This window comes from Octopus sinensis, linkage group LG1 (genome assembly GCF_006345805.1).
Source record: "Octopus sinensis linkage group LG1, ASM634580v1, whole genome shotgun sequence".
NCBI lineage: Eukaryota > Metazoa > Mollusca > Cephalopoda > Octopoda > Octopodidae > Octopus > Octopus sinensis.
This window is the reverse complement of record NC_042997.1, coordinates 166,064,831-166,136,919: the sequence shown is the minus strand read 5'-3', so window position 1 is coordinate 166,136,919 and position 72,089 is coordinate 166,064,831. Positions and strand designations below refer to the sequence as shown.

Below are 72,089 nucleotides of genomic sequence, written 5' to 3'. Positions count from 1 at the left end.
ACAGAAATAAATACAGAAATAAATTAAGATTAATGTAGCAACAAGCGGAATGATATGTGGAGAACAAGAGTGTATGTGTCAAAGGTGGGGGGTGGGTGGAGGGGAATGTCCTTATCCTCAAAAGAATGTTGACGCGAACCAAAGAAAAACACGTGACACGAATAAATTGACTGATGTAAGCTGTTTTCAATTGTATGAAAAATGATGCGTGTAAAACAACAACACACATGTATGTATGTATGTATATATGTATGTATGTATGTATGTATGTATGTATGTATGTATGTATGTATGTATGTATGTATGTATGTATGTATGTGTATGTGTATCTGTATCTGTATCGAGAAATTACTGTTAGATCCACGAACAACGCGCAGCCGTTGCTCCAGGTCATATGACATCTAGTCTGGCAAAGTTGAACAAATTTGACCAAGATTCTTATCTAACAAAAACATGGTTGATGCAGTAGTTTTTTTTTTTTTGAATAGACTAGAGAAGGTGACAAGTAGTATAAGCTAAATCTAGATTAGTCTTTTAGAAATCTTTTATATTTATTATTAAGGCGGCGAGCTGGCAGAACAATTAGCAACCCGGACAAAACGTTTAGCATCTTTACATTCGGTTTTGTGTTGTGATCCTAAATTCTGCCGAGGTCGACTGTGTTTTTCATCCCTTCGGGGGTCAATGAAATAAGAACCAGTTCTTTATTGAGATGTAATCGACAAGCCCCCTCCTCCAAACATTCTGGCCTTGTGCCTATAATATAAAAAGACTATTATGATAGGTCCCCTCTGTTTTTAGTATATTGTTTGGTACAAGTATGGCTGCGTGGTTAGGAAGTTTGCTTTTACAATCAAGTGGTTTCGGATTCAATTCTGTTGAGCGGCACTTTCGGCATGTTTGTTTTGCTATAACCTCCTGCTGAACAACGTTTTATAAATGGAATTTGGTAAACGGAAACTACGGATGCTCATCGCACATATACACACAGAGCTCTCACTATATAAACACATACACTTCCATATATGTATATGTATATCATATAATTATGTATGTGCATATTTATATATACATATAATGTATGCATATTTATACACTCATGCACACAATTATTGACACCCCTTGTCAAAAATGACTTTTTATTGAATTTTCTGCTAAAGTTAGTGTCTACATAAATAATCTTTGGTAAATGTAGGCACTGTTGTTTAAAGAACACGGTATAAAAATTAAGTTTCCTGAATAGTTTATTTTAAGGAGCAAGACAGAAAAATATAATTGGCTGGTTCAAAATTATTAGCACCTCTACAACTTTCGATGATGACTTTCGATCAATAGTGTATCCTTTATGCTTAATAATTTTCTTCATATTGCGAGGATAGTTTTCAAATAGCTCCTAGGGCAGATCAGAAAAAATCTTAACTCATTCTTCAATCGCATATTCTTTTAGCTGCTTCAAATTAGATGGCCTTCTTACTTTCACTCATGTCTTTAGCGCCCACCATCAGTTTTCTATCGGGTTTAAATCAGGACTTTGAGCTGGCCACGGGAGTACAACTACTTTGTTTTTTATCAACCAATTTTGGATTAAAGGTATGGTAGGTATGTTTGGGATCATTGCTCTGCATGATTGTAGAGACCAGTATTAGTCAGCTATCATGTTTGTGTTCCACTTGTCTTGATATCTAGTCTCCATGGTATCGATGTCTTGGTGGAATTTTTTTCCTTGCTCATCACTTATTACACTACACTCTAGATGTCTGTGTAGGAAATGCACTTTTACACTTATACTGCAGTCAAAAACTGGTTAACAGGGTTGGCAGAAGTTCTTCATAATTTGATGACTTCCTGTTTCCCAGGAAATCAGACACAACTGCGAAAAAAGCAACTCATATTTCGTTTTTAACGCCAGGCATGGTCTCCAAAACCTGCTTGTCCTGCAATAGTCATCTAATCTGTGGTCCGTCAAACATACCAAGTTTAATTTTCGTACACGACAAAGCTAGAAGCTTTCTGCTTAAGTATTTGAAATAGACATTATCTCAGTGTTTCAACATGTTTTACACACTATATGATCACCCAGTTTCAAGTTAACGCAAGTAAGGTAAACTTTCTTTACAAATTCTGTGTTTTTGTTTCGCTATCTAGTTGAAGTGTAACATCCACAAATATAATAGAGGACATCGGGGCTGTTTTTGTATTTTTTCCTCTTACAACTGGTCATATTTATGAAATACAAAACATATTCAAACCAGTTGTCACTCGAGAGAAACATTTTCAGAATTGTCAACAGTTATAAAGTATGCAAATGCAGATTTGTGATGGCAAAGTTCCATAAAGAGTATACATACTCTGAAGATTTTTCTACTGTTTTTTTGACCATGCTTGATAAAAAGTGACCTTGACACATATGACCACACAATTAAAACATTAAGGGTACGTTACAAATACAAATTTTCATAAGGGATTGTTAAAGGTTCATCAAAATATATCTCGCCTGGTTAGCAATGATAGTCACACTAAATCCAGCACAGAGTGGGCATATTTACTGACAAATTCCATAGGAATGATGCCAAGAACAACAGAAATTTGTTGTTTATTTTCTAATTGTATAAAGCACATTTCTGCCATCGTCATGACATTTTAAACTGGTTAGATTGAAAATAGTGAAAGTTCATCAAGTTTGATGTTTTTCATTTACTGAAGATACTTAAATCATGTCTTTTGTTTTCATTTTTGTAGTTACATTTATTTTAAACGATATTGAGAAACTATATTTTCACAGTTATTTCAAGCTCCATACATGGGTCTACATTTGATGAAGCCAAACCTATCCTTAAAAATGGCGACAATACCGAAAATGTTGAAAAAGGAACATTTGAGTTTGTGAAAAGTCTTGACGTGATAGAGCAAAATGGATTTAATTTTTGAAATCAGCACCCACAAATTACTAGGAAACATGTCTCCAACATCAGACAGCAAAAACCATGTTCCCCAGTGTTATCAGCCCTTTCCTCCTTATCTGAACTATTTGGCGCCCTATGTTCTCTTTTGTATTTGAAGCTTGGTGTCAGTTCGCACACTGATGTAAAAGTCACAGTCTGACTGGCATGGACAATATCAGCTTGTTATCTTTTGTAATCAGAGTCTGTTTGCTCGCCGCATTCTGCACATTTGATGCGTTGACGTGAAATCCTTTGCGTCTTTCTCCATAATGAGATTTGGTGTACATAATTCGTATTCGTTGTCGTTCAAGGTCAGAACATGTACTGGGGTAACTAATCACATAGTACTGATCGACATTACTATAAATAGATTTTGGAGAAAGCATTCTCGACTTTCCATATTCAGAAGTCATTCAAATACTGTTACATAAGAGATTAAATACAGAAAGATTGGAAACCCCAGGAAACTAAAATGCAAGAAGGGTTTAACTTAATGAAAGAGCACTTGTTTAATTCTTCTATATCTGAAATCAGAAAAAGACGAATGAGGACAAATTTAAACTTATTGTTTATCAATAATTTTAACTAACCATTAGCAGGCAATTAATTTACTATCATTGCTAATTTGTCTTCTTTATCTAATATTTTTTTCTTCTTGGTTCGCTCGAATTATTCTCATTATTTTTGTTCTAATCTCGGAGGGCTGTTGCCTTTTTGCTTCCCCGATCCATACGCATATGGTAGACCTCTCTGCTAGGGATCCTCATTTAACTTCAAACAAAACATAAAAGAGCAAAACTTATAAGGTATATTGCACAAATTGGCAACGAAGATGCACCATCTAACTATTTTCTCCTGATGCACAAACCTAATACAATGGTTTAAAAGTTTTGGAACTGGGCCAGTAGTTTTTGCGAAGAAGTCGCATTTTTTTCGGCGAGCTAATGATTCTGCCAGCTCAACGCCTTACACAAACCTATCATAATGTAAATTTGTTTTTGTAGTCTAATGTTTAAAATGTTATTCTATTCATTTAGACTTGTTATTCGTGCTGCAACTTTGCTTAACAGCATAAAGTTTAGCAAAAATAGTGCATTATAAACTTACTTATTTAAACCCCCTAATGTGATGGTTAACATTCTGGTATTTGTAATATATCAATAAAAAGCAGTAATAACTCGCTTAACCGATCTTATGAATACGGAAGAAAATAAATAAAAATAAATAAATCACAATAATTGTATGACGAATTTAATCTTTTGAAATAGAAAAAGAGAACGGTAAGTCGACTTAATAGCATTCGATAAAAATAAAGTAAATTTGGGTGTTTAAAATTGCCATTCGACCTTCTCATTGAATTTCTTTAATTTAAAGTGTTGTGGATCATGGGTATATTCCTAGTATCGGATTAGCTTTAAACGTGCAGTCATTCATAAAAAAAAAAATCATAAATATATTCTTTTCTACTATAGGTACAAGGACCGAAATATTTTGGGGGAGTGTTCGTCGATTAGATCGACCCCAGTACGCAATTTACCGACCCCGAAAGGATGAAAGGCAAAGTCGACCTCGGCGGAATTTGAACTCAGAACGTAGCGGCAGACGTAATACGGCTACGCATTTCGCTCAGTTTCTAACGTTTCTGCTATCTCGCCGCCTTAAAATCATAAGTATATTGAGAGGGTACTACTATAGTAATAGAGTATGTTCAGAATCATTGAAACAGAAATTGATAGCCTGAAAGCATTTGACGTCAAACACTTGAAATGCTGGATTGTAGTGTAATGTACTACTCTTGCTACCTGGCTAATCTTACTACCAGGTACCCAGTACTCTTATAATCGAATAGATTATAATACAAGTTGTGTAAAAATCTTATGCGAATTAATAAAATTGGTCGTAACATCTAATAAAGCATTATTCAGTAATACATATTTATATATTCATATAAATCTCCCAACACATAGGCATAGTCGTACACTAACACATACATATACGTATGTATGTATGTATGTATGTATGTATGTATGTATGTATGTATGTATGTATGTATGTATGTATGTATGTATGTATGCATGCATGCTTGTATGTGTGTATGTAAATATGTATGTATGTATTCATGTATGTATATATGTAGATTGGTAGGTAGGTGGATGGAAGGCAAAGCTCACACAGAGATCACAGAATACTGAAACATATTTTGTCTAAAAACCATCGAACTATGGCAGCAAAATTGCAAGCAGAGCCAAATTACTACTATGTTAAGGCTGTGTTAACCAAAACCGCTTGCTGTGAGCTCCATAAAGCTAGATACCGTGGGAGAGCTGCAATTGCTAAACCTCTCCTGTTTCCCATCAGCATTGCTAAACAGAAACACTGGTGTCTAGATGATCAGAACTGGTCAATGGTTCAATGCAACAATTTCATCTTTTCTGTTGAATCAACATTCACCACTTTTTCCTCGCTTCTGGGCAAGATTATGTCTCGGGATCATTCAAAAGAAACCTTCAGACCTGATTATTTGGTTCCTATCGTGAAAAATGGAGGTGGGTTTGCGATAATTTGGGCAACCATATCGCAGCATTTTCTTGGTCCTTTAGTTGTTTTTCATGGCTAAGTTAACGCTAATGATTATGAAAATGAAAGTGAGAGTAGAGAGGCAAGTCTTGTCTAGCGAATGTTCCAAAAAAAGATGGGTGAGTGTATGTAGCAAGGATGGCACGTATGAATGATGAAACCACCTTCAGTATGATCCTGTGAACCCAGAAAAATTTAAAATAGAGAGTTACTTACTTGCAAATAAATGTGTTAACATGTGACATTATTGACCGAGGTTACCGTGGTCTTTTCCGTAGGCTTTTCTTTCCACAGATAAACCTCATCTGTTTCCCCCTTTACACTTTATATCATGACAATTCTGTGATACACGATCCCTATTGATCGTTTTTTCTCCCCCACCCTTTTCCCTTCTTGCCTCCTTCGCTTTCTTTTTTCTTTCCGTTTACGATCCCTTTTGTTCGAAAACCTACCATTCTTTTTCTTTCTCCCCCAAAAGAAAAGCTCTACCTTGTAATTTGTCCCGTCTGTGTGCAGCCCTGTGTGGCTAATAAAGAAACATATCTGAGTCTTTTAGATGATCATATCCATCCTATGGCACAAACATTGTTCACTGATGTAAGTGCAATCTTCTAGGATGATAATTAGCAGGATTCACACAGTTAGTGCTATTCAAAATTGGTACGAAGGGCACAAAAGGGAATAGACCACTTGGATTGGTCCTCACAATCATTGGATTTCAATGTAATCGAACATTTATGATGGATTTCGAAACAGTAAATGACGAGCCGACTGTTAAGATTTATCTTGTGTGGTATTTGATATACCATTATTTGCCTTCATTATTATATCAATGCCTAAAGCGGCGAGTTGGCAGAATCGTTGCCACGCCGAGCGAAATGCTTAGCAGTATTTCGTCTGTCGCTACGTTTTGAGTTCAAATTCCGCTGAGGTCGACTTTGCCTTTCATCCTTTAGGGGTCGATTAAATAAGTACCAGTTACGCACTGGGGTCGATATAATCGACTTAATCTGTTTGTCTGTCCTTGTTTGTCTGTCCTTGTTTGTCCCCTCTGTGTGTAGCCCCTTGTGGGCAGTAAAGAAATAAGAATCGTTGCCACGCCGGACAAAATGTTTAGAGGCATTACTTCCGGGCTTTACGTTTTGAGTTTCGCTGATTTTAGCTGTGCCTTTCATCCCTTTCGGAGTCGATAAAATAAGTACCAGTTAAGTACTGGAGGTCTACGTAATCGATTCGCCCCTTCTCCCAAAATTTCAGGCTTTGTGCCTATTACAGAAGGGCTTATTATGTTCATGCCTCTGGCTACTCTGAGTTATTTCTCTGGACCTATTTTCCTTTAGATTATCCTACTTACCTGAAGGCTATGAATGCTTTCTTTATTATTTTAGTATGTAATTTTTTCTGGCGGTGGGAGTTACACCAGTTTAAAAAAACAAAAGGTAAACAGGAAAATTCTGATCATCGATGCAAAAGAAATATGCGTGGTGTAACCTTTTAACATGTAACTGCTAGAAAATGTTGCTTCCAGAACAATATCTCTCATTGGGTGGTGTACAAAATGAATTAACTTCATATATACTCGATAACAAGACATAAGTGCCCCACAGAGTGCATATGTGGATTAGATATACATGAATGTAGAACTAAGGAGATATTTAATTTCTCGTTGTTGTTCAACTAAGGAGATATTTAATCTCTCGTCTGTTGGATTCAATGTAGGACAACTGCTGTAGTAATGATACCTATGGAGACACAAACATAAGTTCACTGCAGTCTTTTGACTCTTAACAATCAGATTGGTTTTTCCTTAGTAGCATGTTAATTTCGGACAATTCTTCATTCTCGAGATTCTCGCCCATTCTCATTTATCGCTGGTTTCAATTACCACACGGCACTATTTTGTCGAAGAGAAGATAATTTCAATAAACCATGAATTTATCTTGTATGGGACTTGATATACTTTTATTTATGCTTATTGTTTATATACATGCAACTTGTCACTCTCAGTTATTTATCTGAGCCCATTTTCGTTGATATATGTCTGTCTGTACGTATGTAAATATACGCGTATGTATGTATGTATGTATGTATGTATTATGTATGTATGTATGTATGTATGTATGTATGTATGTATGTCATTATTCAGTTTTATTTCAAGATAGAGAAAGAGCCGGTTTCTAACCTTGATCCAAGGCTCCTTCGTTGGAAGTTCAACAGCAACAACAAAGTGCTTTTGTATGTCTGTCTGTCTGTCTGTATGTATGTATGTATGTATGTAATTATTCAGTTTTATTTCAAGATTTCTTGCCAATAGAGAAAGAGTCGGTTTCTAACCTTGATCCAAGGCTCCTTCGTTGGAAGTTCAACATCAACAACAAGGTGCTTTTGTATGTATGTATGTATGTATGTATGTATGTATGTATGTATGTATGTATGTATGTATGTATGTATGTATGTATGTATTTATGTATGTATGTATGTATGTATGCATGTATGTATGTATACATGTATGTATATATAGGTGTGGTATGCTCAAATATACTTGATATGCTCATAAATACTTAAATGATAAACTTCTGGAAAGTTTTACAGATTTTTACTGTTCCAGTGATGGCTTGGATCTGTAGTCTTTGAATTAGTTTTCTCCTTTCTGGTTTTGAGAAGCCTAATTTCTCAAGATTGGTATATAAGCAGGGTGTTACATGCCCCCAATGCTTCAATAATTACAGGTATAAACCTGAACTTTTAATCTGGATAGAGTAACTGCAGATTTCTATATAGTTCAGCTATATGTTAACATCCGCTGAACAGCTGATTTCCACAACTGTACACAATTTCTCTTCTCTGTCGCAAATCATTATATCAGGGCTATTGTGTTTACATTTTGTATGCATGTAATGAACATGTATTTGCAGACATGGGCCTCAATATATGTATGTATGTATGTATGTATGTATGTATGTATGTATGTATGTATGTATGTATGCATGCATGCATGTATATATGTATACATGCATGCTATGTTATGTATGTATGTAATAAACATGCATTTGCATATGTGGGCTTTAATATATGTATGTATTTATATTATATATGTAATTTATGTTATATATGTATGTATGCATGCATATATGTATGCTATATATATGTGTTATGTATGTATGTATGTATTTATGTATGTATGTGTGTATGTACGTACGTATGTATGTGTGCTTGCACACATTTGCATATATAAGCATACATTTGCATATAAGGACTTTAATATATGCAAACTTATGACAGTTTATAATTTTGACTATGAATGTTTATCTTTGTATCTGGAATGCTAATCTCAAATCCAGCTGACAATCAGAAAACGATTGTTGCTTAGATTCTGATTGGTTAAACTGAAATACCAGAACTGTGTGCGTGCGTGCGTGTGCGTATGTGTTGGGTTCTTTTGTGTGTTTGTATGTCTGTGTGTCTATGTGTATAACTGTGTGTAACAGGAAGAAGGAGAAGGGGGGGCAGAGACAGAAAGAACGAGCGAGAGGGAAGAGAGAAAATAACTTTCATGTTATCTCATTGGTTATAAATAAATACTCAATGTATCTGGTACAAGATAATACTTGTTACATACCATCCCATTGGTTATAACAAAATACTGTTGAATTTTTTTTTAACTACTTTCTGCGATATAAATTTACATTTTTGTATCAACAAAAAGATGGATGCTAATAAACTACAACTTATACAAACACGCGAGCGCTTTCTTTCTTTCTTTCTTTCTTTCTTTCTTTCTTTCTTTCTTTCTTTCTTTCTTTCTTTCTTTCTTTCTTTCTTTCTTTCTTTCTTTCTTTCTTTCTTTCTTCCTCCCCCACTTTCGCATACACATGTAGACGCAAATACATGTAGCGAAGAAGGCGTTGTCACTGACAAGACCTGTTGGCAGTTGGCTGACATTATTAAAATGTTTACAGATGAAAGAGAAAAGAAAAATATGCCAGCAAATGATGTAAAATAAAGTAAAATAAAATAAAATGAAATAAAATAAACAAACAGATGGAAAAGAAAGACAGGCAGACAGAATTATATACATACATACATACATACATACATACATACATACATACATACGTACATACATACATACGTACATACGTACATACATACATACATACATACATACATACATACATACATTACATACATACATACATACATACATACATACATACATACATACGTACATACGTACATACGTACATACATACATACATACATACATACTACATACATACATACATACATAAAGGATTTGGTGCTGAAATAAAACTTTTTAATTGATGTAAAATAATTCCTTAGTTTAGTACTAATTAATAGAAGTTTATCGGCGATGGAATCGACCCCAGTACGTATTTTACCGACCACCCAAGGTGATGAAGGGTGAAGTCGAACCGGCGTGATTTGAACTTAGAACGTAATTAATTTCGCAGGCGTTTAAGCCCAACGATTTATCGTTCCCGACACCTCACTGGATTTCTTGATGTGATATAATGGTCGCTAAACACAAGCCTTTCAATTTGTAGAGAAGAGAAAGTTCTGAAGCGTAATTAAAGTGAAATGGTTACAATTAAGAATTCAGACAGGTTCGCCATATGCTTTGCTCTTACCTTACGGCGCTCTGTCACTGAATTATTATATCTATGATATATCTGATTAAATAATATTTCTGTCTCTTTGGTGAAAGCTAAAATAGAAAAAAAGTTGTGTGAATATTTTGGGAGGGACCTTTACGCCACTTTGAAAGGACCTAGTAGAACGGGTTTCAAGTTTTGGTACAAGGCCAGCTGATCCTAATGAAACAACTACTACTTTCATCGACTCTGAAAGGATAAAAGGCCAAGTCGACGCCCGCGGAATTTGAACTCAGAACGTTAAGTCAAATGGAATGCCGATAAGCATTTTGTACGGCGCAGTAACGATTCTACCAGCTCGCCGTTTCAAAGTACCTAGTAATATTGGTTTCAAATTTTGGCACAAAGCTAGCAATTTAGAGGGAGGAGGTAAACTGATTACATCGACACCAGTGCTTAACTGGTACTTATTTTATCGACCTCAAAAGGGTGAAAGGCGAAGTCGGTACGGTAGAATGAGAACTCAGAACGTAAAAATAGACCAAATGATGCTAAGCATTTTGCTCGGTGTGCTAACGATCCTGCCATCTTGCCGCTTTCAAGCTCCAAGTAATGATAATGAATAAAGGACGTGACAACAAATATGTAAATTAGGTGTGTAAGATGGGCTGACAACAAAAAGGATTCGCACTACATCACTTTGCAAGATTTGATGTTGTCAACTTTGATCAATGGTATGTAGTTAGTAGAGTGAACATTTAGAACGTGTCTCAGTCACACTATGCTTGCTTCGACCTAACTGAAGACCATACTGTACGATCCAAAATGAAGTGATGAATAATATGACGCTGCAGTGTGACAACGCGGACATGTTTAAGAAATCTATGGTACGCAGGTAATAAACTGAACGTTAAGATTATTAGACTATTAGACGATTAGATACGGTACTACAAATCTGTTTTTTTAGTTAATCAAACCTCTATCTCACTGAGCACTATACTGTCATTTCGATATGCACTTATGAATTGCAAGGGACAGTGTGGATGTGTTGCAGTCTCTCTTCTATGCTGCCTATTTCTGTACATCTTCAGATTCTAGTGGTGGCCACAGCGAAAGCAAACAAGATGTAATCAGAGAGAGCACGGTAGTTGCAGTTCTTATGAGAGTTTTAGAATTTGTTTCATGCAGAGACTTCTGTTGTATTCTGATGACGCTGATGCATGAAAGTTATATTTCTCTGTGACGAACCATCGTCCAACCGCCATGTCAGTTGTGATCATCTCAATCTTTTTTTTTTTTTCTGGCATATTACATTCAAGATTGATTTATTCGATATACTAGGTCTGATAAAAAATATCGGGACTGTGGCTATGGTAGCAGAGCTAAAGTACGCTGTGAAGCTGCTTGGCACAGATTGAACTCTGTCGTGTATGAACACAAAGTTGTACAATTCTCCCTCATTTCATTGTTTATAGCAGTGCTTGGATGTAAAGTGCATCGAGTGCAGTCGTCTCGTTACATCACCGAGTTTCCATCAGTAATCACGGTGGAGAAAGTAAGTGTGCGTGCGAAAGCGTGCGCATGTGTGTGAGTTTAAGTGCGTGCGTGAAAAGAGACACGGGCTGAAGGTTATCATGGCCAAGATTCTTTCCAAAAATCAAATCCCTCTTGAAAGGAAGATTTGAAGACATAGATGGAATCCAAGAGAACGCGACGAGGCAGCTGCTCGTTGTCCTCAAAAAGGTAGTTCCAGGAATGCTTCCATCAATGGAAACGTCACTGGGTAACGTGTGTAGCTTCAGAAGGGAACCCCTTCGAAGGATATTAAATGCCGAATTGATATGGGCTGTAGTTTCTTTTTATAGCACCAGGCCCGATACTTTTTGATAAGACTTCGTATTCATCCAATTTTGAGACGGTTGGGTAAAATTCGAAGGAAACTTGGCTGTAAGTTTGGCAAGGAGAGTATGGAGACTCCTTTGATAACTCGTGATATATAAGTTTTATATCTATTTCTTTACTGCCCACATGGGGCTACACACAGACGGGACAAACAAGGACAGACAAACGGATTAAGTCGATTACATCGACCCCAGTGCGTAACTGGTACTTATTTGATCGACCCCGAAAGGATGAAAGGCAAAGTTGACCTCAGCGGAATTTGAACTCAGAACGTAGCGACAGACGAAATACTGCTAAGCATTTCGCTCGGCGTGCTAACATTTCTGCCAGCTCGCCGCCTTGCTTTATAGCGTGGTGTTAATGATCGAGTTTGTGTGGTGTTCATGTTTTTCTCAACGTGGATTAGCATAGATGTGATATAGTCAAGTGTATATTGTATTGGTCTAAATGATTATTAGTCCAAATCCATTGTCGGCGACCATTAGTCATATTTCTGGACAGAATCTTTATTCTATTTTGCTTGTACGTGAAAAGACCTCAGATCATGAAAATGTTATCTGTAACAATTGTTTTCCTTTTCTTTTTCTAACCGTAGGCACCAGGCGAGAACTTAGGACTGGAATTATCTATTATATCTAGTCTAGTATTTGTTATTCTATCCTCCCCGCTCACATACATGAAAAAAAAATGAAAGTATATGTTGGCCCTTGTTGGTTTTGAAATAGTGGCTTTAGTATTCTTCAGAACACAGCTATAAGGAACCTAGATCTTAAATAGTATTTAATAGTATTTAAGCGGAAATTAACAATATAATTAAAAGAGAAACATGGCTAAAACTATCACTCCAAATCCTCGGTGGAGTTAATGTATATTTTCTTTCGCTTTCTTTGATAGCCGAACTCTTTACAAAGATGATTTTCTGAAAGAAAATTTGTAAATTCTATTTTGTCCTATCTCTGCCAGTGACATGAAATAAATGATATTATTGCTAGCCAATTCCTGTCCTAACATACACACACGCGTGCACATGCACTCACACTTTCCCGCCTTCTTTATTATCTTTCTGCATTTTCTTCTTTCTTTCTTTCTTTCATTCATTCTCTCATTCATTCCTTCTTTCGCTCTCTTTATTTTTTCTTCCTTCCTTTCTTTCTTTCTTTCTTTCTTTCTTTCTCTCTCTCTCTCTCTCTCTCTCTTTCTCTCTGTCCCTCTCTCTCTCTCTATATATATATATACATATATATGTATACAAAAATTTCCTTTCTCTCTCTATCCCTCTCTTTTCCTTCTTTTTCTAAATATTAATCACTTCTTCAGGACAGACAGAATTGACAAGCGTTTCTCTTTGTCAGTTTCTGATGGCGAAGTCAATATACTAGAAAGAAAGAAACGCCTCGAAAGGAGGGTAAGCAGGTCGTATACTGTGACCAGCGTTGTGTTGTATCTATGACCTATGCACTTTTACCACCAATGCACTTAATTCCCAAAGCCCCAGGCCAACTGCTGTGCACTGTTAGAAAACACTCATGTTTATTAAACTCTACATTACAAGAAAAATGATTAGGTTGTGTACATGTTTTAGAGTAAAAGAATTAAATGAATGTGGCGAATAATTAAAATGGTCGAATGACTTGAATTTAGATAAGATAAGAAGCATTGTACAGAATGATGGATGTAAAAAGTTCTTAACAAAAATGTCTCACTTAGCAAGAAGAAAATTCCAATTTAATTGAGTTATATTTTGTGTTTGGCCATACATACAGTGGATGTCCATTCTGTTTAAGTTACATGTCTGATAATGTTTGGTGGATGAAAAAATAAAGATATGCCTCTTCCCGAAGAAATTTTTCACAGAAACCAGTACTTAATTTTATTAAGGAAGAAGAAATAACATTATTTGACTCCTATGTTTTTCTTTCAGGGCAAATAGCAACAGAAAATAAGGGGAAAGACACAAATAATTTTAGTAGATAAAATCAAAGCAAAATAAACGTAGTTTTATTTAGTGTAAAGCTAATCAAAATTACTTTTGATGAATATACTGGAAAGAATCTTAACAACAAATATCCTAACAAAAACAAGAACAAAGAAATGAACACCAATGAAGACATAACACACTGGCATAAGGTTTTACATGGGTAACAGAATAGCATCGTCGGTTTGAGAGCTTGAAGGGATAAAAAGTAAAGTTGTTCCCAGTGGCATTTGAGCTTAGAACAATACGTCATTAAAGTATTAAAGCTTGTCCCTCGGCGTGGCATCCGATATTTTAAGATGATAAATAAGACGTTGTGACAATCATGGTTTACGTAGTTGAAGTCAAATATCTTTAAAATAGGAGCCGCAGCTATTGATAACATAGCAATGTACAATTTCCTTGCTATTATAGCGCAATTACTAACAGAGAGAGCCGAAGAGAAAACTACCCGCCATATATATCAACCAACACAGTTTGCCCTCCTCCCTTCTCTTTTAAGATACAGTGATATCATTCCTTGTATTTTGGCGCGAAATAAAATGACAGGCGCTTCAATCTAAATAGACTATATACCCCGGATTTTGACTTGGCAGGTTGTAAAATTATGCTGTATTCGTTATTATTGTGGAAGAGGTGATAGGGGTTAGAAATCGTAGTAATGGTAGTGGGAATTATAGTAAGGGTGATGATGACAGTGAGACTGTAATCTTAGTAGGATGGCGATAACAGGAAAAACGATAATATCATCTCTAAAATAACTGTTTTAAGTAATAACAAAAAATTGCGTTGACAATCAAAATAGAAACTGCTTCTACTGCAGTGTCTGCAGCTACCTCTGCTGATGATGTTGTTTTTAGTAGCTGGGGGAGGAGATGATGATACTAATGCAGGGAATTCAGTAATTATGATGTTTAATAAATTAAATAATCTGTAGATTTAAGTTGATATACCTTTTCAACATAAACAAAACACCTTGACAGTGGGTGTATCCCATTTAAATTGAAGGGCGGCCAGCTGACTAAAAGCTAGCCTAACAACACAGCTTTATATTAGTCGGCGCTAGTAAACAGCTTAACTTAAAATTAATGAAACGAACCAGAAAACCTGATGCAGCATTCTCACAAAATTAACATCTGTTAGACATCGTTTTTTGGCTTGAGGTTTTCTATACATTTTGTTTTGCACCAACTGTTGAAAACATACGTTATTGCTGGATTATTACACCACCCTTCATGATTTTCATTTTTCTGCAGTGTCTACATTTCCATACCTAAGGCTCTGTTTATTTTTGACCTTCAAGTAAAAAAATATTTATTTACAAATTCAGTCATCACATAATATCCTTGAAATTAATCTTTTTTCTTTTTTTTTTCACACGAAGATTTATTCAAAGCGGTTTATTCCTGATCTATTGCCAGTTCCTTCCATTTGAGAAGTATGACTTTTGGAGATATATTTCACCAGAAATTACAAATTACACTTCTTGTTTTCTGCCTCTGCTTAGTAAAAGCTAAAAATTATACAAAACAAACAACTATTAGAACAGAGTCCTGTTCATACACCATCGTTGTGAACCGTCGCATCACACCCCTTTGTCCAATTTTGACACCCAGCAACAAAACAAAAGTAAACAAATCCTTTGCCGATAAACGGACAGATGATGAAGATGAAATTTTTAACGAACCAGGAATAAATCCGGAGAGTGGGGATTATTTCTTCGATGTTGATGCTATGTCATCAGAGACTTCTGCGCCAAATGACAAAAGCGGCGGTATTTGCAGAAGACGTTTGGCGTTCTTGACCCAGCGCTTGCAATATCTTCAAGAAATGCAAAAGGTGGAGCGTGAACGTGCAAATTTGTACGAGAGTAACGTAAAGGGACATGATATGGAAATCGATCACATCGATTCTGGTTTGAACACTTTAAAAACTAATCTTACCCAGTTGATTAAAGCATTACATTCCATAGAAACGAAAGTATTTCGCCAGGAACGTATTAACAATAATCTGCATCACAAACTTTCTTCTGTGGTTCTTGATATGGATGAAGTGTCTAAGAATTTCCAAATACGACCTTCCAAACCAATTTCTCATTTAACGGATGGTTCTGGCAAAAAGATACTTCCAAAATATGCAACTCCATGTAACTTAGTGGACGCTGCACAGCACTCCTATGCAGGTAAGAATTTGTATAATACTTTTACTGATCTTTCTTTGTTTTATGATCCAAACTTTATGTATTATTAATGTTTCAATAACTTGTATTAATAGTGTTTTATTGTTACTATATAACTAATCTAGGCTATATAATATCAACCAAGCTTTAATGGAATCTATTTATGCTACAATAATAATATAGTATGCTGTCCGTATTTGTATAGCGTTTATAAATTCAAAGTCGTTAACTTTAGTCACTTCATACACTTAAATGTGTAAGGCCATTTCATAGGTTTATCGATACACTCATTATTCGTTTGAAACATTGATCTGGCACAAACGATAAACACTTGAGTAGGTATTTTATGATATTATATATAATTGGTGTCTCACATTTCAGTGTCCAGTTTTTACCTTGGTAGATTGTCTTTCATACATTAGAAGTCGACAGTACCAGTAATTTTCTGGAGTCGAAGATAACATTATATACAAAATTCTTACAAAAAAGAAACCATTGTGCTTAGAGGAAATAAATTACTACTCCGAGATTAAAGGTTGTCGAGTACGTGATTCCGTCCCGATTCTTAGCTGAAACTACGTCAGCTGCTCATATTTTCCTCGAAGGTTACAATATTTCTTTTAATTTTTGCTTTCGCTTTTGTCTTTACTGCTTTCAGCCATTAGACTGTGGCCATACTTGGGCACCGTCTTCTAAGGTATAATCTGTTGTATCAACACAGTACTTATCTAATTTTATTGAGTTTATATGCTTGAAAGGTAAAGTGGACTCGGGTAAGATTTGAACACAGAACATAAAAGAAATAACCAAATGACACAAAATCTTTGTTTGGTGCTCCACCGATTCTGCATTCCAGTTCGTATAATATTCATATTACATACCTATATAAACTAGTTGGCTGGGGTGGAGGCCTGTTGTTGTTTAGCCCCGGTCAACTCTGATCAAACATACCTATGATTAAAGACGTTGTAACCGTAACCATCCCATCTTTTATGTATGTAAGACACTATACTGTTCAATGTATCCTTTCCTTAAGACAGTAGGTTGCGATATGAGGTAGACTTGGCTGCTGTTTCTAGAACGCCGAGCAACTACGCCGGAATTCTTTCGTTGATTTGTGGTTAATTTAGTTAAAGCAATAAGCAGAGAATCGTTTCAGATAATTTTCAGCATTTGAATCAGTACGATACGGTTTCAATTCAGAATTGAATTACTTTTTTTGTCATTAACATCCATGGGAAATACAAGAACAACACAGCATCCCATATCTTCATTTTATTATAGTCTACGAGTATACGTGTATTTGAAGAAGCTTCCTTTAAATTTACTAACACAGCAGTCATATGACAAGGAGTTCTGATTAATTCGGTTTCAGTCAGATGCCTTTTGTTGTCTTCCTTTTATATAGTTGTTGTTAAGCTGCAGGTCAATCCAGAGCGAGCTGACCTATGATCAGAGGCGTTCTAATTGTAACCATCATGCTATTTTAGGTGTATTTAAAACAACATTACCTACCAAAAGTGTGAGCCGGCGACTCGATAGAGACGCTCGAGCGTCGGATAGTGTGATAACAGCATTAAGTTACCGATTTGTACCATAAAATCGTTCTTTATTATTCATCGTTTAATATTGTACCATTTGTTAAATTTGAACTATGCGTTATTAATGTTATCTAATGAATATCAAATTCTCGGGTAAATCTCATGGTTACATGCGGAGATCCAGAGGGAGAAAGGGAGATTGTAGGCAACCATGAAGTAAGGTATTACCTGTAAACAAGCACAAAACTGTCTATAAACTCTACGACGCGAATCCTTTTGCTTTGAGACCAATGTAATTTACCTTAATAAATCTCTTAAAAGTTTTTCTGAGTCTTATATAACAGACAGAAAGCCAAGTGTTATTTGTTCCGGCTCTCTACGTTCTGAGTTCACCTTTTAGCGTGTTTCAGATTTTCTTTCATTTTCTTCGGAGGTCTACAAATTAAGTACTATCCAGTAGTGAGGAAAGAAGGAATATCAAATCTTTTTTTATTCTCTTTGGATTTTACCTGTAATTCAAAGGTTTAGTCTTGTTATATTGAGTCACTCTGATTCAATCAGAGAATTGCATTAAGCGTATAAATGCTCGTGGAATACTCAGTCATTTAAATGCTAATTTACTGAGTAGGAATTCTGTTAGTCGAAGAACAAAAATGCTCATCATCGAGACTTGACAGAAAATATTACTTTTCTAATGCATCCTTCCTCTTATTCGTAGCCAGTAGAGAGTGATTTGAGGGATATTTGGTTACTTCTTCTAGTAGATCGAACAAAGCAGAATGTTTTCTCATTAGTCTGTGATTGCTTATAGTTGCCAAGGTCTGTGTGTCATGCTTTGAGCTTCAAATCTTGTATGACTTTATTTAACATAGTCCTTTTATTTTTTTCAGTATATTTAAATAGTATTTTTCAGGCAATACCAGTGCTGTAATTAGGTATTGTCATTGTTGTTGTTAAGCTCCAAGTCCGATTTGACTGAATAGGCCATTTATTTCAGACCATTCCAGCTTGAAAAGGCCATTCCTGTGATCAAAACCTTTTCAGCTTGTCATTTTAGAGATATCTAGGACTGCATTATCAAATGTATGTTTTCATTTAAGACGATAAGTTGCGATTTGAGCGAGGTTTGGCTGCTGTTTCTACAAAGCCAGGCAACTACGCAGAGGATCTTTTTAGAAAGGGTTTTGTCATCGGTTATATACAGGGGAATTACGTTGTTCTTATTTTTTATGTCTAATTGTTGGACGAATGTCTCCTAAGGAGAAGGAACGCACCCAACGAAGTCAAATTACCTCCCTTACATCTCTACTTCTCCATAAAAAGAGGCGAATCTCCCTTCTCACCTCCAGAACAATTTGGTTTGATGCCCTTATAAAGAAATAGGGGTCCTTATAATTTTAAATTGTGGAGGCGCGTGGCTTAGTGGTTAGGGTGCCAGCATCATGATCGCATGATTGTGGTTTCGATTCCTGGACTGGGCGACGCGTTGTGTTCTTGAGCAAAACACTTCATTTCACGTTGCTCCAGTCCACTCAGCTGGCAAAAATGATTAACGATGCGATGGACAGGCGTCCCGTCCAGCTGGGGAACGCATACGCCATAGAAACCGGGGAACCGGGCCCATGAGCCTGGCTAGGATTTAAAAGGGCACATTTATTATTATTTATAATTTTAAATTCAGTTCCTGTACATATTTACTATAGCTTGAGTACAATTGCTTAAAACTGCTGTTGTATATATGTTAGGTCACTTGTTTCTGTAAAAGTAAACAGAGTCTATTATTTTCTTTTACTCAACTTTCATATTTGGTGTTCATTTACATTCTGATATACCACTCCTACTCATCTAGCAGTTTCCCAGATTCACACAGAAACTAGATTATTTCTGTCAGTGATACAATTTTTTTAGCAAGATATAAACAATTACATTGTTTTTAATAATATATAAACAGTAGTATGTATAAGTGGACATATGTGGAGTAAATACACTTACATGAGTAAACAAGGGAGCTTCTAAGATGTTGACCGACGTGCTAGAAATAGCAAGTAAATCATACTCATCATTCTAGACACCAGAATAAAGAGTATTGGTCACGACTCGAATGTATTTAATCACGAGTGTCGGTCATTACTCGAATGTCTTTAATCACAGAACTGTTCTATTACATCTGGCCTGTAGCCAAACAGCAACAAAAAGGAAAACTGGAACTTTATCGACACAGGAAAGGCAAAAAGTAAACATCCGGACTGGGTAGGAGAGAAAAATTTGAACTGAGAATATTGGCGTACCAAGCTTGACACAAAGTGCCTACAAAAGGTCATGACCGACGCTCGTAATTAAATAGGCGTAGGAGTGGCTGTGTGGTAAGTAGCTTGCTTGTGAACCACATGGTTCCGGGTTCAGTCCTACTGCGTGGCACCTGGGTCAAATGTCTTCTACTATAACCTCGGGTCGACCAAAACCTTGTGAGTGGATTTGGTAGACGGAAACTGAAAGTGGCCCGTCGTATATATGTATATGTATATATATATATGTATGTGTGTGTGCCTGTGTTTGTCCCCCCAATATCGTTTGACAACCGATGCTAGTATGTTTACGTCCCCGTAGCTTAGCGGTTCGGCAAAAGAGACCGATAGAATAAGTACTATGCTTACAAAGAATAAGTCCTGGGGTCGATTTGACCGACTAAAGGCGGTGCTCCAGCATGATTACAGTCAAATGAATGAAACAAGTAAAAGAACAAAAGAGTAAAAGAGCGCCTTGCATGCTGACAAAATTTCGCCCGCCTTCAAATTCGATAATTGACTCCTGATAAATCTCTAAAATCTAAAAACAATTTAAGTTTTTTGACCCAAGTAACTGAAGTAACTTCATATACAATGGCCTGTAATGAAATGCAACGTTAATCTAACGTTAAACATCTTCATGAAAAGTTATTAAAAATAAATGGAAGTTGGTACTAATATCCCGGCTTGCACTCGATTAGGCATGGGTTTAATTATATTATTAGTAACATACTAAACCACGTTTCTTCAATCTTCAGTCAATATTTTTCCAGCTCTGTGGATGTATTTTTTGACAATGTTGCTTGCATCCTTCTATAAAGTTTCCATATGTATTCTATAAGCTTTGAGTAATCCACTTCAGGGATTGCTCAAAGCTCCTATTCGTGAATTCTTTTCTAGGTTTGTGATACCTAAGCTTGGAGCTTAATCTCATTGAAAAGAGATTGTTTTTTTTTTATCAATTCCTACACTGGATTAGATGAGTAACGTGTTCTTTCCAAGTATTTAGCAGTATTTTCAAAAAAAAGAAGAAAGAAAAACACGAGCTCTAGTCATTGTTTCCCCTCATACCATAAATTTAAATCCTCCATGTTTAACTTTTCCTTATAAACAATGTCGTTCTCATATTTCAGTTTTGCTATGACGCACATCTACGTACATTTGGTGGGATTTGCTTTAGTCAGATCATATTATTGGCGACCAAAACTCATTCTCCTTATTGTAGAACACTTTAGAACACAAGTTGCGCCTTTTAGTTTAAGTAGCTTTTGAATTCATTCTCGCAACTCTTCGTTCATATCCAAGGCCTTTCAATACTGTTCATATACAATATTGCTACTCATCCATAGAATTTTCAACCTCGCGAACAGTTGCAAGTCGTTGTTTTATAACTTCCTTCTTAACACTCTTTCCCCAACTATTTGTGGCCTCCCAGATCCCTTCTTCACTTAGTAATACCCTTCTTCAGTTCATCTATTGAATTTGGCTAACACTTTCATTATTAATACAGAAAAGTTTGAGCAATTTGTCGATTAAACTTCCCATATTGATAGCAATTGATGACTTGCTTGTGTGCCGATTCAGCAATATCTTTATTTCTACAATTTTTCATTGCTGTATTTTATTAAATTCAATCAATAATGGTGTCAACTTTTAGCACAAGGCCAGCAATTTCGAGATAGAGGGTAAGTCGATTACATTGATCCAGTATTCAACTGTTACTTATTTTATCGACCTCGAAAGGGTGAAAGGTAAAGTCGATTTCGATGGAATTTGGACTCAGAACGCAAAGACGGACTAAATGCCACTAAGAAATTTTTCTGGCGTGCTAACGGTTCTGCTTGCTCGCAGCCTTCATTGAAATTAATATTGGTTTCACATTTTGGCATAAGGCCAATAATTGAGAGAAGGGTTAAGTCGATTACACCGACCCTAGTGTTTAACTGGTACTTATTTTATCGAAAAGATGAAGAGCAAAGTCGACCTTGGTACAATTTGAACTCATAACGTAAGGACGGATAAAATGCCGCTAAACATTTTGCCCGGCGTACTAACGATTCTGCCAGCTTACCGCCTTCCACATTTCAATTGATATTAAATTTATATATATACCTGCGAAGAAGGGAAAATTATATTTAATTAGAAGTATTAGATGCAAAAGTCATTGAATGGATAAAAACAATTTTGTAGGCCCCGCATGTTGCATAGCTTTGAATTTGTAAATTAGAAGATTCGTTAGTTTTTGAGTACGCTGCATCTAGTTCTTATGTACTTGTGATTAGCTCCTGTTTCTAAAAGGATTCCCATTCCTATTTAACACCCTTTCCATTCCATCATCCCTTTAACTCGATTGATAAATCTGCTGGGAATGGTAGACAAAATGTTCCCTCGAATCACACCCAACCATCTTTAAAAACATGCTACATTGGACATTGTAATCTCAGTTATACCCTATAAAAAGAAAAGACAGTATAGCTATGATTGGTATACCTTTGACTGTAGCTCTACTTAGAGCTAACATGGACCTAAATAGGAACAAAACACTGGTTTCTAGATATAAATATCATTGAGTTCCCGGAATAGTTCAACGTTGGCTTCAATAAATAAACATTTAGATAAGATTTTAATAGAATTAGAAATTACAGTTGTTGAAATTCCAGACGTTAATGGCTAAAAGCAAGAATAAAAAACTTAGTTCACAGATACCAATTTCGGTTATCTTATTTCCTGTGATTCTGTGCTTGCCTTTTTCACTGATTACAATACAAATATATATATCGAAATCTGCCTTTCAGCTCCTGACCCTCGTCGTGTTAACATCGTGTTCTTCGTCCGCCGCTATAAAGGCTTTTTCCAATGCGCCAGAGAAAAAATTTGTTGCTTGTTATCAGTCGTAAGACACTTGTTGTTTTCACCGTTAATGCTTCTGTATTTCATGTTCTGTATTCCATTATTGTTTTTTGTTTTTTTATATCTGTCCCTTTTGCTGTCCTGGTGTTCGTATGCATTCGATCCTTCTTCCAGGAAATCTACGCTTCCAGCTTTGTTTTTCTTGGAGGGCTGGCCGTGATCTAGTAATCTCAAGATTAATCAGCCGAAATTACTACGATGATCCGGTTCTTGACTGAAGACTGAGGGGTTCGAATGTCCTGTCCATGTTTATTGTATCGTCTTCTATGAGTTATACGTTCTTGTCCATGTGTATTTTTCTACATACCTTAACATATATTCCAGGCCCCGTACCCCTTTATCATTAATGTGAACACATATTCTTAATAATTGGTACGACTCTCTGTTTGTCTCTCTCTCTCTCTCATTTTTACTTTCTCTATTCATCTTCTTTTCCTCTGATCCTTTGGTCTAGTCTTCCACTACCCTCCTATTTCTTTGTCTCGCTCTGCACTCACAGGTCATTCTTCGACACCCATCCCTTCTCCTCTCTGATCCTTCTTTCTCTTCTTCTCTCTCTTTGTTGCGTTTTGTCCCCTTTTCTCTCTCTCTCTTCCTTTGCTCTCTTTCTTTTCTTTTCCCTCTTCTCTGTCACGTGACTGTTGCCGAAATCTGCCTTTCAGCTCCTGACCCTCGTCGTGTTAACATCGTTGTTCTTCGTCCGCCGCTATAAAGGCTTTTTCCAATGCGCCAGAGAAAAAATTTGTTTGCTGTTATCAGTCGTAAGACACTTGTTGTTTTCACCGTTAATGCTTCTGTATTTCATGTTTCTGTATTCCATTATTGTTTTTTGTTTTTTTATATCTGTCCCTTTTGCTGTCCTGGTGTCGTATGCATTCGATCCTTCTTCCAGGAAATCTACGCTTCCAGCTTAGTTTTTCTTGGAGGGCTGGCCGTGATCTAGTAATCTCAAGATTAATCAGCCGAAATTACTACGATGATCCGGTTCTTGACTGAAGACTGAGGGGTTCGAATGTCCTGTCCATGTTTATTGTATCGTCTTCTATGAGTTATACGTTCTTGTCCATGTTGTATTTTTCTACATACCTTAACATATATTCCAGGCGCCCCGTACCCCCTTTATCATTAATGTGAACACATATCTTAATAATTGGTACGACTCTCTGTTTGTCTCTCTCTCTCTCTCATTTTTACTTTCTCTCTATTCATCTTCTCTTTCCTCTGATCCTTTGGTCTAGTCTTCACTACCCTCCTATTTCTTTGTCTCGCTCTGCACTCACAGGTCATTCTTCGACACCATCCCTTCTCCTCTATGATTTCTTTCTCTCTCTTCTCTCTCTGTTGCGTTTTGTCCCCTTTTCTCTCTCTCTCTTCCTTTGCTCTCTTTCTTTTCTTTTCCCTCTTCTCTGTCACGTGACTGTTGGCCGAAATCTGCCTTTCAGCTCCTGACCCTCGTCGTGTTAACATCGTTGTTCTTCGTCCGCCGCTATAAAGGCTTTTCCAATGCGCCAGAGAAAAAATTTGTTGCTTGTTATCAGTCGTAAGACACTTGTTGTTTTCACCGTTAATGCTTCTGTATTTCATGTTTCTGTATTCCATTATTGTTTTTTGTTTTTTTATATCTGTCCCTTTTGCTGTCCTGGTGTTCGTATGCATTCGATCCTTCTTCCAGGAAATCTACGCTTCCAGCTTAGTTTTTCTTGGAGGGCTGGCCGTGATCTAGTAATCTCAAGATTAATCAGCCGAAATTACTACGATGATCCGGTTCTTGACTGAAGACTGAGGGGTTCGAATGTCCTGTCATGTTATTGTATCGTCTTCTATGAGTTTACGTTCTTGTCCATGTTGTATTTTTCTACATACCTTAACATATATATATATATATTATATATATATACTTATATACAAGCTTGCTTAATTTGTTAGAAATAGCAGACGAATTCCTACATATCATGCCTTACTGTCTTAGAAAAGAAAAACACACTGGACCAGCCCCCCCCACACTAACACACACACCACCACCACCGACGACGACGACGACGACAACGACAACGACAATAAAGCAAAACCAACACCAGTTGGTGTTTTACTGTATCTCGTTTGAGATGTTTTAGAAGTTGCATTTTATAAATCGTTGTCGTTGCTAAACCTCCAGATTTGTCCCAATTGAGCAAGAGTACAATGAAATGACTTTACGTAATGCCAATCTAATGTTTTTATATACCTATCACTTTGTTGTCCAATTTGTCCATCCTTTGAGGGAAATTCGGCAGCTATTTCTAGCTGGTCGAGAGACTGCGTAGAGCTTTTTAAACTGTTATTATTATATAGCCGTGAGTCACCGATGGCACGAAGATTATTAATCGAACGACTAGGCCACTTATCTTTTGTTCCAGTTATACGTGACTGTACTCCCCTATATGCCATGAATTATACTATTAGATGCGGTGCTGCAGCCTTTATATATTGTACTCTCTCCACTATTCTGTCTATTTCTTATTTCTTCATTGCCCACAAGGGGATAAACATAGAGGGGACAAACAAGGACAGACAAAGAGATTAAGTCGGTTACATCGACCCCAGTGCGCAACTGGTACTTAATTTATCGACCCCGAAAGGATGAAAGGTAAAGTCGACCTCGGCGGAATTTGAACTCAGAACGTAACGGCAGACGAAATACGGCTACGCATTTCGCCCGGCGTGCTAACGTTTCTGCCAGCTCGCCTGTCCTGTCTATTTTTTATTTCTTTATTGCCCACAAGAGGCTAAACATGGAGGGGACAAACAAGGACAGACAAACGGATTAAGTCGATTACATCTACCACAGTGTGCAACTGGTACTTAATTTATCGACCCCGAAAGGATGAAAAGTAAGGTCGACCTCGGCGGAATTTGAACTCAGAACGGAACGGCGGACGAAATACCACAAAGCATTTCGCCCGGCGTGCTAACGTTTCTGCCAGCTCGCCTATCCTATGTATTTTTGTTAGTCTATAGATTCAAGTAGTGCTCTCAGTAGAGGCGGACAAGGTGGATTTGGCCAGAACAAAATAAATACTGTTACTTTGTAACAAACATTGGTGATGTGTACCCCAGCGCAGTATTTTGGGACTAATGAGGACATTGATATAGTTGCTATTTCTGTGAAAACATGTTTTTGTTTCTCAGGGCTGAGCGGGCGAAATTCTTTCAGTGGACATTTAGTGATCATGTGTTAGTATTTGGATTGCCTGGAGTATGAAGGTTAAAGCTTGCTGTCGAAATAAACTGTGCCTTGCGCATGTGAAGGTTTCTACAATTGTGTATGTTTATTTCATTATGTTTGCAGTTTATATGTGTAATCTTGAGAAAAGGTAATGCGCTGTTTTGTGTTCTTTGTAGTATATATATTTTTTATGGACATATTGTGGGCCAAAGCAGGTATGACATATCCTTGATGGTTCTAATATATCGTTTGTACACCGTTGTTATTGTAACTTTCTATTGGCCAAATTTGGGATCTTTGAATGCTCTATGTATGCTTGTGTGTCATTTTGTATTCTTTACGATCTTTTATGTGTTCTGTGAATATTGCAGAAGCGTTATAACTGCTGGTATCATTGCTGTGTGTTTGTGTGTGCGCGCGCGCGTGTGAACGTGTGTGTGTGAACGTGCGCGCACGCTTTGTTTATATTTCTGAATGTGATGGCTGGTTGTATATGGTGTTCACTGGCGTTGCTAGTGTGAAAGGAGGCAGTAGACTTCCTAATTGTCTATCATTTTAGAACTATATTTCTCGGTGACTTATGTAGTGATAGGTTTGCTGTCCAGCTGTGTCTGAAAAATAGTGGGAGGTTATGAGCGTGATGTTAGCAGATGCTGTGCGTATGTTTTGAGGCGGTGCGGTATGATCGTATGTAATTTGAAATCAGTGGTTGAAAGGATAAATGTGGTATTACATTTGGGTAAGTTTTGTAAGTCTTGTTTTTTTGTGCCGTATATAGGCTTCCTCTAGGTAATTGTTTCTATTTAGACACAAGGTCAACATTATTGTGGGAAAGGATTAATCGATATCTTCGACCCAAGTATTTGAGTAGGACTATATTTTATCGACCGCGAAAGGATGAAAGGCAAAGTTGGTCTCGGCGGGATTTGAAATCAGAACGTTAAGATACGAAAGAAATACTGTAAGAAATTTCACCAATGCTCTAGCGATTCAACTTGGTAGCCGCTTTAGCTCCTCTAGATAAGGAGATGTGGTGTCATTCATACATTTCTAAATATTATTAGTAGTAAAACTGAAACAATTAGAATTCATTACATTGAGTATAAAAGTTTCTTAGGTGGTATCGAAATAGAATCGAGCAGTGATATATTCCTTTTAATTTCGAGACAGTTAACGAACAAGATGTGAAACACTTCCAAACAGAAACGCAAAATCAAATTGTATATTCAGTTATCAGATTTTAGTACTGCACCCAGTCAACTTAGTTTTATGTATAACAATTATGTGATTGGTTGCTATCATAATTGTTTAATGTCTTTATTAGGGAAACAAAGTAGCAGCATTGATTGAAATTAAACGCCTGACTGAGTGGCTCATGGAATGGCTATGTTTAATTCTTATGAGTCAAGTAAAATGTTAAAATAAAACTGTTTTAGGTACAATCACATATTGATGTACTGTAATATACAAATTGAGAAGCCAAAAAATTTCGTTAGCAACCTCTTGTACCCATGTCTAACACATGTCTTTCTTTCTCTTATTTAGAAGGCACAATTTACCACCTCACCTACCTTAACACTTTACTGTGGAACTTTCTGTAAATATATCGTTAAAGAGGTTGTATAAATTAAAGTAAGGGGATGCAACAGATTGCAGCTGTTTAGGAAGAGAAAGTTTATTGTTTATTCAACATTTGCTCAGCAGACTTTACGAAAACATAGCATAGTTGTCTACAAACAAATGCAATTCAGTGAAGAAGTTAGATTATTATCTCAGATGAGATTTACCTTGAAGGCCATCTTTAATTTTTATTGCTTAGTCAGGAGGAAGGATAGCACACATGGCTGTCTCCAGGGCCTACTAGGCTGGTGAGAAGGAAGAAGGAAGGTATCCTTAAGCCAGAGACCTGCTCTGAATTCTTGTACTCAGAGAAAAGGTTGTGTTAAACTGGGTCACGGGTTAAGTCTCTCTCGTAAGTAGGCTTCGGTACGATTTCAACTTAGAAGTCAAAACGCAGGAGCATATCGTAAAACATCCCACTCGATATTCTAACCCTTCTACCGTTTCATCGCTTATCAAAAAAATTATTTGCTCATCTGAGTTTGAATACAGGATTTCAAATTCATAAAACATGCCAGTTGTATAATGTTAATGGTTTTCTATATTGGCGAATTGTATATGTTCTGAGTACTAATGTTATTCATACTTAGCCAGATTAGGCTCTAGGATAATATTCATCTTCCTGGGAACTTAATCCACCGTTGGTGTAGAATAATTTACTTATATCACTAATGCTTCTCCACTGGCTTATGCACTGCATCTCCTACTTGCGTCTACAAAACATAACAACTCTGCTCATTGCATATCTGACTATAAAAGCTATATTTAATTACTGCTTTCTAATTCCCGCGAGATTTCACTTGAATATACTTGAAAAGTCGTTAATGAACAAAGCATAGTGAAAGACAAATGTTTGAAGTCAGATCTAAATTATTATTACGCCATACATAAACGAATTTATTTGTCTGTGAAGGGAATGATAGTGAAATAGCAAGCGCATAGCTTACTCCCTTCTTGCATGTTAAATTCCTATTAGCTGTCACTTATCGTCTTAAGACGATACTTAAATTAGCAAGTTCCGTATAATCAGATACATAGTCTCGATTCTATTTTGATGTTATTTTACTGTGATCTTGAGAAATATTCTTATATGATAATGCATATCCTCCCATTAATATTTTGTACCTAATATCAAGTAATGGACCAAGAAATTACCTACTTGTGATATTTTGGTTTTGCTTATACCCATCCACAGAACTTCCCCAATGAGTTACAAATTACAAAAGGGAAATATTGTTCTTCTAATTATGCAGTAAGGAAACATTTAGTTATTATATGCATACCTTTCCTAGTGCTTTTAACGACGTAAGTGAAATTGTTCACAAACAAAAATTTGAACCGATTAGATTACTCTGTTGTCTGGAAAGTCGGCCTGTATCAATTTCGACGCAAGCCGAAAATGCTAGGTAGATGTATGCAATGATGGAGTGGATGCCTCTAGTGTGTAAAAGGGTAAGTGGTGCATGAATTAATGAAGATGATATAAATAAACACTCCATCCCACCATCCCTTGTGCCTCTGAGAAATTTGTGCTTCTTCCATAAATAGACATCGATATTTAAAGGTGACTGTATATAAAGCGAAACCTGCGGATAGTAGCGGTAAACGTCGAAATGATAAAGAGTTAAACGTTTCTTCCGACAGAATGTGAAATAGATAGAATTCTAAGTGTTAATCTTATCTGGCGATGATGTGAAACAAAATTTTTCGATTTCTTCGACATAAAAACTGTTGGGCAAATACAGGTTATGCTGGAGGAGAGAAGACTACAGTGTTACAAATATGATAACATGAACATCATGAAGCTGGGTTTTTTTTACTCTGAAGAAAAACAAAAAGAAAGTAACTGTCTTCGTGCTAACAGCCGCAGCAACAACTGTAGCCGTAGCCACAACTCTACAAACAGAAGGAACCAACTACACTAGCATCCTTGGATGAAATTTCTCTTCCTGATAACACAGACATACATATCATACATGGAAGCGGTTTTAGTTCTCACCAACTTCTTTTTAAGCGGCGATGCAGGGTTCAGAGGGCAGAAGAAGTTCGGTGTCAAATAGAAGAAAACTACCAGAATAGGTCATCAATTATCAAAAGTCGAAAAGTTAGCATACGGAAGGTCACTGAAGAAGATAAAGAAACAAGCACCTACTAACCGACTACTCTCCATAATTTTATTATTTATGCGCCCTTTTCAAGCCTAGCCAGGCTCATGGGCCCGGTTTCCCGGTTTCTGTGGCTTATGTATCCCCCCGCCCCCAGCTGGACGGGACGCCAGTCCATCGCAGCGTTACTCAAGAAACAGGAAGAAAGAGTGAGAGAAATTTAGGGCGAAAGAGTACAACAGGGGTCACCACCACCCCCTGCCGGAGCCTCGTGGAGCTTTAGGTGTTTTCGCTCAATAAATCGAAACCGCGATCCTCCAACCGCGAGTTCGCTGCCCTAACCACTGGGCCATTGCGCCTCCACACTCTCCATAATAATTGTTTATAATTTAGAACCAAATCCAGAAATTTTGGGGCAAGAAGGTTAGTTAACACCATCAACTCCAGCTGTTGATAGGTATTTTATTTTATCGACCCTGGATGGATGAGAGTCAAATTTGACTCGTCAGGATTTGATCTCTGAACGAAAAGTGTTGGAACAATCACAGTAAAGTATTTCTTCCGACAGCCGAAGTTTTCTGCAAGTTTGCTGCCTTTACCTTCCATAATAATAACAACAGCAATAGCAACAGTAACAAAAACATCCAAACAAAAGCACGCAAGCATCATAAAAATCACATCAGTAACAACAAAAGTAGCAATAAAATATTCCCTCACATCACATCCAACCATCTTTAAAAGTAAAAATAGATCGAAAATATAGTCCCTCATATTATAAAAGACGGGATGGTCATGATTGGAACTGTCTTCGGTGATTGCTCTGATTGATCAGAGGTGACCTAAGGTTAAAAAACACATTACATGAACAAGTAATCTGACGAATGATTCCTCAATATAACTGTCGTCTCAAAAAACAACAGCATCTTGACAGACTATGAAAAAATAACAAGATACTCAGCAAGGAGCAGAAGAAGACTTCTTTGAAAGAACAGCTACAGTACTTTTAATGAATTTTGGATTATGTGCTTGGTGGCAGTACTAAAGGGCCATCCATTGACAGTTTCGAATCACATGGAAACCTGTCAAGGGGATCTCGTTCAACTCTCCTATACGTGATTGGTCTTGAGTTGTTGCAGATAGTAACGGTACTAAAGGACACTCTACTGGAAACTGGACGCAAGAAGGCCGTACTGGTCTACGTGGATGATGTCACCGTAATGGGGACGGTTATCACCACCCTGAATGAATGTGAGATAGCACGCATCAATCAGAGCAACTCGGTGAGCTTACAATTCGACACTGTTAGATGCAACCCAGAACGTGCTCGGCAGCCAAACTGTGCATATTGTTACGATACTTGAAGTCTGTCAGGTAGCTAGGAAATGCGATGTGATTATAAGTAAAACCATTCCCATACAAAAATTGCTGAAAGTTCTTTCTAAAAGGTGTAGCAGTGGTGGTGAATATATATATCGCCTCTTTTATTTATTACCACCCGATCGTCGTTAATTGGCCTGAAGGTTCGTCTACTGGTAACATTCTCTGCAAGGACGACTCGACATGCTTGACTGATGATGTGAAAGTATGCCTAGAAGCTGTCGCACCAGCATAGATTCTTGAATGGTGAGAGGTTGTTGTCGCCGTTTGTTGGGCATATAATCTATTTGCCTCTTTGTTGGAGTTGCAATTCTCGATCAAGTGAATACCAAAATTGGGTACATGTCATCTGAAATATTGCTAAGCGTTCAAAGGGATCAACCGGTTGACCAATCCGGTTGGTGGTAGATCAGCCCTTCCACATTTATAGAGGATTAGTAATAAGGTTTAGAACAAAATTCCGAGGAAGGATCTCTGCATCAACAAATATAAACTATAAAGCAAATTTCAGCGGATTTTCTGTTCGGAGATTATGGATAACTTTTAAGATTTTTAGCCTGATAGTGCTTGCAGAGAGCAAAAGTGGTTCAGAATAAATTCTACAGTCAGGAATATCGTCAGCCAGGCTTTTCAGAGATTCCTTTATTCAGTATTGAGCATTTCTAACTTGTGAAATTATGTCGAACAGTTGTCGCGTGCAGGAAAGATCCGGCTGTCAGCCAAGTTCATTGTGAGAATCAATCTGATACTTTCTTTTGTCCGCTATCGATACGAATGTTGTTCTTTCTTTTCAGCTTCTGGGCAGAAGGCCCTTAAACAATGTTTACTCCCAAATGGATAGTATCCTGACTTTCCATCTTGCACCACCAATCTCCAAGCTTTTCTTTCAATAACAAGAAAGCAGAATCACTTTGTGGTCTTCGGGTGTCTTCAGGACATGCATATCCATAGAGATCCAACCGACAATTCCAGCGGTCGCTTTAGCATTTACCACCTGTCGATATTACACTGAAAAGGTGACAACTGGCTAAGAGTCAACGCCTTGTCAGATGTCTTTCCCAAACTGTTCTCCTTATTTGAAGTCCTGGGTTCAAGTCTCATCGAGTCGACTTTGCTTTTTATTCATCTTGTACCAGTGAAATATTGAAGAGCGATTTAAGTGACTGTTCTCCGCACAAAATGTCTATATTATAAATCATCTTCATTAGTATAAGGGCGGGTCTGAAGAATAGGAGCAACCATCTGAATGCCTTCCTGTATTTAGCTTCTACTCCTCTTTATTTTAAGTTAAACATTTTCCGATATGTAATTTGATGTTTATCCGCCTGCGAATCATAAAATACTAATCAAATAGTTGGGTTGTGTCAATTGACTGTGCTCTTCCAGGCAAATTTTCAAACCAAACTAAGTAATCGTTCTTATGACATAGATTACTAACGGAGAAAAAACTGAATATTAAAAGATATTCTGAAATAGATTGTAAAGTATTTTCTAATCTTTGTTGAGTTCGGTTTTGTGTGAGTACAAGTATAATATCATAAACCAAGTCGTTGGCGTGCGGCAAAAAAGCTTTGATAATAATATGTACTATTTATTGTAATTACGAAATAACTAGTTTTTGATCGCTACAATGACTCAACAATGATCAATGATGCAAATGTTCGTTCTTCAACTTCGAGAACATTGCATATATGTGTGAGTGGTTGCGTGTGTGTATAAGTGAGTTTGAAATCTTTGCATGTGAAATAATGCCTCTTTATGTTCTTATTTCGGTGGGATGAAATCAGAGACTACAAATGAGCCTATCGAAAATCTGTGTTTATTGGGGCATATGTAAAAACATTACACATGAATATGCACCGTCTGATAGGGAAGCCTCTCGAGGCATTACTCGCCAGACTGGATCCCTGTTTTGTTTGATGGTGGGTCACATCTGCGAATCTTTTCCCACCTACACCCTCTGACAAACGCATCATTGTTATTTATTACAAATGTATTTACTTAGCAGTGCTCTGAGCTAGGGCACTATTACTCACCGAATAATTCTACCGATAATCGGAGAAAAGAATCCAAGTAGGATTCCCTTTGTGAAGGCGAATGGATTGGAACGTGTTATTCCTGAAATAAAGTTACTATAGTTGCTACCGTTGTCTAACCTATTTCTTTACTACCCACAAGGGGCTAAACACAGAGAGGACAAATAAAGACAGACAAACGGATTAAGTCGATTATATCGACCCCAGTGCGTAACTGGTACTTATTTAATCGACCTCGAAAGGATGAAAGGCAGAGTCGACCACGGCGGAATTTGAACTCAGAACGTAGCGACAGACGAAATACCTATTTCTTTACTACCCACAAGGGACTAAACACAGAGAGGACAAACAAGGACAGACAAACGGATTAAGTCGATTATATCGACTCCAGTGCGTAACTGGTACTTAATTTATTGACCCCGAAAGGATGAAAGGCAAAGTCGATCTCGGCGGAATTTCAACTCTGAACGTAACGGCAGACGAAATACCGCAAAGCATTTCGCCCGGTGTGCCGTTGTGTAACCTAGGTCAATTATTATCAAGTAGAGATCTATAATCAAAGGGTTTCCTTCAAGTCATAACCATTACGCCTTTTTTCATGCATTGTGTACTCTTGGTTACATTATCTAGTGTATCCTTTTATTGTTAGGAACACAAGAAGGTATGGTTATAGTGCGATTGGGGTGCTATTTCTAGCATGTCAAGTAAATGTACATGTCCCGCTTATGTTTACGCATTCTTTTCAGGGTTCAACATTCGCGAGTTAAGCAACGCGCTTCATCATGCACCTTGTCTTCTGTTACAATTCTACACCTCTCTAGGATGTCTTATAGGAATGTGAATCAATACCACTACTTGACTGCTACTGTATTTTACAGATCTCAAAATGTTGTAGGCAAAGTTGACCTCAGCAAAATTTGAACTTGAAACATAGAGATACAGCTATGCAGCGTTAGGTATTTTGTCCGAAGTTCAAACGATTCTGCTATTTATCTCTCTATATATAAACGGCAGTTTGTCTGTGTGTGTTTCTGTGTGTCTGTTAGGTTGTACCCTCACACTGACCACGGCTTTCAACCGATTCTGATGAAACTTGACACACACATAGCCCAATGTCATAATTCAAAACTAACGCAGCGAAAATTTTGAAAAGTTCCCCCAGTTCTGAAAAAAATCGATAAATTCGACATGGGGTCGAGAATCACAAACACAAACCACAGACGCAACTCGACCTTTTTAACTAAAAAAAAAATTTACCATCATTTTTTTCCCATTTTTTGGCTATAACTCTCTAAAAATGCTTTATAGTTATTTCCCTTACAAACCCGAGCAACGCCGGGCGATACTGCTAGTATTATAATAAATCTAATTGTTTCTTATAGAGTGTATCCACTCTTTTTTGGCAGGGAAATATTTTTAAAAAATAGTCTTCATAATAATGTTTAAATTCCTGATATTTAAATGAAGATAAGTTTTTGCAGCTTACATAACGTAATAATTATATTTTATGCCGATTTAGTATTTTTACTTAATGGTGTTTAATGTCGATACATATAAGCTCACAAAAACAAGTGGTATTTATAACACACACACACACATACACACTCACTCTCTCACACACACATACACACACACACTGACAAATACACTCCACCACACACATATGATGTATGTATGTATACATGTGAGTATGCATGTGCATGTGCTTTTGTATGTAGCCTTGCTTACGTAATACACGCATACGTGTCATCGTTCGCACCGCACACACCCACGTATATATATATATGTTTGTGTGTATATATATATATTTATATATATATGTGTGTGTGTGTATGTATGTATATATTCATACATATATATATGTAATATATATATATATATATATATATATATATATATATACACACACACACACATATATATATATATATACACACACATACATACATATATAAAACATGATATATGCTCATATTTTTGTACATATAATATGCAAACACACTGGCCATATGTTGACCTACATAATTTTTGTTGCGGCTTAGTTAATATATGTTAGGAACTTAACTTTGTACAAATGTATTAAAATTATCAAAAAAAAAAAAAGAAGTTGATAGTTGCATTCAAGAATACAGGTTCAAAGGTAACAATTTTCAGTTAATTGACTGACAGAAAACAATGTGTAAAAACAGGTCCCAATCAATTTTGTGTGGTGGGGTCGGCAGCATATGTTGTAAAGGAGTCTTAAGTTTAAAAAAATATATACATATGTATTAAAGCACAGATTTAATTTTATGATGACTTGCATAACTATTCTTTCTACTTTCTGACAGATTGTTCTGTTTATTATAGAAGAACAGCTCCTCGTTTACGACGACTATGTGTTCATACCACACTCAATAAATTTTAGTACAAAGGATTCTGGGATACCGTTTTTTCGTCTTGTTGTATCTCATCAGCCTGAAGTATCCTGGTCAATGAATCTAACAAGGGCTGGAGGCCATGTTTGTGATTTCAATGAACAATGTCTTTGCTGTTCTGTGCTGATATTTGCCAACCGATAATTGTTCATCGTATACACGATCAACAGTGAGATTCGAAAAATAAAGGGCAAGCTATTTCCTGTGACAAAGAGAACGGCGATTAGCAATACTTGCATTCAAATCTGGACTATCTATTTGACACTATGACCTTCCACATCAAAAATCATCTTTCAGCTGGTTCTGACTACACAGTCAAAGTCACCTAGTCCGTATTAGATATATTAGGAGTAGAATCCAATGAAATAAAATAATTCTGATATTTTCTCACTTCGCAGATATTATGATACAGTATGTTCGATTCAAACAGATTGATGAATCTCGCACATTTTATGTTAGATAATTATGACTTCTGCTTCATAGATTTGTTCGTAAGAATATTTATATGCTCTGCCAGAAGTGGATCAATAATTTTAACAAACCCAAGAAATTTCCAATTTGAGGAGAAATAACAGTTTCATCGCCACAAAGAAAAGTTCCGTTCTGTTAAAAATCTGATAACTTCAATTTATTCTCTCAAGCAGAGCGCACCAATAATTTTGTTGAATTTCCATTTATTTCACAAGATGGGAATCAACACATTCACTTGTTTCTGTGCATTAGCAGTGAAACTGATGCCTGTTTATGCAAGACACTGTTCATATTGTCTTAACAGACAGCTTGTTTTTTTTTGGGGGGGGGGCGGGGTTCAGTCATAAAAGCCTCTTCCCTAAACTTTGATGAACATCCCGAGATCATAATATCGTATGGAAAGCAGAAAAGCATCCTCTACTTTCTGAAAGGCATAATCAATTTTTTTCCGTATGTTGCTTGTTTCAGGGCTTATGAACATATATGAAATAAAATGTCTAACTGTACCCGCGTGTCTTTTCATTCTCATATAATATGAATGAAGAAAAGTCACTATTAACATGCTGGCATTCAAAATTTCCGTTGACTCGCCAATAATGACGATCACAATCAAATAAGTTATTTGGCCATTCACCAGTATCATCAGAGTACTTGTTATTTTAACTTATTTCGCATTGAATGAATGCTGTATAACTTCTACCACACCTAGTTCTAGTTGTTCTTATGTTCCCAGCTTCAACTCTTGTAGTATCATCGTCATTTCCATGACCGTCAACATATTCTGTTACCGTATTTTTATGTCACAGACTAGGCTGTTCTTTACTTTTTTCACTTAATAGTTTACCTCATGACCAGAGATATTGCTGCTTCCTATAGCATACTGATGTCCATTATTTCTCAATGTGCGGCTTGATGAGGATCTAAGTCTTTCTCATTTGCAAAATGTGCCCCACTTAATTTTGCTCAGATTGCTTTTAATTTTCGTGTATCGATGCGACTCTGAATTTTGATTACGACCAACCAATTACTTTATCTCGTAAATTAAAGAATCTGATGTTATTTGGCATTAAATTTTGGGAAAATCGAGCCAATTAACAGACAGCATGGCATAAGCAGCTTGTTACCATGCTAACCACACGCTGTGTTGTGGTTCACTGCTGTCTGTACCGCTGTGGTCTATGTTGATTTTTCCCACTTAATTCTTCACACTACAAGATACTTTTCACCCGCGTGTTTTGTTTTAATTTTTCTGTGTGTTGGATAGTATATTACATATCTTTCTGTGCTTCTGTGTGTTAGTATTTTTCTGTGCTTTTTTCTGTATGTTAGCATTTTTACATATTTCTTATTTCATATATTTTTGGGACTCATAAACTCAGCTGGATTTATGATTTCACTAGGTTAATTCTGTTCATAAAAATTTAAATTAGGAGTATTTCTTAAACCGTTGCTTTTACATTTCAACAGCTTAACTGAAATTTAGCCCACGTAACAGGAACTGAGAGAGATATCGTGGAAGAGAGAAATTGAATGTGATACAGATAATTTGACATTATTTTTGAATTCTGCGTGCAAAAACATATGAGATACAGGTATCCTTTTTCTTGGGACAAATTCTTTCTTGACCAGATTTATTCTTATCGTAGTTTACAAATCCAAGCTTGAATACGTTACTTTGTAGTTTTGGAGACAGGCATCCCCTTCACACACACACGAATGCATAAATGTACATATAAACTTATATATGAATACATACATCCACATGCACCTATAATATATTAATAATGTACACAAATACATGACAGGTATACATAATACTGAAATACGCATAAAGTAAACAGATGCAGACAAATATATTAATATAAGAAATTAAAAAAAATAATAAAACCATACAATCAGTGAAGAGATAAAAGAAACAGTATGATGACACATGTTGATTTTATTAGGTATTTCTGTTTATTTAGAAACCTACAATGAACAGGTCAGGCTCTAAATTCCACAGCGTACAATCTTAAAGTTGACACCGCTCTGCTAAACGCAGAAAATTTCTGTCTCGCTATTGGCTAAAAATATAGTTATTTCGATTTTTAAACCTCTGTAACTTTTTTCTCCATTTTGTTTCTCTACAACATCATACATTCAAAACAATGAGACTGGAAGGCTACATTATTATGGCCGATTTACAGATTTTTTACTGTCTTTTAAAAAATGCATATTTTGCAAATGAAAAAAAAAATAGATCCCTTGATGGTATCTCAATGGAAAAATGTTTCAATGAAATATGCATTAAAAAATATATATCTATACGCAAATATGTAACGTACAGTAAGAGGCCAAAGTTGTGGCAAGATTTAGCGTCATGAAGTACAGTCTCAGAATGTAGTGTCCCATAAGAATTGCAGAAAATAAAGTCTTTTAAGGATTATTATCTGAAAAGTGAAAGTGAAAGTGAAAGAAGAAGAAGAAGAAGAAGAAGAAGAAGAAGAAGAAGAAGAAGAAATACTCGGTGCACGTTCAGAAAATACAACTAAATTACTTGCTCAGATGGCCAGATGGCCTCCTAGCTTGTCTTAGTTACAAACACAATAAATTTTACATTTATCGTATTGAGAGATTTTCTTAGGTATAGGAACAAGAAACCGTGTGAAAACATCTAATCCATTCAACCGTAGGCAAAGAGAGGTCTACAATCACCAATCTTGCAAATTATATTAGATCACGAGCAGAACTTTTAAAATAAAGAAGCTAGTTTTATCAGCAGATTAGATCCGAGTTATTAATTCTCGCATATAACTACGAACTTATTACATTGTTTTGTGGGTATTATGAACAGTTCAGACACTTCAGCTTCACTTGAACCATAATAATATTTATATGTCCGACTGCATATTTGGAAGGGCATTGTATATAAACCAGCTAACATGTGGGTGAGGGTAATCGTAATGAGTACAATGTCTTCAATATTTATTATTTTACCAAAGCGGCGAGCTGGCAGAAACGTTAGCACGCCGGGCGAAATGCTTAGCGGTATTTCGTCTGTCGTTACGTTCTGAGTTCAAATTCCGCCGAGGTCGACTTTGCTTTTCGGGGATAAATTAAGTACCAGTTACGCACTGGGGTCGATGTAATCGACTTAATCCGTTTGTCTGTCCTTGTTTGTTCTCTCTGTGTTTAGCCCCTTGTGGGTAGTAAAGAAATAGGTATTTCGTTTGTTTTTACATTCTGAGTTCAAATTCCACCGAGGTCGACTTTGCCTTTCATCCTTTCGGGGTCGATAAATTAAGTACCAGTCGCGTACTGGGGTCGAGCTAATCGACTGGCCCACTCGCCCAAAATTTCGGGCCTTGTGCCTAGAGTAGAAAAGAATATTTATTATTTTACCTAAAGCTTGACAATTCACCAGCCAACTGACAACTAACTGGAAGACGACGGCTTAGACACGATAGATTACATTCATATTTCTTCTATGGATTCCTTCCTTTATGAAATTCTAAATAAATCTTCCATGGTTTATTGACTTGGAAATGTAAGACAAATTTCAATAGGAAATACTAAGTAGAATGCTCTTTTTTTACGGAGGTCAAGTAACCAGTGAAAGAGTACGATCACGAATACAAGGGACTGAGATAGGGTTCTTCTAAAGGATCTCTGGAATAATATTACTTGACAAAGGGTAGAATTTCTTCCGCTTTGTTTTTAAAAAAATGTTGATGTAAGGAAACAAGAAAGCATCCGAACAATATATATAACTCTATATTCGGGTATATGTAAAAGGTACATTTGGTCAGTCAGCAACCACACAGCAAATCTGGAGTTAATCAGACATTTGTGAAAATAACTTCACAGAAACTCCAGTAACAAACAGAGCTGGTCAATCCTATGCGTCTGGGACAGGAGCGTAGGCGAATCTGCTACTCAAAAACACGTCTACAGTGTTGAACGACTGCGTCTCGAGTCCCAGACGCAAGCAAGGAACGTGATAGAACTTTTTCCTTCAGTTTTGTTTAGCGCATGTGCATGAGGGAACTTCCGCAGGCCTTCTAGAAGATTCTAACCCCGCACACGCGTACTGAAGACTCTCAAGATGACGTCACTACAAAAGTAAGTGGCTTGGAGATCAAGGAGTCTCTTCATTACGAGCAGCTACTTCTTCGTATTGAGAGATCACAGCTTCAGTACAACAGAATGTCGCGGAAATAATCGCAAAATTGAGTCTTCAAGCCGAGTCAGCAAGCAGGAAACCTATGGGTAGATCAAGAACGAGATGGTTGGATAATATCCAAAGCTTCAGTTGGGAATCCAATCGGAAAGTGTACTGATGGTTACTTTTGATAAGACCCTTTGGAAGAAGTTCCTGAGGACTCTGCCGCCACGACTCTCCCAGTAATAGTGGGTGGAGAAGATGAATGGATGGATGGAGGAATGAAAGTCATCACTAACATTATCGATATGCTAGAGACATACAATCTGTTGGCACCATTCTTATGAACGCTGAAGCTAACTACCTTTTTTCTGTGAAACTTTTCCAACTGAAAAATGCCATAAGTTCTTAAGTATTATAGATCCATTTAAATTCAAGGAGAATTTAAATTGGTGGACTCTCCTTCAATGGATCCTGATTTTGTTTTAAACTGAACGTAAAAACAAAGTCTTAAATGCTACAACATCACATTAATTCACTAATACTTTTGGTATCGTTAATTAATCAACATTAATGTAAATTAATGTCAACATGTACATGTTAGATATCACCATCTGATAACATTTCTAATGTACGATGAATTTGACGTTGTGGTTTAAAGTTGAAAATATGATTCGATTGAAGTTTGATATTTGTACTATAGTTTTTTGTTTTGCAAGTAGTGACGGCACCACCGCCGCCGCCGCCACTGCCACCACCGCCGCCGCCGCCACCACCACCACCACTAACACCAACAACAACAACAACAATAACAACAACAACACATCCACCACCACCACCACCACAACCACCAACACCAACACCATCGCCACCACCATCACCACCACCACCAACAACAACAACACCATCACCACCACTACCACCACAACCACCACCTCCATCACCACCTGACTGTTTAGCTGACTTGTCCTTGAAGGTGAAGTCTCATTTCTTGTCCCAACGATCCAGAGAGCTGCAGTTCATTACACAAGTTATACACAAGTTATAGCTATATATAAGTACACAGGGAAACAAGCAAAAATATGGTTTCTACAAAAGGTCTTTCAGCACGACTCTAATAACATGATTTAACCTGACATTAATTTTTTGCATTCATAAACAAACATATACAAATATTTGCAAACATAGATGAAGAATTAAATACATATAGACATATAATCGCTCTCAGATACATTTAGATATTCAACATGTTTTCTTTGCAGTTCTTGCAGGCTCTTACTCCTAATTTTCTAATCACGTCAACGACAAACCTACCGGGAGGTTTGTCGTTGAGAATTACATACATAGACATTCTTGCTATGAGAAATATATACATAGACATTCTTCATAACATTTGGGAATTCTCTTTTATCTAGACTGAAGTTTTTTTTTAATTTTTGTATTGGATTGTTTATTATGTAGTATTTTTCCTATTTATAATTTACTATTCCCTGTAGCAAAAGCAATTAATTCAATCATATTCAAAGCTACATCAGCAAGTGACTAGAATATATTTAAAACTTTTCTTTCTTTCTTATATTTTATTCGCTTTCGTTAGTATCGCTGTCTTTTGCAATGTGTATGTCAGCATCAGCAGTTACAAATGCAATATTCCATCAACAGGACACCTGACTCAGCGTAATATCTTGACATTTGCTTCTGTATCACGTTACTGCTGTTAAAGTTAATGTATAAATGGTTGGTTACAAAAACGGTTTTGACCGGCGAGACTCACTAGGTTTATATAGCTTACAGTCACACAACTTCGCTTATCATGCAGAAATACAGCTGAGTTATTCTGTTATATACAATTAATTAGGAATCGGTCTAATTGATGAAACATCATTTCGCTCGTTATAAAAGTGGCGAGTAGGCAGAATCGTCAGTGTCGAATAAAATGCTTTCTGATATTTGTTTCAGTTCTACTTTCTGAGTTCAAATTCCGCCAAGGTCAACTTTGTCTTTTATCCCATTAGGGAAAAACAAAGTGCTGGCGTCAATGATATCTTGACTTAAACCTTCCCTCGAGTATTGTATCTAATTTGTGTTTAAATTATATATAAAGACTGATTAAGGTACTTCTTTAAATCCAACTGGAAGAGAAGTAGCTGATGGCGAGAACAGAGGAATCAAACTTAAGAACAGTAAAAAGTACCTGCAAATTGGAACACTCAATGTAAGAACACTTAGGGGAAAAGAGACATGTCTGGAGATGGCTAACAACTTTAACAAATGCAAACTAAACATCCTTGGAGTAGTTGAACACAAGATAGAGCATGAAGAAGACCCTACTTTCATTGAACGACTTGAAGGCTGCACAGTAATAACAAGTGCATTGATAAGTACTAATGGTGCTGTAGCAGGAGGGATAGGATTAGTAATTAACGGTTTGGCAGAGAAAGCATTGGCTGAAGTAATACCAGTAAATGACAGAATAGTCACAGCCACGTTCAATGGAGACCCAACCACCACAGTAGTTATGAACCTATGTTTTATCGTAATATATGCACACACATACGTACGCACGCCCGCACACGCATACACACACAAACACACACATGCACATACATTCTCTCTCTCCCTCTCTCTCCCTCCAGCCCTCCGCCTCTCTCTCAGGTGTATTCTTTATACCTAGCATAGAATGAAACTTTCCTCCAGTGCGATTTCTTTAAACAATAGATGTTTTCACTTTCCTAAATGAATAGTCACAGAGGAATTAATTGCGTCTCATAGGCTTTCGACAATTCAAGAAACGTGGGGTCGATCAAACATTTTAAAACATTTTTTACTTGTGTCAGTTATTTGACTGCAGCCATGCTGGTGCACCGCCTTGAACAGTTTGTTTTAGTCGAACGAATCGATCCCAGTACTTACTTTTTGTTAAGCCTGGTATTTATTCTATCGGTGACTTTTGCCAAACCGCTAAGTTATGGGGACGTAAACACACCAACACCGTATAGCACCCATCATCGACCCTATCGCATCATCAACTCCTTCACCTGCACCTCCAGCAATATTATCTATTGCGTCTCTTGCTCTCTCTGCCATTCCTTGTACATCGGACAAACGGGACGCCGCTTGGCTGACCGGTTCGCGGAACACCTTCGTGACATCCACCTTGCGAACGACACACCAGTCTCACGCCATTTCCGCTCCACCGGTCACTCCTTGCAACACCTGTCTGTGTTCGGTTTGTCCTTACACAGAGGCCATCCGGATTCCCGTTTGCGCCGTGAACAGAAATTAACTTCTCTCTTCGCTCTTATACGCCATTTGGTCTCAACTCTCCCCCCCCTCCTCATCTAACCCCCATCTCCCCCTCCTCACCTACCTCCCCCCGACCCCTACTTCTCTTCAGTCCTTCATCCTTTCACCCCTACTCCCCTTCCCCTCTTCCCTCTTTCTCCCTCTTTCTCCCTTCTTCCCTTTTTCTCCCTCCCTCCTTCCCTCTTCCCCTTCCCTCTGCTCCCTCACTCCCCTTCTCTCTCCCCCTCTCCCTCTTTCCTCCTTCCCCTCTCCCCTTCTCTCTCCCCCTCTCCTTCTTTCCTCCTTCCTCCTCCCCCTCTTTCTCCCTCCATCCTTCCCTCTTCCCCTTCCCTCTGCTCCCTCACTCCCCTTCTCTCTCCCCCTCTCCCCTTCTCTCTCCCCCTCTCCCTCTTTCCTCCTTCCCCCTCTCCCCTTCTCTCTCCCCTTCTCTCTCCCCCTCTCCCTCTTTCTCCCTTCTTCCCTCTTTCTCCCTCCCTCCTTCCCTCTTCCACTTCCCTCTGCTCCCTCACTCCCCTTGTTTCTCCCCCTCTCCCTCTTTCCTCCTTCCTCCTCCCCCTCCTATCTCCCCCCTCCCCTTATATCGATTTTTCACCCTCATTTATAATTTTATAAATTTAACCATGCGGCAGTTAATATTTTATTTGATGCGGCATACGTTTCCAATGGAGTCTAGGCATGCTTTTGGCGCGGAATTTGAGACATAACTAAAAATGTAATTGGTTGGACCGCTCGTGTTTTTGACGCTCGAATCGATCTAAATAATTGCATTTCTGACAAACTCTACCGAAGATTTATAGATGCAAATGTAAGTAAAACTGCATATTGCATTAGTAATGAAACAATTGTATAGAGTCAATCTATTTTATTCGTTGTATTTCACTTTCCTTCCGTTAAATGTATGTTGATTCTAGTTGGAAACAGATCTTCTGTGGTTGCTTCGGAGCTATTTTTAGCACTAGAGTTATATATATATATATATATATATATATAATATATATATATATATATATATATATATATATATATATATATATATACGACGGGCTTCTTTCAGTTTCCGTCTACCAAATCCACTCGCATGGATTTGGTCGGCCCGAGGCTATAGCAGAAGACACTTGCCCAAGGTGCCTCGTTGTGGGATTGAACTGACTAATATCACAGTGGTTAAAGTGACAAATATCACAGTTACCCCGAAGAAAGAATCACTCTCCTTCAGGTTACCGATTTTTACGTCATTTAATCTGTGACGAGTCCTTCATTACAGTAGATGACGTTTAGGAAGCTTTAGAAAATAAACAACGTTGTACAATTACGGTTTCACAGTTTCAGCTTTTAAAAATTCACTTTGGCCGCAAGTCATAAAACATTTCCATTTCGGCGTATCTCCAAAGAAAATATGCCGACGTCCGCTCAAGCTGCTGAAAATTCTGTCGTTTAAACCCATTGATGTATTTTGACACCTATGGGAAAGAACATTTTAAAAATTCTAATTTTGTTGACAAATTTCATCTGATATATGCCATGTCGGCTCCCCAGTTAATTAATCTTCTTTCCTCCCTAGCTACTGAGAATTCTGTGGTCTAACAACAGGGTTTATTTTTGGAGTGAGGCCAAAAATATGTTAATTAAACATATGAGTGTAAGACACACCCGCACACACACATGCACACCACGCACGCCACGCCACGCACGCGCACACACAAACATATACACATACACACATACACACAAACATACACACACACACACGCACGCCATGCACGCCACCCACGCACGAACTCACATACACACACACATACACACACACATACACACAAACATACACACACACACACGCACGCCATGCACGCCACCCACGCACGAACTCACATACACACACACATACACACACACACACGTATAAATATACACATATATGTATATATGAATGTATATATATAGATAAATACATGTACATATACGAGGGTAAGCCAAAAGTTATTCGTATTCTTGTTTCCGTAATATATGAAAACAAAAACAAGGAAAGAACGATTACATCATTTTTCGACATAGTCTCCGTGACTTTCGATGCTTTTCTTCCAGCGGTCCACAAGCTTGCTTATTTCATCGGAAAAGAAAGTGTTCTGTAGGTTGCGCACCCATTTATGCACCCTTTGCTGCACTTCTTTGTCTGTAACAAATCGATGACTTATCGTAAAGGATATTTGAGCAGTCCAGAGAGGTGACAGTTGAAAAGGGCGAGATCTGGACTGCATATAAGGTGTTCCAGTAACTAGAAATCCAATGTTTTAATGGTTTCAACGGTGTGGGCGGCCGTATGAGGAGATGCATTGTCGCGTAACAATAATATTTGCGTTGACAATAGACCTCGGTGTTTTGTACGAATTGCAGGTTTCAGATTGTTGGCTAGCATTTTACTGCAGACTACACTGCTGATTGTAGACCCCTTTTTCTAGATAATGTGTTATAGTATAGACTCCTTTGCGTGTCCCAAAATAGCTAGCATCACTTTTTCTGTTGAAGATTGAGCCCCGAATTTCTTTTTCGACGGCGATTTCGGGAGTTTCCCCTTCATTCCCTGCCTTTTGAATTCTGGTTCAAAGTGAAGGACACAGATCTTATAACGTTTGATTATTCTCTCCACGAAAGCTTAGCCTTTATCGTTGTAGTGGTTGACAGGACTCCACACGATTACGTTTATGCGCTTCAGCAAGCTGTCATTGTACCCATCTTGCACAGATTTCACGGAAGCGTGACTTGTATGCAGAAAACATTGCCACTTCATCGTCGGTCATTCGTCGGTTCGATAGAACCATCTATCGCTCTTGTTGAACTTTCACGTCTGTAGTGGAAGTTGGTGGCCGTACTGCTCATTCTTTGTGCTTTGCGCTTATTCGGCCATTTTTAAACTTCTCGATCCATTTATACAGATGCGCAGTTCAGCGCTGCCCGTTTTGAAAGTCTGAGATAAATTTCAGCCCTAGACACACATTCAGACCAGAGAAATCGAATCACTGATCCTTGTTCTTCTTTAGTGTGCATTACCAGCGGAGCAACCATTTTAACTCTGTAAAACAAGAAAGAAGAAACTGGAGCGATCAAGGTCAAACCTTGGTTATGTGACAAGTGTACTACCTTTTAGCACGCGAGACTGAAAGTAATGTGGATAAGCCCCTCCCCCCCCAAAAAAGTTATGTTGAAAGTACTGGTAATTTTTTACTTTCCCCAGTATATGTATTTGCCTGTGTGTACATACATACATACATACATACATACATACATACATACATACATACATACATACATACATGCATACATATATACATACATGCATTCATGCATACATATATACATACTTACATATACCTGCCAACCTACTCAGCCAGCCAGCCAGCCAGCCACCTACCTACCTACCTACCTACCTACCTACCTACCTACCTACCTACCTACCTACCTACCTACCTCACTCCCTCCCTCCCTCCCTCCCTACCTCCCTACCTACCTACCTACATACATACATACATACATATATACATGTATGTATGTATGTATGTATGTATGTATGTATGTATGTAGTATGTATGTATGTATGTATGTGAAAGATAGCGAGTTTGCAGAATCATTAGAATGTCGAGTAATAATGCGCTGTGTTATTTTCTGAGATCAAATGTAACCTAAGTTAAATGTCGATAAATCAATTACATATCTCCATAGCTGGAGATATGGAGATATTCCTCCTGAAGAAATAGGTTGTTTTCAGACATGGAAACAGACAGGTTTTGCCAAGATCTAAAAATTCTCTAGGCATCAACAATTCCTGGACTTCTGAGAGGTCAGTGGAGTGGTTCAAAGAGCTCTGCTGATTATTCTATTATCAGAAGCCACAGAGATTTTTCCTTCACTAAGCTGTCGCAACTTCTGAGCAAACAAACCTGAATTCTTGGTCGCAGTTGTATGTTGTAAGCTTCAAGGCTTTAACTGTGCACCAGAAGTGAGAATATCTAAAGCGTGTTTGAATTTCATTAGCTTTTGTTCCTTTAAATATTGCTGTTTGTTAAACCTTATGAAGCCCATTCTCTTTCCGAATGCAAGCTTCGCTTTGTGGCTAAGAAACTAGCTTTGCAATCACATGGTTCTGAGTTCAGTTCCATTGCGCGTCACCTTGGGCAACTCTTGTACTATAGCCTCAGACCGAACAGTGCCTTGGTGAATGAATTTGGTAGTTGGGAATTGTGTGGGGGCCCGTGTGGAAATGTAATACAAAAAAATTTTGAGCAAATATATCGCCTTGGCATAACTTTTTCTCTTAAAAATGATAATATCTGCAAGACTAGAGGTACGAGTCTTCATCGGATATACTTTTGCTGTTTTTATCATTTATATGCAAAAGGGTCATAATGCTGGGTATTTCATATTTGAAGAATTACACTGCTGGGAGATTACAGATAACTCTACTTGAAATTGATATGAGTAACTTCCCTTGCTTTTCTTAATCGTAATTCTTTCTAGTTGATTTATATGGCAAGCAATTTTAAAAGAAGTATTAAAGAAGACCATCGATCCAGCACTGGACGCTTTACTCTTTTACTCTTTTACTTGTTTCAGTCATTTGACTGCGGCCATGCTGGAGCACCGCCTTTAGTCGAGCAAATCGACCCCGGGACTTATTCTTTGTAAGCCCAGTACTTATTCTATCGGTCTCTTTTGCCGAACCGCTAAGTAACGGGGACGTAAACACACCAGCATCGGTTGTCAAGCAATGCTAGGGGAACAAACACAGACACACAAACACACACATACATATATATATATATATACATATATACGACAGGCTTCTTTCAGATTCCGTCTACCAAATCCACTCACAAGGCATTGGTCAGCCCGGGGCTATAGCAGAAGACACTTGCCCAAGATGCCACGCAGTGGGACTGAACCCGGAACCATGTGGTTGGTTAGCAAGCTACTTACCACACAGCCACATCGCCGAATGAATAGAAGTCAAACTTGACCCCAGGTAGAAATGAGCTTAGAAGATAGAGACTCAGGAAAAAGACCTCAAAACACGTTATGCTAATTTCTAACGATTCTGACAGCTCGTCGAAGACGAAGTGTTGATAATATGTTTATTTATTATCCACAAGGGGCTAAACATAGAGGGGACAAACAAGGACAGACAAACGGATTAAGTCGATTACATCGACCCCAGTGCGTAACTGGTACTTAATTTATCGACCCCGAAAGGATGAAAGGCAAAGTCGACCTCGGCGGAATTTGAATTCAAAACGTAACGGCAGACGAAATACGGCTGAGCATTTCATTATTTTTCTTCTTTCAATTTTGTTTCTATTTCTTGCGAATGTGCCTTCCCGACACCTAGGACAAAGAAACTCTCTGTGTACATTGATAGGCCATTAAGATAAACAGACCTGATTGTTCATGAACAATATCAAACACAGTAAAGAACACATTACTTACATCGAAAGTAATCGTTCTCACAGCGATAATGCTATTCTTAATACATATGACGTACCAGTTAAAACAATCTTTTGCACTTCTTGTAGCCAGAGATCATTCTCAAATAATTTTCAATTCCTCTTTTTGTCATTCCTAGCGCTCCTACAATCAATCACTGGTACTGTAACTCCTTGAGATGCTGCATTTTTTCGATTTCAGTGAGCAAATCTTTACATTTTCTGAGCTTGTCAAATTCTTTTGTCGAAATATGATACCAAGGGACACTCATATCAATAAACAAACAGACTGTGTTATTAATTTGGTCTTTTACAACAATATCCGGTTTATTAACTTTGATGGTTTTGTTTGTATGTACTGGAAATTTTCAAAGTATTATTACATTTTTCTCTCTCTGTTACAACCGTAGGGTAATGCTTATACCATTTGTTTACAACATAGAGCTGCTTCTATGGCATAATTTCGATTTATTCTACTTATGGGCTGCCACTGGAAATTAGTAAACATTTTATACACTATCTGTTTATACTTCAGAATAGAGATTTCGATTTAGTTTCAGAAGTGACACGAATATGCGGCATTGATAAGCATTATGTATTGCGATATATGGTATCTGTCGCTTCCCTGATTTCATTTCAACAAACTCTGAAACATATTGTATTTATAGCAGTATACTTCTTTAAAGGGATATATCCCGACGAAAAACCTCAGTTTCAGACGTTTAAACAAAACATGATGTTTTTTCTATAGAGGTGCATAATTTGAATATATATATATTAGTCTCCTTCTGTTCTCTTTAGTACATTCACTGGACTAAACAGAACAAGAAGAGACATGTGAAATGGAGAGTCGTTGACGAGGTCACAGCATGTTGTAACGAAAGATTTCAGACAAAGGACACTATAATAATAGTAATAATAATAATAATAATAATAATAATAATAATAATAATAATAATAATAAAACTGAAATGAACAACAAGTATAGAGTACATATGATTAATTGACAAAACAAAAATTACCATCCACCAAATATAACAATATTTCTTTCAGCACACGATTTCACATCAAGAACATTGCAAAACATAATTATTCATTACAAATATATAAAAGTATATATATATATATATATATCATATGTATAGTTCAAGTTTACAGAAAACAAAAGCCGAAGACAGGTGAAAGAACAGCAAGTAGGTGTATTAGTTTAACGCTCGGGGAAGAATGGAAAGGTCTTTGACGTTTCGAGCCTACGCTCTCCGACAGAAAGGATTGGGAGAGAAAAATGTGTAGGGATTAACGGTTCAAAATGATGAAAATTATACACACACACACATATATATATATCATATTATATCATATGACGTGTATGACGTGTGTGTGTGTGTTCGTGTGTGCGAGCGCGTGGGTGGGTGTGAATGAATATTAGATATTAACTGAATACCTGAATTCCCGTGCGCAGCCTAGGCTGAAATGTAGCCGTATAATGTTCTTAGTGAATGCATATTCGTCTTAATTAGACACTGCTGAATTTCCCTTGTGATCTTTCATGTAAGAATTGAAATTGCAATCTAATACGTTTACAACAGTCTCATGTCAAATTTACTGCGCTAAAGAAACGAACTCAATAGTATATTTCGTAATTTAATTGTGTGAATAACATAAAATTTATTCAAGCAAATTAAGTAAGGACACAGGACTGAGTATGACAACAGTTATATTTCAGTTAAAGTTATTTTTCAGCTTAAGATACCATTTCGTCCGTTTTTACGTTCTGGGTTCAAATGCTGCCGGGATCGACAATGCCTTTCAGTGAGCTAGAACGTTAAAAGTTAGTGCTCATGCACAGCAAAGTTCAAGATCAACCTGTGCCAAGCGGCTTTACTCTGTGTACTTTAGATTCGTTACTATGCCAACAGTCCGGATACTTATTGATTAGACCTCATATGTGTATGTGTATGAAACTGATAAACCAAATACAATTTACGATAAACATTTGCAGCTTTATTTTGATTAAAATATCAGCGACTTCAGAGAAAAACCTTTTACTACAGTTCACCTACATATAGTGCCGCTGATTGCTACTCACTCCCACTCCGTTTGTTGTTTTACTCTCCTTCTACGAGCGTGACAGACGAAGCGCACGTTGCATTTTATTATACGTCAGATTATTCTTATTATCATCGTCATTCGTGACGCTATTGCTCTGGCAGATGTTATACCGTCACTATACCAAAAGGGTAAGCCGTATCAAATGGTCTAAGATCCTTTGAGTCAATTCTTCTCCTTCAACATTCTACCATTCTGCCTAGAATCCTTGCTGTTCCTAACAAGTCTGTTTTCTGCTACAGTGCCATCCTGATGGTAATTCTCAGCTTCTTAACCTTTTACTAACTATTCCCGGTACCCCAACCACAATTGGCACCACTTCTAAGTACTCGATTCTCGATAGTTTCCTGATTTCCCTCTTTAGCTCATGATATTTCACAACTTTCTCATTTTCTTTCTCATTCACCCTGTCGTTCCCCGGTAAAACAAAATCCATAATAATTTCCTCGTTCTTCTTTTCTACAACAATGTCAGATTTTCTAGCCACTGGATGGTCATGTTCCACAAGACTCTTTCAGCAACCCTTTCCAGTTGGTGCTCACCATTTCTCACTTTTGCTCACGTCATACTTATGACAGAGCTTCCAGTGAACGGATCTGGCAATGTTGTCGTATCTTCTCTTGTACTCTTTCTGTGCAAGCATCTTACATTTACTAATAATGTGGTTTATTGTTTCACATTTCTCACCTACAACCTACAAAGTGATGAAGTCACTTGTCAATAGTTCACTTGATATAATTCATTCTCAGTGCCTATTCTTGGGCTGCGAAGATTAGGGCCTCAGTTTCAACTTTCAAGTCGCTTTTCCTAGTCTATTCCTAGATCTTACCTTTGTCAATTGTCTCGGGCGTTTCCTGCAAGAATTGACCATACATTTTTTTTCCATCTGTTCAAGGTGTCATTCTATCTGTCTTGTTTAAATTTTCCCTTTTTGTTTGCTTCATCACTGCTTAGGACTTTTATCCTTCTTATTCTTGCCACCAATTTCTTGCCTCCACCAAATTTGGAAGTGGTCTAACGATTGGGACCTGTGTCTGAACGTGTCAAAGTGCTGTCATCTGCCTGTCGGCTCTACTCCTGCAACTCAACTTGATTTCGAGCCGGGTCGTCTGCTGCTGGAGAGGACCGATCAGGTAAAGGACCTGGGTATCTTGGTGGATTCCTCCTTTTCGCCTTCGGCCCAGTGCGTCTATGCTGCCAACAAAGCGCGCGGAATTCTGTTTTTGATTCGACGGTCATTCGGAATGCTCACAGCAGCCATATTCCTGCCACTCTATGTCACGCTGGTGAGACCCATATTGGAGTATGGGATTCAAGCCTCTTCTCCTTATCTCCTCAAAGACATACAGCACCTCGAAAGAGTCCAGAGGCTGGCTACCCGCCTGGTTCATGGTCTCAAAAATTTGTCCTACGAAGAAAGGCTGAGGACGCTCGACCTTTATTCTCTTGAAAAACGCCGCCGCCGTGGTGATCTCATTCTCGCTCACAACATCATAAGCGGGAAGTGTAACCTCTCGAAAGAGCTGTTCTTCACTCCTGCTCCGGAGCGTCGGCTGCGGGGTCATTCCGAAAAGCTCTACCTGCGACGATTTCATCTCAATCGAAGGAGAGGAGCTTTCTCCGTCCGGGTTGCGGATCCGTGGAACAAGCTGCCAGACGAGATGGTGAAGATGCCGACGACCGCTTTGTTCAAAGCCTCCCTGGACCTCAAGGGGCCTGAACTCTTTACATGAACACCACCCTGTACTTAACTCCATGTCCCCCTACATGGCCTTGCTATTTGCTTTTGACCCAAATTAACTAACTAACTAACTAACTAACTAATTTCTCCTTTGAATTCTTTGTATACCATGCCAGATTATTTTTATCAGACTTCACACATATTTCCCTAAAGAGACATCTCCCTCCTCTTTGTCGCGTTTGAAACAACTTATCCCCGTCATTTTCCTCGTTTCTCTATCAAGATCCTTAGGGTCAGCACTTCACCACACTAACACACCAGCGCTATACCTTAGAGCTGCAACGGCCCGTGTGTTGACAGCCAATATCTTATTTCTACCACTTTGTTCTTAACAGTGATTTCAGTCTCCGTTTATATTTCTTCGATAACAGATCTTTCATTTCCATCTTTTTATTTGATCTGTTTTTAAATTGCCTGAGTACTTACACGCGTTGTTGTCAATTTCCTTCATAACTTGCCTGTCTGGTAATATAATTCCTTCCATCTTATCAATTCTACCTCATTTCGGTAGTAGAACCACCTTATTATTATTGTTATTATTATTATTATTATTATTATTATTATTATTATTATTATTATTATTATTATTATTATTATTACTTTTTTTTTCTTCTTTCAAATTTGCTTCCATTTCTTGCCGAGTGTCTTCCCGACTCCTAGGGCAAAGAAACTCAGTATACATTGGTAGGCTATTAAACCAAACTCAGTAGTTCGTTCATCATTAAAAAAATTTTTTTTTTTAAAGTTAAATTAAAATACATGAGCAGCAACAGTTCTCACATCGACAATGCTCTTCTCAATACGTGTGATGTACCAGTTAAGACAATCTTTTGCACTTCTTGCAGGGATGGTAAGCCAGGGATCATTCTCATATAATTTTCGGTTCCCTTCTTGATCATTCCTGGTGCTCCTACGATCACTGGTATTGTAACCGCCTTGAGATGCCACATTTTCTCAATTTCAATGAGTAGGTCTTTATATTTTCTGAGCTTGTCAAACTCTTTCGCTGAGATATAATGATCACAGGGGATGCTCATGTCGATCAATAAGCAAACTTTATTGTTTTGGTCTTTCACAACAATATCTGGTTTATTGGCCTTGATGGTTCGGTCTGTATGTACTGGAAAGTCCCACAGAATCGTTACATTTTCTCCTTCAGTTACAGCCTCAGGGTGGTGATTATACCACTTGTCGGCAGTTTTGATATTGTAATGCCGACTTATTAGCCAGTGGAGATATTGGCCAACTCTGTCATGTCTTAATTTATACTCCACTGGTGCTAAGACTTTACATCCAGAGATTAGGTGGTCCACTGTTTCAATCATGTCGTTGCAGAATCGGCATTTTGGGTCTGCTCCATTTTTCATCACATTGGCCTGGTAGTTCCGGTTAATAGGCTTTGATCTTGAGCAGCCAGGATGAAACCTTCGCTCTCTGCTTTTAGCCCTGAGCTCCGTAGCCACTGATGGGTTTGCTTCTGGTCAACATCAGCTTGTTTGCTGCGGGTCACATATTTGCCGTGCAGAGGTTTCTCCTCCCACCTATCAGCCAATTGCTCGTGCGCTTTTTTCATTGCCATCATTTTCACCTTCTTTGCAACAATAGTTGCCGTACTTCCCTCGGGTTGTTCAGTTTGGGTATCCTGCACGAGATCAATAGCAAATTTTTTGCTTTCCTTTATGATAGAATGAAGCTTCTTTCGTCTCGTGATTTTCCACGAGCTTTAGTATCCAGTCATTCGATATTTCGAGATATTTGGCCAGTCCAATTGTGGTTGTTTTGTAAGCTAGTTCAAATTGGATCAGGCCTCGACCTCCTTGGGCTCTGGGAAGGTAAAGGCGATCTACGTCTGCCTTTGGGTGGTGCATCCTATTACAACTCAGCAGCTTGCGTATTTTTCTATCTATATTCTTTACTTCACTCATATTCCAGTTCAACACATTGTAGCTATAAGTAACAACTGGAACTGCTAAGGAATTTATAGCTAACACCTTGTTACGTGCATTTAGTTCAGATTTCAGGACTGCACGAACTCTCTTATAACATTCCTTCCTGATTTTCTCTTTCATGCTTGCATGCTGAATACCAGAGCCTTCATTTATCCCTAAATATTTGTATGTTTGTTCTTGCTCAAGCTCTCTTATGACTGTGTCAACATCTAACACGACTGAATTTGTGGTCTTCACTTTCCCTTTCTGGAAAGTGGCCTTGGCACACTTCTCAAGTCCAAACTCCATCCCGATGTCATCGCTGAATGCTTTCACGGTGCGCAATAGGCCTTCAAGTTCATTATTGTCTTTACCATAAAGTTTTAAGTCATCCATATAAAATAGATGGCTTATTTTTTTATTGGCAATTTTATACCCATACCCTGTTCTGTTTAATTCACTTGTAAGGGATATTAGGGCTATGCAGAATATTAAAGGTGAAAGTGAGTCACCTTGAAAAATTCCACAGTTGATGTTTATATTTTCTGAGGCAAGTACTCCATTAGAGTGGTATAATTGGAGATTCGTATTCCACAACGACATATTGTGCTTCAGGAAGTTTGAAATCACAGGGGAAATTTTGAAGATGTCCAGCGATCTCAAGATCCATGGATGCGGTATACTGTCGAAGGCCTTTTTGTAGTCAATCCATGCGGTGCTGAGATTTCTGCGCTTGTTGTGACAGTTCTCAAGGATCATACGATTGATTAGCAGTTGATCTTTGCATCCGTAAGAGCCTCGCCGGCACCCTTTTTGTTCAATGGGGAAAATATCGTTTTTCTCCATGAATGCATATGTTTTCTCCGCCAGGATAGATGTTAGGATTTTATACGTGGTGGATAGACAGGTTATAGGCCGATAGTTTTTTGGAAGGTTGGTTTCGTTATTCTTTGGGAGTAAGTAAGTAATGCCACTTGCTAACCATTCAGGTGTTTTCTTTGGGTCTCTCATAATTCCATTGAGCAGCTGAACTAGCTTACCGTGTGCGCATGGGAGTGATGCGAGCCAGAAATTCGGCACCCTATCTTTACCGGGGGATTTCCAATTATGGGCCTTCGTGAGTGCCTTTCTTAGGTCTGCTATTGTGATGTCTTCCCATGCTTGTTGTTGTAAATTTTGGTAGGATCCTTCAGTTTGTATAATCCAGTCTGCATTTATGTTGTATGTCTTCTTGTCACTCCAAATACTTTTCCAAAAGTTTTGAACTTCTTCCATGGGAGGGGGGTCTTTAACGGTTACTTTCTCCTTCCCTATTTCTCTGTAGAATTTTTTGGCATTGGATGTGAACAGCTTATTTTGCTTGTAAAACTTGTTTCTCTTCTCAAATCTTCGTATTCTTTGGGCTTTTGCTTGGACTTTTTGTTTCAGCGTTTCTTTTATTGATATCAGTTCTTCTCTTGGTGAGGATCCAAATTTTCTCTTCATCTTTCTTCCTGTTCTGGATCTTACATCATTTCCACATATTAGTTCATTTAATATTGATATTTCCCCTCTCATAAATTCAATCTCTTTTTCAATTTTACTTCTCCAGGTTTGATTTCTTCCCAGGTTTGGTTTTCTTTGTTTTTTCGGGGGCATACAGCTGGTTCAATTGCCCTAGCAGAAGCGTAAATAATTTCATTTAACTCAGTAAAATCAGGTTTTAATTCTCGTATTATTTCATTTGTTACATAGTTGCCAATTTGGATTTGTTTTTTTATTTTGGTTTGTATTTGAGAGTTTATGAAGTGGTTCTCTATCATTCATACTTGTATGTCTTACAACTTCAAGCGTATTCAGGATTTTCTGCCTCATTTCTGCCATAGACTCTCTGTGTTCTTCAGCAAATGCGAGATCTTCAGTTACTGTTATTATTATTATTATTATTATTATTATTATTATTATTATTATTATTATTATTATTATTATTATTATCATTATTATTATTATTGTTATTATTATTATTATTATTACTATTTAACTTCCAGAAATCCCTCGCCTGGCAGTGCTACTGCGGGGCGCTGACGTGTTCTCAGCCGGGCGACCGAGGTGCGCTCAGAGCGATGAAACCGTTCTGCACGCACTCGTCCAGTGCCCGAGCATTGCTGACCAATGGGTGGATGTCGGAAAAATGGCCAGTATGGATAGACCAATTCTGAGAATACACCTGTAAAAAATGTATAAAAGGAGATGGGCTCTTGCCCTGTTGATCAGGCACCCGTGGCTTTTAGGGGTTTTTCCACGAGTAACCTTTAAAGCACCTCCCCCATTGAGAGTTTTTTGTTACATTGTATTATTACATTGTATTTTGTAAAACCCTTTGTATATAGTCTTGTGCTGTCCTTTAATGTTTTGATTTATATTAACCCTTGTGACCAATAAAAGAATGAGTTATCATCATCATCATTATTATTATTATCATTATTATTATTATTATTATTATTATTATTATTATATTATTATTATTATTATTATTATTGTTGTTGTTGTTGTTGTTGTTGTTGTTAAGGCGGTGTGCTGATAGAATCGTTAGCACACCGGGCGAAATGCAAAGCGGTATTTCGTCCGTCTTCATGTTCTGAGTGCAAGTTCCGCCAATGTCGACTTTGCCTTTCGTGCTTCTGGAATCGATAAAATAAGTACCAGTTGAACACTGGGGTCGATATAATCGACTCACTCTCCCCCAAAATTGCTGCTCTTGTGATAAAATTTGAAATCATCATCATCATCTCATATTATTATTATTATTATTATTATTATTATTATTATTATTATTATTATTATTATTATTATTATTATTATTATTTCATATTCGCACAACAAATTAAACTGTTGGAAAATAAAAATTGCTAACATCGGGCTAGAAACATTCCTGAGAATATTTCGCACTTTAGTACTAGTGGGGGACTGGGATAATATTTTAAACGCACGGAAAGTCTGTGTTGGCCTAATGTATTGGAAAAGTGGGCGTAAAAGCCTCTAAAATTCAGATTTCCAGCTAGTGACTGGATTTCTCTGATGTGCCAATGTAGACATGGAGCAACCACAACGGGCCATCCAGATCACATCTAGATAGAGTATTTGTTAGATTAGAGAATAGGAATAACGCAAGTCGTCCACAATCTAAAGTGGTCGGCTACACAGACCAGAAATTTGTGATCTGCACAGTCGATTTAGATAGAACCCGTTGACGGGGATCTGGTTACTGGGAGTTGAACGCATCCTTATCGGCACACAAAGGCTACAGAGACCGGATTAATGAACTAGTTAAACGATGGTTGATAGGAGTAATCGTCAACCACGGGTGGTAGATCGTCCTAAAGAGGACGATTAGAGTAGAATCGATAGCGTTTAGCAGAGTTAGCCATAGGAAGAAATAGATAAGAGTGAGAACTAATTAGCAATCTAGACGAGGCGATTAGTAAAGGCACTGCGATGGACGTGCTAGCGGTGAAAATGGCCCTTGACCATTTCTTTGAGGCGAAACAAGAAGGCCGCGTTATCAGAGATAAGGCCTCTGTGCTCTGACACGAAGGAACTAAAACCGTCCGATGGGCCCGAGCGGTGGAAACTCGATGCAGCAACAAGGCCACAATCAGGTGCTACTCGATTACGAGCAGATGTGTGCGACTTTCCAACAGTACTTTGCTCGGCTGTGCGGGGAGGGCGGTGGGTCGACGACAATAGCAGATTTTAGTTTGTATCTAGACGGCTTGCCGCAGCTTTCGGTAGCGAACGCGAGGTTCTCTGATCGCGAGGTTCTGCGAAAAGCCGATAACGGATTCCTGAAATACGGGAGACGATGCACGATTACCCAAGTCGCAACTCGCCCAGTTTGGGCGGTCTGTCCTATGGATTCTATATATTCGTGTCGGATTTGCTTGGCGGCCTCTTGGCAGACGTCTGCAGTAACTGGCAGCAGAAGGGAAGAATTTCTAGTGCTGTTAGTAGAGGTGTAGTAACACTGCTCAGGAATAAGGAATTTTCAGCCGTGGTATTAGCAAAAAAGATTGGCAAGCAAGCTTATTGTCACAAAAGCTTTCACAAATATGTGCGTGCTTGCGTGTGTGTGTGTCTGTGTGTGTGTGTGTGTGTGAGTGTTCGCACGCGCACGCGAATTGTTAAGGAGTTTGTTCCGTAGCCATGACGCTCCCAGACCGAAACCACTGCGTGTAATATATCTCTAATGCTTTGCATTGTTGCGCTGTCATGCTGTTCTACTCGAGCATTACGTTTCTGTGGAATACTCAAGCACTCGTACTTTAATTCAACGAGTAGTTCATTGAGCGAACAATTTGACGCTCACATGACCAACTGATGGAGTAGTGCACCACACACGGAGGGACACACACGTGTATATATTTATGTTTATATATGCTTACGTATGTGTATGCAATATATATCACGTGACCACGTGACCGACCAGACCATCAGATGTTGTTACACATCGCTGGTCACAATGCGTTCGCATTGTTTTAGCCTTCGAATGACGCCACCCCGCTGGCTAAGCGAGCAGGCTAACAGAAGAAAGAGTGGTGAAAGAGTACAGCAGGGATAACCAGGAGCGTCGTGGAGCTTTTAGGTGTTTTCGCTCAATAAACACTCACAACGCCCGGTCTGGAAATCGAAACCGCGATCCTACGACCGCGATTCCGCTGCCCTAACCACTGGGCCATTGCGCCTCCACATGTAATATATATATATATATATAGAGAGAGAGAGAGAGAGAGAGATAGATAGATAGATAGATAGATAGGTAGATAGATAGATAGATATGCATATACATATGAACATGTATGTACATATGTCTGTGAATATGTGCATCAGGCTGTCTATGTGTTTATGCGTGTGCATATTATATGTCTTGTGTGTGTGATTAAATTTTATGCTTTATTTCTACCCTCGTCCAATGTCTGTCTATCTATCTATCTATCTATCTATCTATCTATCTATCTATCTATCTATCTATCTATCTATCTATCTATCTATCTATCTATCTATCTATCTATCTATCTATCTGTCTGTCTACCCTCGTCAGCATGCGTCCGTCTTCCATTAATTTTTCGTTACTCTTTTGACCTTATATCCTATCCTCTCGTTCCATTTTTCACTGTAATTTTTTCCTTTTCCAACCCATACCTTCCTCGTCTATCAATCTCCGTTTCTTCTCTTTCTTTACCTTTCTCTTTCATTTCATCGCCTGTCATATCGTGGCTGCTAATGCTCTCATCATTAAACTTGTTGGTATGATGGAAGCGGGAATTAAAAGCGGTGGGGCGGGGGACGAGAACAGCAAATAACAGTAGAGGGAAGCGTGAGAGTGTGAGTAACAGACCGGCTGCAAGCGTTATTCCCAAACCAGACGTTCTGCTATGTCAACTAGTTTAAGTTTATTTTATGTCTCGACATTAAATCCAGGCCAAGTCAAGATAAGGCAGCAGACAGAGTTCAAATAATTTTCCGTTGCTATCTACATAACTTCGCTAACCTGCAAAGTCAGCTTTTGCTATTCTTTCCAGCTTCCCTCGGCACATTTATATATACATTATCTGAGAAAACTATACCATATTTGTTGGTATTTATTTGTCACTAGAATGTAGATGTCAACGTTGTCTCGCCATTGGAATATTCGTCATCATTGTTGTCATCATCTGTAACACTACAAACGCTATCAGTCAGTGTTCAGGATTGCCGAGGCTCTAATAGATACAAATTTACGTAAGATAATCTAAGCTGTATTAACTCATATTAACTACTCTTTTACTCTTTTACTTGCTTCAGTCATTTGACTGTGGCCATGCTGGAGCACCGCCTTTAGTCGAGCAAATCGACCCCAGGACTTATTCTTTGTAAGCCTAATACTTATTCTATCGGACTCTTTTGCCGAACCACTAAGTTATGGCGACGTAAACACACCAGCATCGGTTGTCAAGCGATGTTGGGGGACAAACACAGACACACAAACATACACACACACACACATACACACATACATACATATATATGACGGGCTTCTTTCAGTTTCCGTCTACCAAATCCACTCACAAGGCTTTGGTCGACCCGAGGCTATATCAGAAGACGCTCGCCCAAGGTGCCACGCAGTGGGACTGAACTCGGAACCATGTGGTTGGTAAACAAGCTATTTATCACACAGCCACTCCTACGCCTATAACTCTTAAAATTATTTCTATATTAGATGTGGTTGTATGTTAGTTAGCTTGCTTTCCAACCACTTGATTTCGGGTTCAATCTCACCGCTTGGCAACTTGGGCAAGTGTCTTATACTATAGTCCCAGGCCGACGACCCAGTTCTTGTGAGTGAAGTTGGCAAACGGAAACTGAAAGAAGCCTGTCGTATATATATATATTATATATATATATATATATATATGTGTGTGTGTGTGTATGTGTGTGTGTGTGTGTGTGTGTGTGTGTGTATGTGTGTGTGTGTGTGCGTGTATGTATGTATATTACCTTTTACTTGTTTCCATCATTAGACTGCGGCCGTGCTGGGGCACCGCCTTGAAGAATTTTTAGTCGAACGAATCAACCTCAGTACTTATTTTTTAAACCCTGATAATTATTTTGTCGGTCTCTTTTGAAGAACAGCTAAGTTACTGGGATGTAAACACACCACCACCGATAGTCAAGCGGTGGTGGGGCCAAACACAGATACAAGGATACACACTGAAAGAAGCCTGTTGTATACATTATTTTATTCTTTTCTTTTATTTGTTTCAGTCATTTGACTGCGCCCATGCTGGTGTACCGCCTTTAGTCGAAGAAATCGACCCCGAGGACTTTTTCTTTGAAGGTTTAGTACTTATTCTAAGTTACAGGGACGTAAACAAACCAGCATCGGTTGTCAAGCGATGGTGGGGGGACAAACACAGACACACAAACGCACGCACACACACACACACACACACACACACACACACACACACACATACATACATATACACGACGGGCTTCTTTCAATTTCCGTCTACCAAATCCACTTACAAGGCTTTGGTCTGTTACCTGGGACAAGAAGTGAATATGTGCCGAGTCATCGAAAAGGAGATCTTGCGGAGAGTAAGGGCCGGATGGAAGGCGTTTAATATTTATCATGAAGAGAGTGAAACCAAGTGATTACATCTCCAGTGCAATTCCAGAGTGGAAGCTTAACATTAGTTCTAACAAGGGGTAGATCACGGTCAATAATGCCTCAGGAATACCAATAGTATCTTTTGCGAGATTATCAAGAGAGCTTTGAAGAAATAAGACGTACCCACCCACCAAAACTGTTTCCTTTGAGCCAAAAGTTGAAACCGTTATTTAACATCAAGTTATCTCTGATTGACAAATCCTATAATAATAGGCGTTCAAGCTGTAAACACACCCTCTTTTTGTACGACATACTGTATGTAGGATTATATTATTCAATGTGTCCTTTTTCAAGGTGGTAGAGTGGGATATGAACGATATTTTGCCTGCTATTTGTAGAAAATAGAGTGGCTGTATAAGGGTTCACTTGTAGGCTACCCATGGGTTGAGATATTTTTTTTAGAACAGTAGACCTATGATGAAAGGTGTTCCATCCATGACAATTTCGCTTATTTTTTTGTATATCAAAGTTTGATTTGAGAAAGACTTAACTGCTAATTTCTAGCCTATAGAGTGTTCAAGTTAAGACTTCTTCATTGACTACAGAGTTGTCTGTTTTGTTAACTTGATGTGCAGAGATCAAATTCACACATGGATTGCAATAAGCAAAATGGAGATCTCCATAAGTATTTATACATAGAATATCTAAAGTCCTGTACCCAGTGATTTATCTAGCAAACAATCTATACTTAATAGTTAGTTACACAAGTGAAATATTTATACAATAGCATTGTCTCATGAAAACATGAAAGATTAATTTTGATTATTTGTTTTATTTATTTCAGATTGCTCAGCTATTTATAAAGCCGGCCACAAAACATCAGGAGTTTATAAAATACAACCAGAGGGCCTAACTTGCAGTTTGGCTGTCTGGTGTGATATGGATACAGATGGTGGTGGGTGGTTGTTATTCCAGCGTCGAGCGGATGGCACTGAAAATTTCAATCGCAAATGGTTGGATTATAAAACTGGTTTTGGTGATGTTAGCAACGAGTTCTGGTTAGGAAACCAGAACATTTTTCTTCTCAGCAATCAGAAAGCATACGAACTGCGAATTGATTTATGGGATTTCAACGGAAACCGTGCCTATGCGACGTATCAAAGTTTTAAACTCGAAGGGGAGCGAGACAAATATAGATTGCACGTATCGTCCTTCAGCGGAACTGCACGTAACAGCTTCTACTTGCACAATTATGCCTTTTTCAGCACAATGGACAGGGATAATGATAAACACGCGCGTGTCAATTGTGCATCACAATGGGATGGCGGATGGTGGTTTACAAATTGCTGGCGGGCCATGCTTAACGGATTATATCATCGTAAATCATATGCCAAATTCCGTGGAATAGCCTGGAACAGTTGGAAATACGAACAGCTAAAAGCAACTGAAATGAAAATAAGACCCTTAGATCATTAATTACATTCTTTTTAGGATTGTCTAAATTGAATGCTGTTTAAATAATGCTACACGCAATGCACACACACACACACACACACACACACACACACACACACACACACACACACACACACACACACACACATACACACGCACACACAGATGCTCATATACACACGAAGACATACACATAGACACTTCGCCTTATATTTTATTTCCCTGTTCTTTCTCTGACGTCATCTTTTATTAAAAAGATTAAAGTTGTAGTTTTTGTCTCTTTTATAATGTTTATTGTTTATCCATATTGTACATTTTCTAAATCAGATTACCAACTACCTTTCAATAACTGGCTATGGTGGCTTAAGACTAAATATGTTTGATATGAAGCAATATATTGGAATATGTGTGATGCGCATACGAAAAAGTTTTAACTTTATGAAAAGAACGAATACCTGAGATTTTCATATGAAGAAAGTATGAAGACGGGGTGATTATTTTTAATTTTTATGTGCTTAGGAAAATGATTCAAGCTATATCGCTTTAAAGTGGTATCAAAACTTCGTACTGCATAGAAAATAACAATGACAGGCTCAAGATGTCGATGAGGATATACATACATACATACATATATATATATATATATATATATATATATATATATATGTGTGTGTGTGTGTTGTGTGTGTGTGTGTGTGTGTGTGTGTGGTGTGTGTGTGTGTGTGTGTGTGTGTGTGTGTGTGTGTGTGTGTGTGCGTGTGTCTATGGCCTTCTTCAGCCGCGTACAATTACTACTTCAAGGACATGTATTACATTATAAGCTTTACGTTGGGGATGCAAATCTTCACAGTCGCGTACGACAGGGTGGGGCACCAGCACAAAAGCGAAGCGTCCATATCGTCTCTCACTCGATGTAGAATGAGGAAGTTTGGATGTTGAGATAGAGAGGGAAGGGGTTGTGGGGGCTGAATCTTTAGTGAGTTAGGGATCACAAAGAGGGAGGGTGATGGGTGCAAAAGGTAGTAAAAGAGCAAAAATTTCAAAATATCAAAAGAGTAAAAATTTTAAAAATATATAAAAAAGATATAAGAATATAAAAAAATATATAAGGATATAAAAAGAGTATCTAAGTATATAAATATATAAATCAATATATAAATATATAAACATATAAATAAATATATATATAAATACACACAGACGTGAAAAAAACATGGTAATATAAATAAATAGAGATAAAGATAAAGAAGCGAGAACTAAGGACGGAAGGTAAAAAAATATAAAAAAATATAAAAAATATTAAAAAATATTAAAAATATAAAAAATATAAGGATAAGGGATGTAAAAGGGTTTAAGAACTAACCAGGTGGTCAGAAAGATGACATATTCCGGTTGTACAACCGGAATATGTCATCTTTCTGACCACCTTATAATGTAATACATGTCCTTAAAACTTATAATGTAGTACATGTCCTTAAAACTTATAATGTAGTACATGTCCTTGAAGTAGTAATTGTACGCGGCTGAAGAAGGCCATAGACACACATTATGCTTTGTTATAAATCCGTCTAATAAAGGCCCGAAACATATGTACCGCTGAATCCTTGACATCATGTTTTTATTTTGATTAATATACTCTACCACCTACACCACTAAATGGTATATACAGGTGCCTACAATTATCAAGTATTCACCCTGAATTTATATATATATATATATATATATATATATAATAGCACTGGTTGCAGCAGTAACTGAAGCAGCAATTTTCTGGACATAATTTAGCTTCATTACAATAAAATATATGCGGTCAAATACTAATTTCCTGATAATTTAAACTTGTAATAACCAAGTTTAAAATGGTCTGTGAAAGGTGTAGAATTTGACATGACACGACCTTTCACCACTGAGTGGTAAAAATTTTGTTACCCAGTCATATGGTTCACTGCATGACACCTTATGCAACTGTTTTCTATCAAACCCGGGGTCGACCAAAGCATTGTCAACGTATTTGGTAGACAGAAACTGGAAGAAGCCATCATGTGTGTATATATATATATATGTGTGTGTGTGTGTGTGTGTGTGTGTGTCTAGTATCGTGCAACAATAACACTTGGTTTGATGATGAACCTCGCCGTTTGCTGCGAATTGCTAGTTTCACTTTGCTGGTCAGAATTTCAATGTAGCCTACACTGGTAACTGTAGAACCCTTTATCAGGTTATGTTCAAGTATAAGTATTTTTGCATCAATTTTTCTGCGAAAGGTTGAATCTTGAATTTATTTTTCGCTGGCGGTTCCAGGTGTTTTCACTTATTCTATTGGTCTCTCTTGCCGAACCGCAAAACTACGGGGACGTAAACACACCAGCATCGGTTGTCAAGCGATGTTGGGGGGACAAACACAGACACACAAACATACACACACACACATATATATACATATATATATATATATATATACGATGGGCTTCTTTCTGTTTCCGTCTACGAAATCCACTCACAAGGCTTTGGTCGGCCCAAGGCTATAGTAGGAGACACTTGCCCAAGGTGCCACGTAGGGGGACTGAACCCGGAACCATGTGGTTAGTAAGCAAGCTACTTACCACACAGACACTCCTACGCCTATATGGAGAATACAATTATAAATATAAAATGTATAAAACAAATACGATAAAATAAATTAGTATCTTCATTATGAAACAAAAGGATTTTTCTAGAAACTTTTTCACTTCCGGTTTTGGAGAAATGATGTTTCATTTTTGTTACAATTACATCAAAATTGGAGCATTTTGATACCATGGCAATTTGGATACAGTCTTTGGGGGTCCACACGGTAACAGTAATCCGCAGGTATAAGAATTCCAGGAATTGGTTATCCATATATATATATTGATAAAAACGCTAAGACAACAAAAGAAAGAAAGAGACCTCGATATTATGTAAATAGAGGAATTTATCTGTAAATATCATATGTGACAATTATTCGGTAGCCATGATAAAACTCTGAGTTTCTGATGCCGCGGTGGAAATCCACACCGCCATCTCTTCAGTTATCCGGCCATCGGAAAAATGCTATGAAAAATGACCGTTATACAAAGGGAAATTACAGTGTGATTGACCGTTATAAAGACAAAAGAGCTATTCGAATGACCGCTAAGTAAGGGGGTAAAAAGTGCATAGTATTCGCGAAAGCACGCCTGTTCATACCTACACATGTGCGCCCGCACATCCACGTTCGCACATCCACGTTCGTGCGCCTAAGGTTATACATTCTTCCACCCTCGCGGCCAATCACACAGTAATTTCCCTATTATATATACAGATTATGAGCCGTTACCTGCTCGGTGGTAAGGTTTTATATTAAATGTGCCCAAAAATTATTTTAATAATATTTTGTGCGACCAGAAACGTATTTATTGCTGCCCTTTGCATCTAGAACGTTTTAGACCAGTGGTTTCCAAAGTGGGCGTTATTGCCTCCCTAGGGGCGTTGGAAAGTTTCAAGGGGACGATATTAGAGTAGCGATTCATGTAAAAATTGGGGCGATAATGGGGTGGCGATTCATGTAAAAACAGCAAAATAATTGTTTCATTATTTTAAGTTATGTGAAGGCGCATGGCTCAGTGGTTAGAGCGTCGAGCTTACGATCGTGAGGTTGTGAGCTCGAATCCCGGACCGGGCTGCGTGTTGTGTTCTTGAGCAAGGCACTTTATTTCACGTTGCTCCAGTTCACTCAGCTGTAGAAATGAGTTGCGACGTCACTGGTGCCAAGCTGTATCGACCTTTGTCTTTCCCTTGGATAACACTGGTGTCGTGGAGAGGGGAGGCTGGTATGCATGGGCGACTGCTGATCTTCCTTAAAACAACCTTGCCCGGACTTGTGTCTAGGAGGGTAACTTTCTAGGTGCAATCCCATGGTCATTCATGACCGAAGGGGGTCTAGATATCTAGTCTAGATTTTAAGTTTTATTTGTGAAATACAGTTGCTTTGAATTTGCTTCAGAAAGAGGTCTATGCTTGAGATGGTTAGTTGGAGTGGGGGTGCTAGGAATGTGGCCTGGGTGTCAAGGGGGAGGCAGCCCAATAATGTTTGAGAACCACCGTTTTAGACCATCGACCCCTTCATAGAATTCTTGACCCCTCATCAACCCCCAGGCATGTACAAGAAAATATATAAATAAACCCCCAGGGGTCGATATCGACCACTTTGCAGACCCCTGCTCAAGAACAAACAAACTGTATTTTCCTTAATAACATGTCAATGCAGGTTAATTACTGCAAATTGTTGACTCGTTGAACTTCAACCCATCTCAATGGGAGTCCGTCGCAATGAATGCTAGTTGTTTGCTTATCTTATCTTATGTGGAAGCAAAGTTCGAGCTGTTCAAAGAATCTTTCCCCACTCGAGACGTCAGAAAAACAGTAAAGCTATAAATGATCCTTTGGAAACCTTATAATCCATGGAGACACATTGGTTCACCAAAGTAAATAAATGTAAGGGAAGTAATTCAAATCTTGGGTTCAAGTAGTTTCCCTTTACGCTAATCGTTAAGAAATTATACTGATTTCTACAAACAAACTATGAAGCAAACAAACAAACAAATAAAGGTCTATTGTAAGTGGATAAAGAGAGAAATTATTCTTTAAACTTAAATTTGGATTATTCATTTGCTCAGATATTCGTTGGTTTAAGTAGAAATCGATAACTAAGGTATTATAATGACATTGTGTAACTTCTGCAGAATAAGCTTAGAATGAACGGATTATCTTAAAACTTCATTATTAGTGAGTGAAGCTAGTGGAATACTTAATAAGTACACGACATCTTTTATCTTTTTTCTTTTACTCGTTTCAATCATTTGACTGCGACCACGCTGGAGCACTGCTCTGAAGGGTTTTAATCGAAAAAACCTTATTTTTTTTAAGGCCCAGCACTTATTCTATGGGTCTGTTTGGCTGAACCCCTAAGCTACGGCGACAGAAACACACCAACACCTGTTGACCTGTTGTCAAGCAGTGGTGGGGACAAACTAACAAACACACACACACACACACGCACACACTCATAACAGTCTTCTTTCAGTTTCCGTCGACCAAATCCACTCACAAGGCTTTAGTCGGTCCGAAGTTATTGCAGAAGACACCTGCCCAAGGTACCACGCAGTGAGACTGAACCCAGAACCATGTGGCTGGGAAGCAAACGTCTTACCCCACAGCCACGCCTGCGCCAATGTTTTTAGTTTATTAAAGGATGAACCGAATACTAGACTAAATAGATTATATTTTCGTATTTTTTAGTTCAAATTCCATCATGCGAGCTAACATGGGTTCGTTGGTAATGTATAGCAAATCAATTGTTTCCTTGACGTTACACTTTGTTTAGAATTCAGTATTTTATATGAAGCTTCTATGATTGATCACTTGACAGGCTCGTTAGAACGTTAGATAAAACACTTTGTAGCATCGAGTTACGGTTAACTCTGCTTTTCACCATCTGCGATCCATGTACTGGAATCAATACAACCAGCTATAGCTATTCCCCAAAATGTGTGTGCTTGTGTCAATGCTAAAAGTCCATATTTTATATCTAAAATTACAAGAAAAGCCACAAAGTCATCAACGAATTCCTTGAAAAAGATTTTGTAGAAACTGAGTACTTTCATGACGTTCTGAATTTAAACTCTAATGAGTCGATTTCATTTCATTGGGTTAAAGAAATAAACGCATTAGCCCTAAACATCATGCTGGGAGGCAGAACACCAATGACTGGCGCAGAGGAACAAAAGTACGATTCTCCGACCGAGACCACTTTGCACACCGCTGTTTTGGCCAACTCCAAAATCGATAGATACATAAATGCTGGAAATAGCTGCTAAATCACCTTAACATTACACCTAACGTTTTAAAAATTACAAAAGACGGATGGTTATGTTTGAATTTCTTTTGACTGTAGGTGACATAAATTAAGACTAGTTTCTCAGGTTTTAGCCATCATTTAACTAAACATATATTGTACTTACTACAAACCAAAAGAGATAGGCTACTTAGTTCTATAATGGCAGATTATGATTCAGTAGGCTTGTTTAATTGAGGTTAACTTGGAACTCAACAACAATAGACATTTCAGGACGGCCATACAACACTCCGTTCTTTAAATACTTGCCAGAGTGCACAGTATAAATCTCCGCTGAGTGGAGCTTTGTTAGCAGAACTGTGACGCAAACCCAGCTAATCTACTGATGATCTACAAGCCATCTAGTGTCGCTCTTCGTGGTTGCTCAAGCTCTTAGAAATAGCAACTAAAGTTTCTTAAATCATACCCTGCTGTCTTTAAACATAATGTCCTGGGTATGACTATAAACTACATCCGGTAGTGGGACCCTGGGGCCCTGGTTTCAGGATTGGAGAAGTGTGGAACCCCTTCTTAGCTACTATCGTTCCCAGGTCTACTCTGGCCCGGAGTGGTAGCACCTGTAAGGGTCCCAGTTATAGCTTAACTAGCAAACCCTACTGCGACTAACAAACCCCACTGCATTCGGTATTCCCTGCGTGGCTTAAGAGGCGACTAAAAGGGGCAAGGAGTGAGGGGATTGAGAATCCTCTCCTCTTAGTAAATCCATATTCCTAAAAAGACGGCAAGAAAAAGACAAGGGGGTAGATGAAGGTTACCACCAAATCTCACCCTAGTACTAGGGTCATGGAATGTGTGTGGGTGTAGTATAAGCGAGGTAAAGAGGAGAAAGATAGGGAGTGTGATGATGAGGAGAAGGATGGAGTGCTGGCATTGGTGGAGTGGAGAGAAGTGTGTCCAAGATTAAGGTGGGTTAAGACAAGGTGGGGAGAAGAGATGTGGGTGTTTTTTAGTACATGTGGTCCAGAGAGTGAAAGGAGTGAGAAAGAAGTAGAGGAGTTCTGGGGGGAATTGATAGTGTGTGGATAGGGTGGGGAAAAGTGGTTATGTGGTGGTGTTGGGTGATTTGAACGCGCGTGTGGGAAATGAAGAAGTAGGAAAATATGTAGTAGGAAATATGTAACAGGAAATATGGAGTACCTGGTCGGAATAAGAGTGGAAGGAGGTTGTTGGAAATGTGTATGGAGCAGGAGTTGGTGGTGGGGGAATAGTCTTTTTAAAAAGTGGGAGAAGAATAAGTTCAGGTGGTGGAGAGTGGAGGGAGGAACAGTAGTGGATAGGGTCTTGGTGGGCTATGTATTAATTGATAAGAGAGTGGTAGGAAGGTTGGTTGATGTGCATGTAATGAGAGGTGAAGGTGGAGGAGTGTTAGATCACTTCTTAGTACAGGGTAAGTTGAAGGTATGCTCAAACTAGAATGCTAGACGAGTGGCAGGGAAGAAAGAGGTTGTGAAAGTGAGTAAACTGGATAGGAGAGAGAAGGAGCAGGTGTATGTAGAAAAATTGAGTGCTGAATATGTACAGGTTAAGAAACGGGAATTAGGAGATGTGGGGGAGAAGTGGGATGTTTTTAGAGCGGCAATAATGAGATGTTACTCTGTGGTGTGTGGTACACGAGTGGCTGGAATGGGTGTGAGGAAATGAGTGGTGTAAGTGGTGTGAGTGGTGTGAGTGGTGTGAGGAATGGGTGTAAGGAAGTGGCGGAATGAGCAGGTAAGGGTTGCGGTGGCAGAGAAGAGTGGTTGCAGGAAGGGTATGGAGAGGCTACGGAGAAGTGAAGAGCAGAGTAAAGAGAGTGTTGAGGGTGGTGAAATGGGAAGCAGGTGAAAGGTTCGGGAAAAAGTTGAGTGAAAATTTTGTAAAAAATAATAATATGTTTTGGAAAGAGGTACAGAGGGTAAGAAAGGTTGTTGGAGGAAGGGAAGATAAGGATGAGAGATGTAGGTGGAAATTTGGTGAAAAGAAGTGGGGAAGTACGAAGGAGATGGGCAGAGTATTTTAGTGACCTGTTAAATGTGGAAGATATTAGGGAGGCAAATGTAGTGGCTGTACGAGGAGAGAGGAGAATGCCTGTTGTTGGGGAATGGAACTACGGTGCAATTGGAAGAGAGGAGGTGAGGGAATCCCTGCGAAAGATAGCAAACCGGAAGGTGCCAGGTAGAGATGGGTGTACAGTGGAATTCCTAAAGAAAGGAGGAGGGACAGTGATTGAATGATTGAGGTGGTTTGGCCACATGGAGAGGATGGATAAGGAGCGGATGATAAGGAGGGTGCTGATGTAAGCAGCAGAACCAGAGGTAGACCTTAGTTTGTGTGATGGATGGATGGAGTGAGGAAAGCTTTGATGGTTAGAGGAATGAGAGAAGCAAGAGACTTTATAAATGATAGGAAAGCTTGGAGAGTGTTTCTGGTCGGATGAGTGAATTTTGATGTTGCTCAATGGGGTACAGAACCAGAATGATGCGGCGGGGGTAAACCAGCATATGCTGTCAAGGTCTGCTGCTGATATTGGGAGTTGCGTTCTATGCTTTGATCGAGCATAGAACGGGGCTCGCCCCTACGAGCTGGGAAATGAATGGAATGCCTAATGTGTGTGTTGTTGTGGCTACCCCTTCCTAGAAAAATGGTGAATAGGCCTGGGTATATATATATATATATATATATATATATATATATTATATATATATATATATTATATATATATATACAAATTAATTAATAGTTTTAGATGTCCCTAAAT

At 38.1% G+C, this 72,089-nt stretch overlaps 1 protein-coding gene across 1 annotated transcript; it reads left to right on the top strand.

The window, feature by feature from the left end:
- Positions 1–14,934: 14,934 nt before the first annotated feature.
- LOC115213744 (fibrinogen-like protein 1) lies at positions 14,935–63,721 on the top strand. The gene is made up of 2 exons (XM_029782596.2): positions 14,935–16,194; positions 62,828–63,721. Exons 1-2 carry the CDS (start codon positions 15,453–15,455, stop codon positions 63,457–63,459), a joined length of 1,374 nt encoding a protein of 457 aa, XP_029638456.1. The 5' UTR covers positions 14,935–15,452; the 3' UTR covers positions 63,460–63,721.
- Positions 63,722–72,089: the final 8,368 nt, after the last annotated feature.

What these genes read in the sequence shown, in the direction of transcription:
- LOC115213744 (XM_029782596.2), top strand. Translation starts at nt 15,453, where the DNA reads ATGACTTTTGGAGATATATTTCACCAGAAATTACAAATTACACTTCTT. An exon ending in TGCACAGCACTCCTATGCAG is followed by an intron (nt 16,195 to 62,827) that starts GTAAGAATTTGT and finishes TATTTATTTCAG; the next exon opens with ATTGCTCAGCTATTTATAAA.